The sequence below is a fragment of the Mobula birostris genome, chromosome 2, assembly GCF_030028105.1.
Source record: "Mobula birostris isolate sMobBir1 chromosome 2, sMobBir1.hap1, whole genome shotgun sequence".
Lineage (NCBI taxonomy): Eukaryota > Metazoa > Chordata > Chondrichthyes > Myliobatiformes > Myliobatidae > Mobula > Mobula birostris.
This window is the reverse complement of record NC_092371.1, coordinates 220012451-220084539: the sequence shown is the minus strand read 5'-3', so window position 1 is coordinate 220084539 and position 72089 is coordinate 220012451. Positions and strand designations below refer to the sequence as shown.

The following is a 72089-nucleotide window of genomic DNA, read 5'->3' as shown; positions in this document are numbered from 1 at the left end:
AGAAAATGGTTGGAGGAGGCTTATGAGGCACTCCAGGGTTGTTTTGAGGTGACAGACTGGCAGGCACTCTGTGAGCCACATGGAGAGGATATTGATGGGCTCACAGAGTGCATCACTGATTACATCAACTTCTGTGTGGACTGCAATGTTCTGACAAGAACTGTCCTTTGTTATTCAAATAACAAGCCATGGGTGACAAAGGACATTAAGGACATCCTGAACGCTAAAAAGAGGGTGTTTAGAGATGGAAATAGGGAGGAGCTGAGGGCAATACAGAGGGACCTGAAAGCCAGGATCAGGGACGCTAAGGACAGGTACAGGAGGAAGCTTGAGTGGAAACTCCAGCAGAACAACATGAGAGAGGTCTGGAGGGGGATGAGGACCATCACTGGGTTCCGGCAAACTAGCAACAGAGGAGCTGAAGGCACTGTGGACAGGGCCAACGAACTTAACCTGTTCTTTAACAGATTTGACATTGTGGCCCCTGTCCATCCCCCACATGAACCATCTGTTGTCGGCCCCCAACCAACACATATTCCACTCTCCCCTCCTACACCTCCTCACAGTCCCCCACCCTGCTCTCATGACTATACCCCTTCCCCACACGAAACCACCATGGTGGGCTTCACAGCTGAACAGGTGAGAAGACAACTGAAACGTCTCAACCCAAGCAAGGCTGCAGGACCGAATGGTGTCAGTACCAGGGTGCTCAAAGCCTGTGCCCCTCAGCTATGTGGAGTACTTCGCCATGTATTCAGCCTGAGCCTGAGGCTCCGGAGGGTTCCTGTACTGTGGAAGATGTCCTGCCTCGTCCCTGTGTCGAAGACGCAGTGCCCCAGCGGCCTCAATGACTACAGACCGGTGGCATTGACCTCCCACATCATGAAGACCCTGGAGAGACTTGTTCTGGAGCTGCTCTGGCCTATGGTCAGGCCACACTTAGATCCCCTCCAGTTCGCCTACCAGCCCTAACTAGGAGTTGAGGATGCCATCGTCTACCTGCTGAACCGTGTCTACGCCCACCTGGACAAGCCAGCGAGCACTGTGAGGGTCATGTTTTTTGACTTCTCCAGTGCATTCAACACCATCCGCCCTGTTCTGCTGGGGGAGAAGCTGACAGCGATGCAGATGGGTGCTTCCCTGGTGTCATGGATTTTTGAGTACCTGACTGGCAGACCACAGTATGTGTGCTTGCAACACTGTGTGTCCGACAGAGTGATCAGCAGCACTGAGGCTCCACAGGGGACTGTCTTGTCTCCCTTTCTCTTCACCATTTACACCTCGGACTTCAACTATTGCACAGAGTCTTGTCATCTTCAGAAGTTTTCGGATGACTCTGCCATAGTTGGATGCAGCAGCAAGGGAGATGAGGCTGAGTACAGGACTGCGATAGGAAACTTTGTCACATGGTGTGAGCAGAATTATCTGCAGCTTAATGTGAAAAAGACTAAGGAGCTGGTGGTAGACCTGAGGAGAGCTAAGGTACCGGTGATCCCTGTTTCCATCCAGGGGGTCAGTGTGGACATGGTGGAGGAGTACAAATACCTGGGGATATAAATTGACAATAAACTGGACTGGTCAAAGAACACTGAGGCTGTCTACAAGAAGGGTCAGAGTTATCTCTATTTCCTGAGGAGACTGAGGATGTTCTACGAGTCTGTGGTGGCCAGTGCTATCATGTTTGTTGTTGTGTGCTGGGGCAGCAGGCTGAGGGTAGCAGACACCAACAGAATCAACAAACTCATTCGTAAGGCCAGTGATGTTGTGGGGATGGAACTGGACTCTCTGACGGTGGTGTCTGAAAAGAGGATGCTGTCCAAGTTGCATGCCATCTTGGACAATGTCTCCCATCCACTACATAATGTACTGGTTGGGCACAGGAGTACATTCAGCCAGAGACTCAATCCACTGAGATGCAACACAGAGCGTCATAGGAAGTCATTCCTGCCTGTGGCCATCAAACTTTACAACTCCTCCCCTGGAGGGTCAGACATCCTGAGCCAATAGGCTGGTCCTGGACTTATTTCCTGGCATAATTTACATATTACTATTTAACTATTTATGGTTTTATTACTATTTATGGTTTTATTACTATTTATTATTTATGGTGCAACTGTAACGAAAACAGTTTCCCCTGGGATCAGTAAAGTATGACTATGACTATGACTATGACTATTTGGTGGTGAGGAAGGCAAGTGCAACGTTAGCATTCATTTCAAGAGGCCTAGAATACAATAGCTGGGATGTGATGCTGGGGCTTTATAAGGTACTGGTGAGGCCTCACCTTGAGTATTGTGAACAGTTTTGGGCTCCCCATCTAAGAGAAGATGTACTGGCATTGGAGAGGGTCCAGAGGAGGTTCAAAGTGGTGATTCCAAGAATGAATGAGTTATCATATGAGGATCGTTTGATGGCTCTGGGTCTGTACTCACTGGAAATTAGAAGAATGATGGGGGATCTCACTGAAACCCTTTGAATGTTGAAAGGCCTAGACAGAGTAGATGTGCAAAGGATGTTTCTCATGGTGGGAGAGTCTAGGACAAGAGGGCACAGCCTCAGGATAGAGGGCTGTCCATTCAAAACAGAGATGTGAAGACATTTCTTTAGCCAAAGGGTGGTGAATTCGTGGAATTTATTACCAGAGGCAGCTGTGGAGCCCAGGTGATTGGGTGTATTTAAGACAGAGCTTGATAGGTTTTTGATTGGACATGGCATCAAAGGTTTACAGGGAGAAGGCCAGGGAATGGGGCTGAGGTGCAGAAAAAAGGATCTGCCATGATTGAATGGCAGAGCAGACTTGATAGGCCAAATAGCCTAATTCTGCGCCTATGTCTTATAGTCTTATGGTCCTGTAACTCCTTTTTTTTTCTTAACCAGTAACTTGATACCTCTTGAAAACCAGGGTTCCCTAAACCGGTTATCTTTACCTTTTATTTTGACAGGCACTTACAGGCTTTGCTGTCTCTAAATTTCACTTTTGAAGTCCTCCCATTTACTAAGTACACCTTTGCCAGAAAACAGTCTGTCCCAATTCAAACTTGCCAGATAGTTTCAGATTAGCCTTTCTGCAATTTATAATTTCAATCTGCAGACCAGACCTATCTTTTTCCATATTTACTTTTAAACTAATGGCACTATGATCGCTGGATACAAAGTGTTCCCCTACGTTAACTTCTGTCTCATTCCCTAATAGCAGATCAAGTATCACACACTGTCTCCTTGGGACTTCTACAAACTGATTAAGGAAACTTTCCTGAACACATTTGACAAACTCTATCCCATCTAATCCTTTCACTGTATGGGAATCCCAGTCAATATGTTGAAAGTTAAAATCATTTACGAAAACAAAATTATGTTTCTTGAAACAGTATGCAACCTCTCTACAAATTTGTTCCTCTAAATCCTACAAACTGTTAGGTGGTCAATAATTTAGCGCCATTAAAGTGGTCATTTCCATCCATAAAGCCTCTGTAGACGAGTTCTCCAGTCTGTCCTGACTGAGCACTACCATGATATTTACCCTGACAAGTAATGCCTCCTGCCCTCCTTTAATCCCTCCCTCTCTGTCATGTCTAAAACAGTGGAACCTTAGAGCTGCCAGTCCTGCCCATCCTGCAGCCAAGTCTCACTAACTGCTATAATATCATAATTCCAGATGTTGATCCAAGCCCTGAGCTCATTCGCCTTTCCTACAAAACCTCGTATTGAAATATATGCAGCTCAGGACACTAGTCGCACCATGCTCAATATTTTGAATCCTGACTTTGAATGAAGTCTTAACAACATCTGCCTCCACAACCTCTTCACTATCTGTTCTGGGACTTTGCTTCCCATCTCCCTGCAAATCTAGTTTAACCCCCGCCCCCCATGCACCACTAATAAACCTTCCCGCTGAGATATTAGTCCCCCTCCAGTTCAGGTGCAATCTGTCTCTTCTGTATAGAGCCCAGTGATCCAAAAGTCTGACACTTTCCCTCCTACACCAACTCCTTAGCCACATATTAAACTGTATGATCTTCCTATCTCTGGCCTCACTAGAACATGGTACAGGTAGCAATCCTGAGATCACTACCCTGGAGCTCATGCCCTAAATGAATTCATTTTGCAGAATCTTGTCACTCTTCCTACTTACGTTATTTGTACCTACATGCCTGACACTTCTAACTGCTCATCCTCCCACCTAAGAATGCTGAGGGCTTGATCGGAGAATCCCATACCCTGGCACCTGGAAGGCAACATACCATCTGGGAATCTTGTTCTCATCCACAGAACCTCTCTTCTGTCCCCCTAACTAGCAAATCCCTTATCACAACAGCACACCTCTGCTCCACTCCACCAGACTCAGTGCCAGAGGCCTGAATGCAGTGATTTTCTTCTGCTAGGGCATCGCCCCGACAGTATCCAAAGTGGTAGACCTGCTGTCGAGGGCAGCGGCCACAGGAGTGTTTGGCACTGAACCCCTTTCCCCTTCCTGACTGTCACCCAGTTTCCTGTGTCCTGCCCCTTGGGTGTAACTACCTTTCTATATGTCCTACCGATCACCCCCTCAGCTTCTGAATGATCCGGAGTCCATCCAGTTCCAGCTCCAACTACAGCTCAACGCACTTCTCACAGGTAGAGTCCCACAAGGGGAGCAATCTGCTATCCTGCCTGGCATCCCACTGCTCTAACTTTGCAACCATAAAGAAGGAAAACAATAAATAAACTGGGGAAAAAAAATCAACCTACAGCATTTTTGCCTTCTCTCACTCAAGGCTCGAAGAGCTAAAGCCTTAAAATCCACACTCTAACACTGTCCACTCTAGCAATGGGCACTTCAACAACAGCACAAGAGAATTGAGAAATAAGAGTTAGGCCACTAAGTTGCAAAAAAATGATCTGATGCCAACTTGACTACTGACCCTCCCAACCATTAACAGTGCTCTTGAAATATTCATCTGATGATTGGATATCAGTTGCAAATATATTGAGAAGATACATTCCTAAAATTCTATACAGTGAGGGCAAATATGTTCCGTAATCTGGCTGCCCTCATAAGGATGGATAAGAGAAAACCCATGCACAGGTAAAATCTATCCACGTGTTTGATAGGAACACCAAATCTTGTCCTGGTATTGATGGTCAAAAAAAAAACTAACTTGAAGCATGCCGCTAAAATGCAAATGGTTTAAAATGTAGCTAACTGTACCAATGCCCTTGAAGTATTTTGATGATTTAAAAAAAAACGTGTTTTCTCTATGTAATAACATGGTTAAAATGGTAGGAATTGTAAACACAAAAGACTGGCAACCTGGGTCGATGGTAAAGTTCTCACTTGCATCAAATTGCTTGATTTCCATGCCCATCCCCAGTATATATGGACTATAAAAGACAATAAGACAGTCAAGAAATCGAGATTTTTCTGTTTGGCTGCTGTAAATTTCCTGATCAGTAACTTAAGTAATTTTCTCTGAAGAAAATGAAACTGGTTTAACTCTCCAGATTCTCTGAAGTTAAATATTCAGTACAAACCTGATGATCAATGGACAGACAAAACCTGAATATGATGATAAAGGACCATTCAAGTTTGCAAAGTATTAATTATAGTTCACCCAATCTCTGAGGATTCCGTTCTATTTTCATAACAATACTGCATAGAGGATTAATGAACTCATTTTGTTTACTTGAAAGAAGTGAAAGTACAGCATCATTACCAAGCAAGCACATTACAATTTATATGTATTTCCAATTGGATTGCATCATTCAGGATTATTCAGTACTAATGGTAATTTACTTAATGAATTTCTTTCAGAAAGGTTACACAGATCTGGGGAATAAATTTAATGACTTAATTCTGAGAGAACCTCATGTGGTTAGTTGATCCACAGTTGCTTGATTATGATCAAGGGAATGTTTATCCCCTCTTAAAATTCTACATAGCATGATTCTCTAACAGTATGATTAGAAGAAGATGGGCTTTACTTGTTTCATGTACATCAATACAAACAGTGAAATGTATTGTTTTCATCAACAACTGACACAGTCGGGCAACCTGCAAGAGTCACCACACTTTTGGCGCCAGCACAGCCTGCCCACGACTCACTAATCCTACCGTATGTCTTTGGAATGTGGGAGGAAACAGAATGCCTGGAGGAAATGCATGCAGTAACAGTGAGAATGTACAAACTCCTTACAGACAGTGACAGGAATTGAACTCCAATCAGTGATTGCTGGCGCTGTAAAAAGATTTCACCGACAGCTACACTACCATGTCACATCCAACTCTGGAATCTGTTCATCTTTTCCACCTGGACAAGCAAAGTATTTTATAACTTTGACCCAAACATGCAATGAGTTTGAACTTCTGTCATAGTGGATGTATTAATTTTATTTGAAAGGACATTATTGATAGGCAAAATTCTCTGAGGAGTATAATGGCATACCTAAGATCATTTTATGACTATTTTTTACATCAATCTAGAAAAATCTTCCTGATACATGTTAGATTTGACAAGTTGAATGTTCTCAGTTGTTCCAAATGGAGGACAGAGATTACCTGTCAGAAAATTCCACCTGCCTGTCCCAGATAAGCAGGAATTTATTAAAGGGAATCTTGCTTTTAACCCAGAAGACATTTAATCCCAAGAGAACTTATGTAATTGCACTAAGACAAACATTCTAAAATAACACAGTAGAAGACCTATTTTCTCAAGTTCAAATTTTATTTGGTTATTATAAGCACATTTATATTTCCATTCAGGAGAGATGATACTGAAGAAGTTTAATGAGTTGGTGCAGTGCGTATGATAGGTGGTACATAATGCAGTCAGCCGTTATGTACAATTTAAGTTTCAGTGTCAAGTTGCAGGACTGTACTTGACCTCTCTACTCTTTGTCAGTATTGGGCATCCAGCTGCCCCACTTTATTCTGTCTCATTCTCCCCACATCCCCATCCATTCCCTCAGCTTCTTCCACTTACGTACACACTTGGGGTAATTTATAATAGCTAATTACCCCACCAATCTGCATCTCCATGGGATGTAAAAAGGATATAGAAATCTGCAGGACCATTCTGTGACTTGTGTACAAGGACATCCAGATCCCTCTAATTCCGTACATTGAGCAGCCTCTCATATTTTCAAATCCTTCCTAAAAAAGTGAGTAAGTTGTTCACTTTGTACATTACTGGCAGTAGACACCCTGAATGCTAACTATCTGTAAAAAAAACTGGAAACACTTAACTGGTCAAGCTACATGTGTGGAAAGAGCAACAATTTACATTTCATGTTGAAGACTGATGTTGAAGTCTTTGATCTGAAACATTGACCCTTGCTTCTTTTTCCCATGGAGGTTGCCTGACCTGCTGAATTTGAACAGAGTTTTCTGCTTTTATTGCAGTTTTCTGGCATCTGCAGGTATTTTGATTTTCACTACCATGGTATACTTTGGCAGCCTCTCTACTTGTTATCCTCAAGGCTAACTTCCTTATAAAGCTCTGCACTGTCAGTGAAACTGGGCATGTTATATTCTATCTAACACATACAATATGCTGGAAAAACTCAGCAAGTCAGACAGCCTCCATGGAGTTGAATTAACAGCTGACATTTTGGGCCAAGACCCTTCATCAGGTGACCTTTCACTCCCCTCCACAGATGCTCTCTGACTTGCTGAGTTCTTCCAGAACTTTGTGTGCGTTGCTCAGGATTTCCAGCATTGGCAGAATCTCTTGTGTTTGTTATATTGTGTTCAATTTTCTAAGTCATTATTACAGATTGTAAATGCATGCCATTTTCAATGTCTGGCTGAAAGATGAGTGTGAAAACGTTACTTATCACCAAAATGTCACCCAGAAAATCATGCTCTTTCAAATACCCAGAGACTTCCCTATCATTCTATGCCAGTTACCACACTACAGGGTCATATCCAGTAGCCAATTACTACCAGCAATATTTTGTGATGTGGAAAGAAATTGGATCGTCCAGGGAAGACAATGTGGTCACAGGGAGATTGTGAAAGACTCAGACAATATCTGAAGTCAGGATCAAAGTCAAGCAATAAATGCTACATCATCAATCTACCGTAAATCTGTGTGGCTATAAAGGATGGTCGGCAAATTCCATAATGAAGGGCACAGTGGTGATAAACAACAAAACCAAGTCTGCTGAAATCAGTCAGCAGATCAGACAGCAAATATGTAGAGATGAGGAAAGTCAACGTTTCAGAACAATGACTGCAAAATGAACTGGGAAATGAAAAAACAAGCCTGTTTTAAGTTTACAGAAATAACAGGGAATAGTTGTGATCAGGTACAGACCAACATTGTGAAGGAAATAACCCTTTAAAAACACCAACTCTCTATCCTTCTCCACTGACACCACGTGACCTGGTGTTTGTTTATGTTTGAGATTTCCAGCATCTGCAATTTATTTTTCTCCATGTATCTGGGAGCCATATGGCCTCCTGTAGCAATGGCCTTTACAGGAGTGAGGATCAGGAGAGAAGATTTTTAGTGTTAGCTCAAGTTCAGCCAAGTGTAGGAAGATAAAGGAGAGTACTGGATGGAATCTACTAATGAAGAAGCAGAGCTGTTCTATCTCTCCCAGTGGAAAACAGAGGTGCAGAAAGATTGGATGTTTGCGACGAAAATGAGGTTAGGACAAGGAAACTGGAAAAAACGCTGGGGAGGGTGTCGTCAGAGTCATGGATCTGAAGTGGAGAAAAAAAAAGATCAAATGGGAGTGGGTGTGTGAATGTTGGATTAAGAAGAACTCATATCCATTGAAGTTCAAATTTAACGCATATACCTGCTGGAGCAAAGCTGTTCGTCATTCTTTTGGGGAAAATCATGAAGTTGACATGAGACAGATATGCTGCAGATTCCCAGCAGTGGTGTCATGGTCCAGAGGTAAATAGGAGGAGGGATCAGAGTCTTATTGCTTAGCCTGTGCAAAATAGAAGATGACTCAGCAAACAATATCTTCTTCAGGAGTTTTGCCATAATATTTTAGATTTAATTTCTGTTCTATAACTGGTTTAGAGTAGGAGACATAAAGTTATAAATAGAAGAGTGAGTCAGTCAGGTCTTCTTCTGTTCCTGGTCCCCGATTCAATATATATGCATTTCAATTTTATCAGCTCTGCTTTTCCACTTCATCTCATTTCTCTTTCTTTGGTTGTTTTAAGTAAATTTACCATCCTCAGTTCTGAATTTGATTATCATTTCATCACCCACAATCATCTGGGTTAAACTATAGCAACAGTTCATAATTCAAAGAGAACAAATATCTCATGTATTTTGAAACTGACTAATGCCTTATCCTGCTATCACCACTCCCCCATCTCCCCCCAACCCCATTCTAAGTTCTACACTTTTTGACAGCAGAGACATTCACACCCCATACACAAATTGTACATCCAAGCCAATTAATATATATTTTAAAATATTTAAATGAAAATACCTCTTACTCTTCCAAACCCCAAAGAATAGTTGCCCATTTTATATGAGACACAACAGATCACAGATTCAGGAATCTGGAATAACAAATAATCCACTGGTTGAACTCAGTGGATTGAGCAACATCTGTTGGGAGAAAGGTATTGTCGAAACTTCAGCTCAAAACTCTGCATCAGGACATTTTATGCGATCTTCCCTGGAATTAATTGCGAGAACTTCTGTTGCACGTCTGTCAAGCAAGTGAGTTTTTCTGTCGATATGAAAATCAGCAGTCTACACTTGTAAAAATTGTGTATAATTTATGCTTAATTTATACTTTCCTTGTGAACGTTGCTTATATGAAGCTACGTGCCTGTGATGCTGCAGCAGGTTTTTCACAGCACCTGTGCATACATGTAGTTGTGCATATGACAATAAACTCAACATTAACTTTGAGTGTGATCTCATCAAAGCTCTGTGCAATCGCATCAAGGCTTCTTTACTCTAGTACTCCAAAACATCAGCAATTGGGCTCTTATTCAATTTTCATAGTTTTAGTTCTGTTTTATTGGTATAAACAAGGGTACTTATATTTGCAATTTCTTTATTACACTGTCAAATAAATCAGTTTGAGTGGCATGCCCTCTTCTCCTTGGTTAGTAGTAATGTTTAAATCTTTTATCTAAAGTATTAAATGGCAAGAGTCCATTCTGATTCACTTGGTCTGCCACTTTCCATGAGTTTATTTATGAATAGCATAGTTAGTGGTGTTTGTGCTGATTCAAGTAAAAAGAAAATTTACTTTGGATAGGCTTGTCCAAACTACATTACTAGTTTTGAAAGTCATTCCAAATTTTAGTCATCACCAGAAGAATGCTCATTCATCTTCAGCTCTCCTGAGAGCTCATTAGCCTAGAAAATGGAGTTCACTTGTCTATGGTGCAGTAAACAGGTGTTAGACTGTAAGACATAGGAGCAGAATTAGGCCATTCAGCCCATCACATCTGGCCCACCAATTGATCATGGCTGATTTATAATGTCCACTAAATCACATTCTTATATCTTCTCCTGTAACCTTTGTGCCCTTACTAATCAAGAACCTATAAATCTCCCTTCACATATACCCATTGAGTTGGCCTCTACAGCCATCTATGGCAACAAATTCCACAGATTCAACATTGTCTGTCTGAAGAAATTTCTCTTCCACTCTGTTCTGAAGGGACGTCTTTTTATTCTGAGGCTGTGTTACTTTTTGCATTATCTTTCAATCCAGATAACCCCCTAAAAGCCACAACATTGGAAAAATTATCTTCTGAAAGTCATTAAGGGGGTTTTCACCAGAATGCTGTGTTAAAACCTTACCTGCACAGTTGTCTTTGGCAGCTTCCTGTGGAGATGGTAACAGCTGCAACTTTGTGTCTGAGGCCTGTGGGATCAGCTTTCAGCTTTAAAGCACTCTGCATGGAGAGCCAAAGTATAACAGAAAAGGCTACCCTGAATGTGGGGCAAAACTTTATGGCGGAAGGGGCAAAAATGTGACCAGTTTGTGCAGCCATGCCACATATTAACCTTCATACGGATCATCAATCCCCATTGAATCCAGTGCCAAGGGTGCCCCTGAGCCACCGGGCAATTCATTCTGAAGACTACGGCACGGAATTCTGCTTTGCCAGCTGCTGCAAGTGGTGTAAGTCCCAGAAATAATGTGTGAACTATACAGAGCATTAATACCTTAGGCTGACAGAAGTAGACAGATAGACATTAATGTCCCAGCAGGACTATTTAACTCACATCGCCTGCCAACTTGTCAAGGGTTTGCTCTTTATTTTACGTGGAGTTTAAACAAAATTCATGGCTTGCACGCCATTGCTCCAATTTTTGTCACTAAGACAAAAGTGCACATCAAACATTTTGATGACATTATTTCACGCGCAAATGACGCTGGAAAAGGATTGCTCCCTGAGTTCTCTGATTCACTTTCACAATGGGTAGGATCTTTAGCCAGAAATGGCTGCAATCATTAAAAAAAAGAAGGTGCTATGTTTCCATTACTAGATGAGTGACTTTATCCAATGGGTAACCCATTCCGGATTGATATTAGTCTGGATTTAGTTGGATCTGTGGCAATTACTCTCAGCATCCTAAGATCAGGGAGATTTCCCACTCTGGATCCGTGTCCAGCTATCCTCAGAAAGCTCCCATATTCATATCTCTTAGTTGGCTGAAGTATTTCACATTAGATCTCCACTTATTGCAGGGAAACCAACCAAAAGGAAAGAGAGTGAGAGAATTATGTTGCTAAATGGGAAACATCAGACAAATAAACAACAAATATGAACTATCTGTTGGATTATCAGACAAATCTGCCTCCTATTACTGCTTCCAACTCTTTTACTTAAAGACTTATTTATTTTTCATGTGTTATGTAACACCATCTGCAATTATTGATGCAATGCTTGCTCAATCTTCTGCCAATATTTTGCCTTTTTGGCATTTAATATCATTATCATCTTCTGTGATGCCAAACCTGAGCTTCCTGACAGCACCTGCCATCTGCTCTGACATTATTACTTCCATGTTGAGTTATGTAATCGGTCTGTGTTACATTTGATACCTGAAAGGCTTGTTATGCAAGGGCATGAAATTCTGAATCGCTATAATAATGAACACATTTGACTTGGCCTGCAACTATTTTAGTTAATCCACTTCTAGAGTTGTAAACAAAAAATACTCTGCAGATGCTGGGGTCAAAGCAACACTCACAACACGCTGGAGGAACTCAGCAGGTTGGGCAGCATCCATAGAAACGATTAGTCAATGTTTCAGGCCGGAACCCTTCGTCAGGACTGAAGAGGGAATGGGCAGAGGCCCTATGAAGAAGGTGGGGGGAGGGTGGGAAGGAGAAGGCTGGTAGGTTCCAGGTGAAAAACCAGTAAGGGGAAAGATAAAGGGGTGGAGGAGGGGAAGCAGGGAGGTGATAGGCAATAAAGGTGAAGAAGGAATAGGGGAAAGCACAATGGGTAGTAGAAAGAGGCCGAACCATGAGTAGAAGTGGGTGGCAACCAGGAGATCCTGTCTGTTGTGGAGGTGCTCGACGAAGTGGTCTCCCAATCTGTGTCGGGTTTCACCGATGCAGAGGAGGCCGCAGCTGGGAGATCCTCTGCTTCATATTCCCATTCGGATATGTCCATACATGGCTTCCTCTTCTGCCATGATGAGGCTAAACTCAGGTCGGAGGAGCAACACCTCATATACCGTCTAGGTAGTCCCCAGTCCCTTGGTATGAACATGGAATTCTCCAACTTCCGGTAATTCCCTTCCCCTCGCTTTCCTTATCCCTATTTCACTCTGCCCCCTCCCCCAGCTGCCTATAACCTCCCTCATGGTTCCGCCTCCTTCTACTATCCATTGTGTTTTCCTCTATTCCTTCTTCACCTTTCCTGCCTATCACCTCCCTGCTTCCCCTCCCCGACCCTTTTATCTTTCCCCTTACTGGTTTTTCACCTGGAACCTACCAGCCTTCTCCTTCCCACCCTCCCCCCACCTTCTTTATAGGGCCTCTGCCCCTTCCCTCTTCAGTCCTGATGAAGGGTTCCAGCCTGAAATATTGACTGATCGTTTCCATGGATGCTGCCCGACCTGCTGAGTTCCTCCAGCGTGATGTGAGTGCCACTTCTAGAGTTGTAGTTTTAATGCACAGACTGATATTATCTTTTGAAACCCTGGAGGGAATTTGGAATTTTTAAGAAAGTATATGATTCACCAAATGTTAATGTGTTACTCCCCATTATGCCCCTGGTATTTAGGACAGCAATGAAAGTCCTCTATCTCAAGAGGAATTCAGGGCTTCCTTCATCATGTCAGTAGCTTCCTCTTGGTTTTCACTACTGTCAGTCATGCAAGTCCCGGGTGGAGACTCAGGAATACCATTGCACTCAGATGTAGAAAGATTCTTCATTGCTGTTTCCGTAACAATTTTGCTTTACTAGTCAGGGTTGCTATCCCAGAGCTGAACCCCTGAACCTGGAGAATTGGTGAACCACTCTTAATCTGGCCTCTACCCTTTGACCTGTTTGGCATGGGTGATCCTATCAAGATTCAAAGCATAAACTCTTGACTCCAGCCAACATACTGTAGCTCTCTGGGTCTTTGGGGCAGTCAAGCATCCAGACCCAACGACAAGGTAATGGTTTTCTTGGAAGTATTGTTAATGTATTGCATAAGTATTGCGAAGTATGACAAATTGCAAAATAATTTAAAATGTTATTTCTGATTCTGCCCGTCATATCTGTTCTAATCCTAATTAGAGCATTAAAATGTTTATGAGAATAATCATCTCTTTTATCTTGGAGAATCTCAGCATTGCTAATGAGGTCAGCATTCTTTTCTCAGCCCTAATTACCCTTGAGGAGCTAATGGCGGCAAGCCGCCTTCTTGAGCTCCTGCCTAATAAAGTGCCGATGAGAACTTGTTAATCTGATTGGCCACACAGCCAGATTGATGAAGTAATGGCAGTTATGTGCCAGGAATCTGGTCTCTGTGGAAATCATCAATGGAACTACAGAGATTGCGGAGTATTGCCAAGGTGCTACTGACCCAAATTACTGGACTAAAGTTTCTCGATGTATGGTGATTTTGAAGGAAATAATATCCGGCATTAGTTCAGATTCACCACTGTAGCACTACTTAAATCAATATGTGTGAGTTTGTGCTGTAAGAGCATCAGTAAATGAACAATTCATACCTTGCAGGAGCAAAGGAACTGTCTGCATTGTGCCATCTTTACATCCCTTATTTGTTTTGTGGCTGAGTCGGGTAGCCTTGGGCCTTCATCTATCAGGTGGTTCCTTCTTTAAGAATTTATCTGGCAGTTTGTTACTGTTCTTATCCTGACCCCACTCTGTCTTCCCCTCTTTCCTTCCCTGCTGTCATCGCCTTTTGATTCTCCCGAATGGTCTTGATTCTGTCAAAGCCCTACCCTTCAGTCAATCATGTGAATGGCCTTCCTCAATCTTCCTCATGGTTCATAAGCATGCACATTTTCAAGAACGAAGTTTAGTATTTTGTTTTATGACATTTGATCCTTGTTGCATCAGCTAAGTTTGTTAGCGTTGACTGCCCTCACGAAAGAATAAAGAATTAACGGTAGCATTATCCTTAGTAGTTGCCTTAGTAAACAAGGTGTCAAAGGGGAGCATGGACATGACACCCCTAGCTCGTTCAGCTTCCATTCCCCCATTCCCCATTCCCCATTCCCCATTCCTCATTCCCCATTCCCCCATTCCCCCATTCCCCATTCCCCATCCCCCAATCCCCATTCCCCATTCCCCCATTCCCCCAATCCCCATTCTCCATTCCCCATCCCCCATTCCCCCATTCCCCACATTGGAAATACAGTAAGGCAAACCAAATGATTTGCCCAATCTACATGTAGATTGAAGTCCCCCATGATCACTGTATTACCCTTGTTAGATGCACCTCTAATTTTGTGACTTGTGTTTATATTCTTTAAAATATTCTTTGTCTGTGTACTCTTTCCATTGGGCATCCTGTGATCCTGTTTTTTGTCATAATTTTGTGCCAACTATCTAATTAAGACAATACTTAGTGGTTTTGTCCATGTAATTATTGTTGCTAATTTCTTGAGTCATATCAGTATCGTTCTGCGGAATGTGTCCGCATATGGATTCTAGCTCTCTATTCTTGTACATCCTGTCAGAATGAGGGAGAAATAAGGTTCAAATGAATGCAGTGCAGAGGTTGATGCTGACACTACGCACGTGCAAATCATCTCAAAGTTTCAAAATGCTTGTCATCTCAAACATGGTGCAAACTTTAACACACTTTGCCCATTCCATCACTGCTCTTCCTTTCAGACTACGTGGCTGATATACTCAAACAGAAGTTTTATCTTATTTTTTTAAAACTTGTTTCATAAATTTGTTTACTTCTTCCTTTCTAAATGTATTATCAGGGAAATTGAACTCTGCTATAAGAATCTGCAATAAGACTAATTTAATTGTCATTATGATTGTGCACGTAAATTCTGGTGAAGGTAAGATCAACAAATGGTGAGATCAACATAAGACCATAAGACATAGCAGCAAAATTAAACCATTCAACCCATAGAGTCTACTCTGCCATTCCATCATAACTGATTTATTATCCCTCTCAACGTCATTCCCCTGCCTCCTCCCCATAATCTTTGACACCACCCTTAATAATCAAGAATCTATCAAGCTCCGCTTTAAATATACCCAATGATTTGGCTTCCACACCCATCTGTAGAAATGAATTCCACATTTCCACAACCCCGTGGCTAAGTCAATTCCCTCCTCATTTCTGTTCTAAAGGGACATCCTTCTTTTCTGAGGCTGTGCCCTCTAAATCCTGGACTCACCCACTACAGGAAACATCCTTTCCTTGTTCAATCTAAGTCTTTCAATAGGTTTCGTTGAGATTCCCCTAAACTTCTAAACTCCAATAAGTTTGTGCTCACTACATCAAATGCAGCCCAAACATTAACCTTTTCATTCCCAGGATCATTCTTGTGACCCTCTTTGGAACTCTTTCCAACGCCAGTAATCTTTTCTTAGATAAGGGGCCCAAAACTGCTCACAATACTCTTAAGTGTGGCCTGACCAGTACTTTATGAAGACTCAGGGTACCTTGTCGTTGTTTGGCTGGTAGGAATAACTTCCAACATTGACCATTCAACTGAAATAAAATATATTGTTATTTTATTGTTTTGGTTTTCCTTTGTTCCCCATGCAGAGGCTAGTGATCTTATAAGGATGCATTTATTTTCATCACCTTGAGCTTAATTTTTTTAAGACTTTATTGAGTTGTCAGTTACATACATTTAAATTTACCAGCTGTGCAAATCCTTTAACATCTGCAGTGCATATGTAACCCGACATTTCTTTTAGATGTGTTACGTACCCCGTAACTGGGTCACCAAACCAGCAGAAATGGATCACTCAGTTGGAGTCTGGATTACTAGGACTAAGAAAGTTTTATTAAAGAAACAAGCAACACAGTACTCTAATCAAAAGGATAATAAATGCAACAGTTCAGCAATGATAAACACACATGTACACAGAATTAAGGTAACAGGATCAATCAAGCTCTATCGTTGTCTAGGGGTAAATGACCAGTTTCAAAGTGACGCAAAGTTCAGTTCAATTTAGTTCAGTTCAGTTCGCAGACAGTGGGGGGAAGGAGAGAGAGAGCAAAACGAATGAATATTCAAACGGCTTCCACACACAGACCTTCGCAGTCAGCTTTCGTGCGAGCCCTTTGTGATGTCATCTGAGGTCACTGACCGTGACCCCCTCCGTTTCCAGATAAGATCGTTTCTCTGCGGTGAACCCGGCACCAGGCAAGGGTGGACACACACCAGGTTCCCGCCGATCGTGCCTTTCCACCCTGTGCGTCTATGGCTTGTCCCGCGACCAGCCGTCCAAAAACTTCCCACCAACTTGTGGGAGACACACCGCTTCCAGGGTCTCGTTACCTCGTGGCGTCGTGTGTGTCTTGCCTTAGCAAACCTGTCCCTTTTTATCCCCCTGCTGGGGTATCGCCTGTCCATCACTTCAAACAGTTCAGGGTTCAAAGGGGGAGCCGATCTTGACAGCTCTCCTTCCGTTACTCTCTCCCGTCCCTTCATTAACATCTCCAAATGCTGCTCCATTGTTTTCCTTATCTCTCTCTCTCTCCTGAAGACAGGTGGCAGACCAACTGCTGATCCCACTGGTGCCAGCCCAGGACAGCTAACATCTTAATCTATGTGTATTCTTGTCACAGATGAAAAACAAGAGAAAATCTGCAGATCTGGAAATACAAAGCAACACACGCAAAATGCTGGAGTAATGCAGCAGACCAGGCAGCATCTATGGAGAAGAGTAAACAGTCGACCTTTCAGGCTGAGACCCTCCATCAGGACTGGAAAGAAACGGGAGGAGTCAGAATATGAAGGTGAGGGGACCATAGAAAGAAATACAAGGTAACAGGTGACAGGTGAAACCAGGAGACGGGGAGGGTGAAGTAAAGAGCTGGGAAGTTGATTGGTGAAAGAGATAATGGGATGGAGAAGGGGGAATCTGATAGGAGAGGACAGAAGACCATGGAAGAATGTGAAGTGGGAGGAGAAACAGAGGGAGGTGATGGGCAGGTAAGGAGATAACGTGAGAGGGAGAAACAGTGATGGGGAATGGTGAATGAGAAGAGGGTGGGGGGCAGTTACAGGAAGTTTGAGAAGTCGTTGTTAATGCCATCAGGTTGGAGACTATCCAAACAGAATATAAGATGTTGCTCCTCCAACATGAGTGCAATAGAGGAGGCCATGGACTGACATGTTGGAATGGGAATGGGAAATAGGATTATAATTATAATGGGTGGCCACAGTGAGATCCCGCTTTTTTGTGCCAGATGGAGTGAAGGTGCTCGGCGAAGTGATCTACCACCTTACATCAGGTCTCACCAATATTCTGAAGGGAATGAACAACAGAGTCTGCCTCTGCTGTCTCCCTGTAATGCACCTTCATGGAAGTTACATCAGGTAAAACTGGCCTTACTTTTAATCCAACTATGTAATATAATTTTACCAACATAGTTTAGGATGAGTTCCTTGATACCATCTGTACAAGTTAATATTTTAATTTCTGTCTTCTCTGGGGAGTATTGCATTAGTGGATCAAGCAGAAAGTTTGTATATAAGGTGGTAGGCTTCAACTTCTATGTTTACTTGAGTGGGGAGAGTGAGATTACACACTGAGATCTCCAGTCGACAAGTGTGAAATTCATAAGAACATAAGAAATAGTGACAGGAGTAGGCCATCTGGTCTTTTGAGCCTGCTCCACTTTTCATCAAGGTTAGTGCTAATCTTCTACCTCAATGTCATTTCCAACATCTTTACTGTATTACTACCCCCCTGAAAATGCACAAATTTATCAACTTCTGTTTTGAGTAAACAGAATGACTGAGCTTCCACAACCTTTTGGGGTGCAGAATTCCAAAGTTCACAGCTCTTTGAGTGGAGATATTTTTCCTCAACTAAGTCCTAAATGGCCCACCTCTTATTCCCAAACAGTGTCCCCTGGACTTTGGCTTCTCAGCTAGGGAAACATTCTTCCTGCATCTCACCCGTCAATCCATTTAAGAATTTTGTAAGTCTTAATGAGATCTCTTCTCATTCTTCTAACTTCGTCAGGCTGCATCACAGGGTGGTATGGAAACAGCAATGCCCTTGAATGGAAAATTCTTCAAAAGATAGTGGATACGGTCCAGTTCATCACGGGTAAAGCCCTCCCTACCATTGAGTGGGCATGTGGCCAAGTGGTTAGGGCATAGGACTAGCGATCTGAAGGTTGTGAGTTTGAGCCCCAGCCGAGGGAATGTGTTGTGTCCTTGAGCAAGGCACTTAATCACACATTGCTCTGCGACGACACTGGTGCCAAGCTGTATGGGCCTAATGCCCTTCCCTTGGACAACATTGGTGTCGTGGAGAGGGGAGACTTGCAGCATAGGCAACTGCTGGTCTTCCATACAACCTTGCCCAGGCCTGCACCCTGGAGAGTGAAGACTTTCCAGGCGCAGATCCATGGTCTCACAAGACTAACGGATGCTTTTACTTTACCATTGAGTTCGTCTACAAAGGGCGATGTCACAGGAAAGCAGCTTCCATCATCAGGGACCCCCACCACCCAGGTTATGCTCACTTCTCACTGCTGCCATCAGGAAGAAGGTACAAGAGCCGTGGGACTTACAACACCAGGTTCAGGAATAATTATTAACCCTTAACCATCAGGCTCTTGAACCAAAGGGGATAACTTCACTCAACTTCCCTTGCCCTATCACTGAACTGTTCCCACAACCTGGGGACTCACTTTCAAGGACTCTTCATCTCATGTTCTTGATATTTATTGCTAATTCATTTATTTATTATTATTACTTCTTTTTTTCTTTCTTTTTGTATTTGCGCAGTTTGTTGTCTTTTGCACACAGGTTGTCCACACTATTGGTATGGTCTATCACTGATCCTATTACAGTTAATGGATTTGTTGAGCATATTCATAAGAAAATTAATCTCAGTGTTGTATATGGTGACATCGATGTACTTTGATAATAAATTTACTTTGAACTTTGAACTCCAGAAGAATACAGTCCAAATTTACTCAACTTTATTTCATACGGCAAGGCACTATTGCTGGATCCAGCCTAATGGAACCTTGTTCCATACAGGACACAAAAAATGAATGTCTGTGTCACTTCCAATTCCCTGGTATGTTGATCAGGGCATATTCTAATCGGAAAGTATGGAGGGAATTATCAACAGCAGTTTTCAGGTAGATCCTGTCATTTCAGGAAATCCAGCCATATGGCCTCTTCATAAACTTTCTGTCAATGTTTCTTATTATTAATTCTTTCACTGGCATTAAAATGGAAAGAAACTATGTTAACCTGTCACACTGTTATTGGATTGCCTTACCAGTTTGTTGTAATACTGCCACATTTGGGAGGCTGTAATACCAATGTAGCAAGTTTGGTGTCATAGTTTTTTCCTATGCATATAAATTTAGGGATTTCTGGCAAGAATCATTAACAATATTTAAGGATCCAGATTGTCACGTGATGACGAGATTGAAGATGTAAGCTGTACATTAGAACTACAAAAAATGAGAAACTAATAATAGATGCTGAATTTATCCAAAGTGGCAGATGGAATACAATGTTGGGAAGTGCATGGTCATGTACTTCGGTAGAAGAAGTGAAGGGGTTGACTATTTCGCAAAATGGAGAGAAAATTAAAAAATCTGAGGTGTGAAGGGACTTGGGAGTCCTTGTGCAGGATTCCACAAAGGTTAACTTACAGGTTGTGTCTGTGGTGAAGAAGGTAAATGTGATCTTAGCATTCATTTCAAGAGAACTAGAATATAAATGCAAGGATGTAATGTTGTGTCACAATGGGGTCATTGACGGAGAACCCAAATACAAGACACAGACACTGAAGTACAAGGAACATGACTTGACTGGAGTAGGGACATGACAGGATACAGGCAAGGAGCAGGGACAAGAACGCAGACTTGGGCTAGGGAAAGCGGGACCAGAACTAGGAACCATGGACTAGGAGACAAGGCTTGGACTCCGAGCCCGAGACTGGACAAGGACCCAGAACCTGGGTCCTACCTTGGGCTCGCGCCCCAGAACCAGGCAAGGACATGACATGGTTTCAGGACAGGACGTGGCTGGGGTCTAGAGGCCTGAGCTTGGAGACAGGCTGGGGTCTTTGCTCTTGAGGCTTGAGGCTGGGGTCTTGGGTCTTGAGCCTTGAGCTTGGCTGCGGGATCATTGAGGCTTGGGTTCTTGAAACTTGGCTGCGGGATCATCAAGGCTTGGGTTCTTGGAGCTCAGAGACAGACTGGGAACCAAACATCAACATAGAGCCCGGACTTATCCTTTGACAAGCTGGGACTCATCTTTAACACGACACCAACATAAGACAGGACAGAACATAGACATAGAGCCGGGACTTATTCTAAGACAAGCTGGGACTCAACTTCATCTCCACGCCAAGGTGGGACAGGTCCCTCCGTCAGGTAACGGCAGAACGGCCAGACTTACCCAACAGAGGCGAGGACAAGACAAGACAAGACAGGACCCCCCGCAGGGCAACAGCAGAACGGCCTAACTTACCCCACAGAGGTGAGGACAAGACAAGACAGATCCCCCCGCAGGGCAATGGAAAAACGGCCTGGCTTACCCCACAGAGGCGAGGACAAGAAGAGACAAACACCAAAGAACGACAGACAGTTCCATCTCTGCTCCGGGAAAGCTCCAAGTCTCAGTTCAGCCAGCAACCTCAGCTGGCTACAGGAACAGCCGGATCCCTTCCTAGCTCGGAGTGGCTGGCAGCCACTCAGCTGGCCCAGGAAACAGCCGAATCCATACCGCAAAGACAGCTCCGACTACCGACAGCAAGACTCCATGAAGCGATGGTTCTCCAACACGGCCTAAAGATGACAAGTGGCTGCTCTAGCCTTCCACTGGCAGGTTGCTTCCAGGGGAACTGATGAGACAAAATAGCCGCTCACACTCAACCCCAAGGCTACTCATATTCCAAGCCCCAAGATGGGAATCAGGTGCCTATGCATAACTCAATCAAACGAGGGACAGCTGGAAGACCCGGAGTCCTGAGTCCACGGACCGGACCGTGAAATAGAATGCGGGTTTCACGGACCGGGCCATGACATATTGAGACTTTATAAAGCACTGGTGAGGCCTCACTTGGAGTATTATGGGCAGTTTTGAGTCCATTATCTAAGAAAAGATGTGCTGACATTGGAGAGTGTTCAAAGGAGGGTCACAAAAATGATTCTGGGATTGAAGGACTTGTTATATGAACAGCCTGTACTCATGGGAATTCAAAAGAATCAGAGGTGACCGAACTGAAACTTTGGTTGAATGTTGAAAGCCCTTGCTAGAGTGGATGTGGAGAGAGTGTTTCCTATGGTGGCAGAGTTGGAGACCAGAGGACACAGCCTCAAAATAGAGGGACGTCCTTTTCGAACAGAGAAGAGGAGGAATTTCTTTAGCCAGAAAGTGGTGAATCTGTGAATTCATTGCCATAGGTAGCTGTGGAGGCCAAGTCTGTATGTATATTTAAGGTAGATGTTGATAGATTCTTGATTAGTCAGGGCATGAAACAATACAGGGAGAAAGCAGGAGATTGGGGTTGAGAGGGGAACTGGATCATTCTTGATGAAATGGCGGAGCAGACTCAATGAGCCAAATGGCCTAATTCTGCTCCTATATCTTATGCTCTTACGGGGTCTTATGGAAAGGTCTAGGACTATTATTCCTCTATCCTATGAACTCATCTGGTTTACACAGGGACAGTGTGTGTATTGGAGAAGGTAACTGATTAATACGCCTTAATCTATCCTCACAAACCCCAGCATAAGAAATATTTAAATAGTCTCTTTTCACATTGAAGTAACAATCCTTAATAAGCGCAAAAAAAGAACAAAACTTAAAAACAATATGGGAACGAATTTTCAGCCCACTTTGTCTGTTTTGACCATGATACTAAACCTGTCTTCATATGGACTGCATCCCTCCAACCCCTGCCTGTTCGTGTGCCTGTCTAGATGGTTTATACACGTTGCTTTTGTATCTGCCTAAACCAGGGGTTCCCAACCTTTTTTATGCAATAGACCCCTACCATTAACCAAGGGGTCCATGAACCCCAGGTTGGGAACTCCTTGCCTAAACCAACTTCCCAGGTGGTGTATTCTGAAATTGCGATGGAGGTACCAAAAATTGCAGATGCTGGAATGTCGAGCAACAAAAAATGCATTGGAAGAACTCAGCAGCTCATGCAGCATCTGTGGATGCACGGAGTCCTGTGTAAGATTTTGTCTTGAAATGTCAGTGACCTTTCTCGCACAGATACTGTGTCATCTGCTCAGTTCCTGCAGCACGCTGTTTACTGCTGAAATTGCGATGCATTGTTGCAAGGAGACTTTTAAGATATTGGAAAAGGACTAATAATAACATTTCCTATTTTAAAATGAGGAGTGAAAGTTACAATCTCTTCTCACCCACAATTTCTTTACATTTAGTTGCAAAATTAAGATTAAATTCCACAGAATTGGTTAACACTTTGATAATATGAGAAATTTTAGAAGGCCAGGAAGTCAAGATTATGAATGATAAAATGTCCAAGAAGTCCATAAAAATATTTCCTTATTAGGCAGATTTTTGAAATGCTTCAAGTGGTCTCAATTTAGACTGACTTTCAAATTTTGTAACAACCTTGAACTCAAACACAGCAATCAAACTGAGACATAGATAGGACTAGACAACGGGGTGATCTTTGAGAGAAAAGGGTAGTGCAATCTGATGTGACCAGAATGAACATTCAATTTTCCTGAATGCTATTGGTATCGCTTTGCTTTGGAAACTGAAGTAGAAAACCTCAACTTATTAAAGAAGAATGACGCGTAGCAAAGCAAATATAGCTGCTCCTCATTTAATGAAGGACACTTTTGATCATTTCTAGTTTATCTGCCACCCTCGTGCCTCTCGTTGTCATTCTGGAGACGTGCAGCCCTTTCATCCCCCGTCTCTTCATCTCTTCTGCTGTTTGTTGTTTGTCTCTGATTCTGGAGGTGTGCAGGCCTCTCCTCCTCTGTCTCTACTTCTCTCATCTTTTTTTGTCCTGACTCCTTGATCCTGGAGCCGTGCAGCCCTGGCCTCATCCGATTCTTGTTCTATCCCTCTCCTTGCCGCTTCCCGACAACGTTTGGTGTCATCTCTGGACCATAATGTTCCCCTTCCCTTTACATGTGGCATAATTAGGCTGACCAATTTTTTTTTATCCTGATGCTGGATAGAAGATTCGAACCAGTAACACCAAAGGATGCTGATTATTCTTGATGAAGTGGTTGGCGCTCTCCTAAATGGACGTGATATAGTCACCGCTGTCCTTTGACTGCAGCAAAGGGTTTCATGGGTGTCTCGAAGTACGTCATTACAATACTATTTAATTATGTCTTACTGATGGGTGGCAGTTAGATCTGTCCTAATCCTGCACATGCTGATGGTGATTAGCAGAATGTGACCCCTCGAAATAGAGCTGCCCTGCCCTTTTGCTCCGGTAGGTGTTGCTGCTGAGGCTGGCCGTGCGCATGCGTCGGGCTGTCGTGTCCTGATTTCCATGATGGCCAATCGGATCTCGGGTGAAAGCCAGCCTGTTGATTTTAGTGAATGAGCAATTTTATACGAATATATAACCCTGAACTTTGCCTGCATTCTGTAAGTTAGCACATTTTAATTCGATTTAGCCAAAAAAGTGCCGCTGTAATGCACCGTTTGCGCTAATTGGAGGTCACAAAGAGACAATCAGACAGACAGACAGCATGAGAGTAGTATATAGATAAGAGTAGCTTCATTTGTCACATGTACGTCAAAACATTGAAGCATACAGATACATATGCCATTTGCGTCAACGAACAACACAGTCAGAGAATTGAGTTGGGGCAGACTGCAGGTGTTGCTATGTTTCCAGTGCACATGGCTTGCCTGCAATTTATTATCTCTTCCTTACCTGTATGTGTTTGGAATGTGGGAGTAAACCGAAGTCCCCGACGGAAACCCATGTGGTCAAAGGGAGAACATAGAAACTCCTTACAGGCAGCGGCAGAATTGAACCCAGGTCACTGGTACAGAAAGGCATTACACTAAATGCTATGTTACTGTGGATGAATTTTAGAGTCCTTTTACTAATAAATAAACTGCAGTAATTTTATGTAATTTACTTAATTTTCTGAAGCCAAATTATGTAAAAGATCTCCCTGACTCCAATGCCTCATACCAGCAAGCTTTGTTATCACTGCAAAGAAAGCTAAACATTTACCCGAAACAAAAGAAAATCTGTATATGCTGGAAATTCAAGCACCACACACAAAATGCTAGAGGAACTCAGCAGGCCAGGCAGCATCTATGGAAAAAAAGTATAGTCAACATTTTTGCCCTTTGGCAGGACTGGAGGAAAAAAGATGAGGAGGGGGAGGGAAGAGAGAAACCGGGAGGGGGAGGGATGAAGTAAAGAGCTGGGAAGTTGATTGGTGAAAGAAATACAGGGCTGGAGAAGGGGAAATCTGATAGGAGAAGACAGAAGGCCGTGGAAGAAAGAAAAAAGAGAGGAACACTAGAAGGATGTGATGAGCAGGTAAAGAAAGGGAAAAGGGGGGGGATGGGCATTACCGGAAGCTCAAACAATCGATGTTAATGCGGTCAGGTTGGAGGCTACCCAGATGGAATATAAGGTGTAGTTCCTCCAGCCTGAGTGTGGCCTCATCGTGACAGTAGAGGGGGCCATGGATTGGCATATTGGAATGAGAATGGGAAGTGGAATTAAAATGAGTGGCCACTGGGAGATCCCACTTCTGGTGAACGGAGTGTAGGTGCTTGGTGAAATGGTCTCCCAATCTACAGCATCTTTTTTTCTCCAGACCTGCTGAAATGTCTTGGCCTGAAATATCGACTATACTTTTTTGCATAGATGCTGCCTGGCCTGCTGAGTTCCTCCAGCATTTTGTGTGTGTTGCCTAAACATTTACCAGACTTTTTAGAAACTCAGTTCAAATGAGAAAATTGCCTGCTTAGATTTGTCTTCAGTATTAAAAGCACACAATAAATTTTGTTAATATGTCCAATAAATACTGCCTAGTTTATTTCAAGAAAGAGTCATGTGAGCATGAAATTGTTGACAAGTTATAACAAACGATATTGATCCATGTAGGGAGAATCTTGGTACATACATGAGGTGGCATGGCAGCACAGTCGGTACTGCTGTTGCCGGACAGCTCCAGGGATCAAACGTCAACTCTGCTAGTGCCAGTTTAGACATTTTCTTTGTGATCACATGGGTTTCCTCTAGCTGCTATGGTCTCCTCCCATATTCCAAGAGCGTGCTAGTAGATGAATTAACGACTGTAAATTACCCCTTAGTGTCGATTAATGGGTAAGAGTCAAAGGAGAATGAGGGTTGGGTGAGAAAGATATAGTTACAATAATGTAGGTTGATAAAAAAGGAGTTAATTGGATTAATAGCATTTTTCTGTTGGGAGATGGCATGGACTCAATATGCCAAATGGCTTCATGCTGTGCTATTATAAATACAAGGGAGAATAGAGCAAAATGATATTGGAACCAGGTAGGAAGGCTTAATTACGGCAAGTGGGTCATTGTGTGAACACATACTAAACAGGACAAATGAACTGTTTATCATTGTGAGAGTACAATGAGTCTTTGAACTGCTACTAATTTCTTGAAATTAGCACAGATAACAATGGATACGTTTTTTCTTCTGGTTTGCTGTACTGTTGTTCAGTGTGTCAAATCAACAATTTTTACAGATTATGTTTGGATGGCGTTGTTGTATTTTCATATTCATTTTGGGTGATAAGATCTGTGCATTTCCATAGATTTTAGTGAGTATGTTGATGCTGAGGGTCACAAATTTAACTAAAGTAAACCATGTATCCACTTAGAATTTAACATATAATACATATATTATCTGCAATCCTGAGAAATAATAATTTGAATAGTTTGGGATAGAAATTAATTTAGACAGATTGAATTAAAAATTGGGTTAACCGAGAGCTATGTAATCTGAACACATTCCTGAGTGTCTTAGCTACATGGAATTTAGGAAAATAGAGGACTATGCGATAGGCCATTTCTAGAGTAGGTTACATGATTGGCACAACATTGTGGGCTGAAGGGCCTGTAATGTGCTGTAGATTTCTATGTTCTATGTTCTGTATTCTAGTTCCCACTGGGAAATATGTCTCCTTATCTTCTACCACTCTTCTTTCCAGTGTGAAACTCTACCAAACAGAGTACAGTACCCAAAATTCATCCATAATGAAATTTTCAAATACTCTGATTGGCGGGGGGAGGGGGAACAGTTCTCATTTACTCATAGAACACCCAGCTTTTCCTGTGCATTTTAAATAGCCAACACTCATAACTTCACTGAGATTTTTGCCTGTAAGACCTCGAACACAGCCTCACACTTGTCCTAAAACATGACACCTTGCAGATTTGGGAAATCCAGAGCAACATACACAAAATGCTGGAGGAACTCAGCAGGTCAGGCGGCATCTATGGAGAGGAATAAACAGTTGATGTTTTGGGCCAAGACCCTTCTTCAGGACTGGAAAGAAAGGGGAAAATGCCAGAATAAGAAGGTGGAGAGGGAAGAAGGAGGACTAGCTAGAAGGTGATAGGTGAAACCAGGTGGGTGGGGGAGGGGGGTGAAGTAAGAGGTGGGAGGTGATAAAGGGAAAAATCAAAGGCCTGGAGAAGAAGGAATCTGATAGGAGAGGAGAGTGGATCGTGGGAGGAGGAGGGGCACACGTGGGAGTTAATAGATAGGTGAGGAGAAGAGGTAAAAGGCTAACAGCAGAGAAATAAAGAAGAGGGATGGAGAGTTGTGTGAAAAATACGGGAAGTTGGAGAAATTGATGTTCATGTTATCACCTCGGAGGCTACTCAGACGGAATACAAGGTGTTGCTCCTCCACCCTGAGGGTGGCCTCATTGTGGTATAAGAGGAATTCATGGAGCAATATGTTGGAATGGGAACGGGGATGGGAACTGAAATGTTTAGAAACATAGGAAACCTATAGCACAATACAGGCCCTTTGGCCCACAATACTGTACCGAACATGTACTTACTTTAGGAATTGCCTAAGGTTACCCATGGCTCTCTATTTTTCTAAGCTCCATGTACATATCCAAGAGCCTCTTAAAAGGCCCTATTGTATCTGCCTCTACCACTGTTGCCGGCAGCCCATACCTTGCACTCACCACTCTCTGTGAAAAAAACTTACCCCTAACATCTCCTCTGTACCTACTTACAAGCATCTTACAACTGTGCCCTCTCATGCTAGCCATTTCACGAGAAAGTCTCTGACTATCCACATGATCAATGCCTTTCATTATCCTATACACCTCTATCAGGTCACCTCTCATCCTCTGTCGCTCCAAGGAGAAAAGGCTGAGTTCACTCAACCTATTCTCATAAGGCATGCTCCCCAATCCAAGTAACATCCTTGTAAATCTCCTCTGCACCCTTCCTATGGTTTTCATGTCCCTTCTGTAGTGAGGCGACCAAAATTGAGCACAGTACTACAAGTGGGGTCTGACCAGGGTCCTATATAGCTAAAGACATAGAAATGTAGAAAACCTACAGCACAATACAGGCCCTTCAGCCCACAAAGTTGTGCTGAAGATGTCCCTACCTTAGAAATTTCTAGGGTTACTCATAGCCCTCTATTTTTCTAAGCTCCATGTACCTATCCAAGAGTCTCTTAAAAGACCCTATTGTATCCGCCTCCACCACCGTTGCCGGCAGCCCATTCCACGCACTCACCACTCTGCGTAAAAAAAACTTACCCCTGACATCTCCTCTGTATCAACTCCCAAGCACCTTTAACTTGTGCCCTCCTGTGGCAGCCATTTCAGCCCTGGGAAAAAGCCTCTGACTATCCACGCAATCAATGCTTGTCATCATCTTATACACCTCTATCAGGTCACCTCTCAACCTCCTTTGCTCCAAGGAGAAAAGGCCGAGTTCACTCAACCTATAAGGTATGCCCCCTCAATCCAGGCAACATTCCTGTAAATCTCCTCTGCACTCTTTCTATGGTTTCAACACAATTCCTGCAGTGAGGCTACCAGAACTGAGCACAGTACTCCAAGTGGTGTCTGACCAGAGTCCCATATAGCTGCATCATTACCTCTCGGCTCCTAAATTCAACTCCACAATTGATGAAGTCCAATACATCGTATGCCTTCTTAACCACAGCGTTAACCTGCGCACCTGCTTTGAGCATCCTATGGACTCGGACCCCAAGATCCCTCTGATCCTCCACACTGCCAAGAGTCTTACCATTAATACTATATTCTGCTATCGTATTTGACCTACCTAAATGAACCACTTCACACTTATCTGGGTTGAACTCCATCTGCCACTTCTCAGCCCAGTTTTGCATCCTATCAATGTCCCACTGTAACCTATGACAGCCCTCCACACTATCCACAACTCCCCCAACATTTGTGTCATCAGCAAACTTACTAACCCATCCCTCCACTTTCTCATCCTGGTCATCTATAAAAATCACAAAGAGTAAAGGTCCCAGAACAGATTCCTGAGGCACACCACTTGTCACCGACCTCCATGCAGAATATGGCTCGTCTACAACCACTCTTTGCCTTCTGTGGGCAAGCCAGTTCTGGATCCACAAAGCAATGTCCCCTTGGATCCCATGCCTCCTTACTTTCTCAATAAGTCTGGCATGAGGTTCCTTATCAAATGCCTTGCTGAAATCCGTATACACTACATCTACTGCTCTTCCTTCATCAATGTGATTGGTCACATCTTCAAAAAATTCTATCAGGCTCGGAAGAAACGACCTGCCTTTGACAAAGCCATGCGGACTATTCCTAATCATATTATGCCTCTCCAAATGTTCATAAATCCTGCCTCTCAGGATCTTCTCCATCAACTTACCAACCACTGAAGTAAAACTCACTGGTCTATAATTTTCTGGGCTATCTCTACTCCCTTTCTTGAATAAAGGAACAATATCCGCAACCCGCCAATCTTCCAGAACCTCTCTTGTCCCCATTGATGATTCAAAGAGGCTTGCAATCTCATCCCTTGCCTCCCACAGTAGCCTGGGGTACATCTCATCTGGTCCCGGCGACTTATCCAACTTTGATGCTTTCCAAAAGCTCCAGCACATACTCTTTCTTAATATCTACATGCTCAAGCTTTTCAGTCCGCTGCAAGTCATCACTACAATCACCAAGATCCTTTTCCATAGTGAATAGTAAAGTATTCATTAAGTACCTCTGCTATTTCCTCTGGTTCCATACATATTTGATAGGACCTATAATTTCACGTCTTATCTACTTACTCTTCACATACTTGTAGAATGCCTTGGGATTTTCCCTAATCCTGCCTGCCAAGGCCTTCTCATGGCCCGTTCTGGCTCTCCTAATTTCTTTCTTAAGCTCCTTCCTGTTAGTTTTATAATCTTCTAGATCTCTAATATTACCTAGCTTTCTGAACCTTTTGTAAGCTTTTCTTTTCTTCTTGACTAGATTTATTACAGCCTTTGTACACCACGGTTCCTGTACCCTACCATAAATTCCCTGTCTCATTGGAATGTACCTATGCAGAACTCCACACAAATATCCCCTGTATGTTTGCCACATTTCTTCCATACTTTTCCCTGAGAACATCTGTTCCCAATTTAAGCTTCCAATTTCCTGCCTGATAGCCTCATAATTCCCCTTACTCCAATTAAACACTTTTCTAACTTGTCTGTTCCTATCTCTCTCCAATGCTATTGTAAAGGAGATAGAATTATGATCACTATCTCCAAAACGCTCTCCCCCTGAGAGATCTGACACCTGACCAGGTTCATTTCTCAATACAAAATCAAGTACAGTCTCTCCTCTTGTAGGCTTATCTACATATTGTGTCAAGAAACCTTCCTGAGTACACCTAACAAACTCTATCCCATGTAAGTTAGGGTATTACGCCTGAGTAAGTTTTGTTGAGAAGCTGAATATCTACAGGAAGGAAGCTTCCTAGATGACGTGTAGATCTGGTGGTGCTGACGCTGCAAAAGGCTTACCTCTGTGTGCACACAATGCATATGGAATAGGGTTAATCCATATATCCCCCTGAGGGCAATTTGGTGAATAGCTGACTGCTAGGGTGGATGGAGTCAGCAGTCATATTTTCAGCACGCTTCATTGCTTTGGCGATGAACAGGTCTTTTAATGTCGGTGGCTGACAGCCAGTGATCGTCTCTGATGAGTGGATCACTCACTGCAACCTGGACTTGGACAATTGGTTTGGTCTACTTGTGAATTCAGTCTGTAATTTGCATGATCTTTTTATCTGCCCTTCTGTGGAAATACAACACTCTTGATTACGCTCTCCTGAAATTCTTCTAGTCCAATTGAAACTTTGAAAAAATGAAAATGGGGAGGAATATATAATAGGGAGATGATCAGCTTTCACTATTACATGAAGACAAAGTTCCTCTAGGGCAGGAGTTTCCAACCTGGCGCTCACGAACTTTGGTTAATGGTAAGGGTCCCATGCCATAAGAAAGGGTGAGAACCCCTGCTCTTGGGATAATCCACTGGAAAACCCCAAAGTCCCCGGCTTTGCCTGCTGCTGGCGACCGAGGCTGGGGTCGAAGCGTTCGGCAGAGATGGTGCTCGGTACTTAGTGTTGGAGGGCTGATCGGAGGCTCAAAGTTTTCGGATGACTCAGAGTTGGACTGTGGTCAGGCATGGCAGGGAGAGTTTTCTTCCTTCTCCCGTCTGTGTGAGATGTGGGACTTTCGAGAGACTTTGAACTTTTTTACTGTGCCCATGGCCTGTTCTTCATCAAGTTATGGTATTGTTGCACTGTTGTAACTATATGTTATAATTATGTGGTTTTTGTTAGTTTTTCAGTCTTGGTCTGTCCTGTGTTTCTGTGATATCACACCAGAGGAATATTCTTAACGCATGCATTACTCAATGACAATAAAAGAAGACTGCGTGTCCTCATAATCTAAAAAAAACAAAACTGACAATCTAGTGTCAAATACATTTGAGCGATACATGGAGAATTAACAAACATTAGTCCTGCAGCTTACCATGAAGCTCACCATCTCAGTAGAGCAGTTTTCGAGCACTGGGCTTTTGTAATTCATTGAGAACAGAGATCATTTGAAATATTACTGCACTTCTCACCTGGCCAAGTCCATTTCTGTAAGATATAGTGTAGTTTTGGCATCTGAGTGAGCACACATACACTCATCATTCCCAGAGTTGCTTAAGAAGTGGGAAAATACAAAGAATTAAATGAGGAAATGATTGCTGCCGCTAGAAAAATTTTATATTTTGCAGTTGATGTAGCATTATAAGACCATAGGACATATGAACAGAATTAGGCCATTCGGCTCATTGAGTCTACTCTGCCATTCAGTCATGACTGATTGCTGTTCCCTTTCAACTCCATTTTCCTGCCTTCTCCCCATAACCTTTGATGCCCTTACTAATCAAAAATCTATCAAATTCCATTTTAAGTACCCAGTGATTGGGGTTCCACAGCCATTTATCTCTCGTGTTTGTAAACTGAAACAAATTGTATGTACACCTCAGCAGCCCCTCAGTGGTATAAGGATATAAGTGAGGGTAGGAATGCGATGAGGTGGAGGATAAATGCGTGGCTGAGGGATTGGAGCAGGGGGCAGGGATTCAAGTTTTTGGATCATTGGGACCTCTTTTGGCGCAGGCGTGACCTATACAAAAAGGACAGGTTACACTTGAATCCTAGGGGGACCAATATCCTGGCAGGGAGATTAGCGAGGGCTACTGAGGTGACTTTAAACTAGAATGGTTGGGGAGTGGGAATCAAATTAAAGAGGCTAGGCGAGAGGAGGTTAGTTCACAACAGGGGGATGGGAACGAGTGCAGAGAGACAGAGGGGTGTAAAGTGAGGGTGGAAACAAAAAGTACTAAGGAGAAAAGTAAAAGTGGCAGGCCGACAAATCCAGGGCAAGCATTAAAAAGGGCCACTTTTCAACATAATTGTGTAAGGGTTAAGAGAGTTGTAAAAGAGCGCCTGAAGGCTTTGTGTGTCAATGCAAGGAGCATTTGTAATAAGGTGGATGAATTGAAAGTGCAGATTGTTATTAATGATTATGATATAGTTGGGATCACAGAGACATGGCTCCAGGGTGACCAAGGATGGGAGCTCAACATTCAGGGATATTCAATATTCAGGAGGGATAGACATGAAAGAAAAGGAGGTGGGGTGGCGTTGCTGGTTAAAGGTGAGATTAACGCAATAGAAAGGAAGGACATAAACCAGGAAGATGTGGAATCGATATGGGTAGAGCTGCGTAACACTAAGGGGCAGAGAACGCTGGTGGGAGTTGTGTACAGGCCACCTAACAGTAGTAGTGAGGTCGGAGATGGTATTAAACAGGAAATTAGAAATGTGTGCAATAAAGGAACAGCAGTTATAATGGGTGACTTCAATCTACATGTAGATTGGGTGAACCAAATTGGTAAAGGTGCTGAGGAAGAGGATTTCTTGGAATATATGCGGGATGGTTTTTTGAACCAACATGTCGAGGAACCAACTAGAGAGCAGGCTATTCTGGACTGGGTTTTGAGCAATGAGGAAGGGTTAATTAGCAATCTTGTCGTGAGAGGCCCCGTGGGTAAGAGTGACCATAATATGGTGGAATTCTTCATTAAGAAGGAGAGTGACATAGTTAATTCAGAAACAAAGGTTCTGAACTTAAAGAGGGGTAACTTTGAAGGTATGAGACATGAATTAGCTAAGGTAGCCTAGCAAATGACACTTAAAGGATTGATGGTGGATATGCAATGGCAAGCATTTAAAGATTGCATGGATGAACTACAACAATTGTTCATCCCAGTTTGGCAAAAGAATAAATCAAGGAAGGTAGTGCACCTGTGGCTGACAAGAGAAATTAGGGATAGTATCAATTCCAAAGAAGAAGCATACAAATTAGCCAGAAAAAGTGGCTCACCTGAGGACTGGGAGAAATTCAGAGTTCAGCAGAGGAGGACAAACGGCTTAATTAGGAAGGGGAAAAAAGATTATCAGAGAAAACTGGCAGGGAACATAAAAACTGACTGTAAAAGCTTTTATAGATATGTAAAAAGGAAAAGACTGGTAAAGACAAATGTAGGTCCCCTACAGACAGAAACAGGTGAATTGATTATGGAGAGCAAGGACATGGCAGACCAATTGAATAATTACTTTGGTTCTGTCTTCACTAAGGAGGACATAAATAATCTTCCAGAAATAGTAGGGGACAGAGGGTCCAGTGAGATGGAGGAACTGAGCGAAATACATGCTAGTAGGGAAGTGGTGTTAGGTAAATCGAAGGGATTGAAGGCAGATAAATCCCCAGAGCCAGATGGTCTGCATCCCAGAGTGCTTAAGGAAGTAGCCCAAGAAATAGTGAATGCATTAGTGATAATTTTTCAAAACTCATTAGATTCTGGACTAGTTCCTGAGGATTGGAGGGTGGCTAATGTAACCCCACTTTTTAAAAAAGGAGAGAGAGAGAAACCGTGGAATTATAGACCGGTTAGCCTAACGTCAGTGGTGGGGAAACTGCTGGAGTCAGTTATCAAAGATGTGATAACAGCACATTTGGAAAGTGGTGAAATCATCGGACAAAGTCAGCATGGATTTGTGAAAGGAAAATCATGTCTGACGAATCTCATAGAATTTTTTGAGGATGTAACTAGTAGAGTGGATAGGGCAGAGCCAGTGGATGTGGTATATTTGGATTTTCAAAAGGCATTTGACAAGGTCCCACACAGGAGATTAGTGTGCAAACTTAAAGCACACGGTATTGGGGGTAAGGTATTGATGTGGATACAGAATTGGTTAGCAGACAGGAAGCAAAGAGTGGGAATAAACGGGACCTTTTCAGAATGGCAGGCAGTGACTAGTGGGGTATCGCAAGGCTCAATGCTGGGACTCCAGTTGTTTACAATATATATTAATGACTTGGATGAGGGAATTAACTGCAGCATCTCCAAGTTTGTGGATGACACGAAGCTGGGTGGCAGTGTTAGCTGTGAGAAGGATGCTAAGAGGATGCAGAGTGACTTGGATAGGTTGGGTGAGTGGGGCAAATTCATGGCAGATGCAATTTAATGTGGATAAATGTGAAGTTATCCACTTTGGTAGCAAAAATAGGAAAACAGATTATTATCTGAATGTTGGCCGATTAGGAAAAGGGGAGGTGCAACGAGACCTGGGTGTCATTATACACCAGTCATTGAAAGTGGGCATGCAGGTACAGCAGGTGGTGAAAAAGGCGAATGGTATGCTGGCATTTATAGCAAGAGGATTCGAGTACAGGAGCAGGGAGGTACTACTGCAGTTGTACAAGGCCTTGGTGAGACCACACCTGGAGTATTGTGTGCAGTTTTGGTCCCCTAATCTGAGGAAAGACATCCTTGCCATAGAGGGAGTACAAAGAAGGTTCACCAGATTGATTCCTGGGATGGCAGGACTTTCATATGAAGAAAGACTGGATGAACTGGGCTTGTACTCGTTGGAATTTAGAAGATTGAAGGGGGGATCTGATTGAAACGTATAAAATCCTAAAGGGATTGGACAGGCTAGATGCAGGAAGATTGGTCACAATTTGAGGATAAAGGGGAAGCCTTTTAGGACCAAGATTAGGAAAAACTTCTTCACACAGAGAGCGGTGAATCTGTGGAATTCTCTGCCACAGGAAACAGCTGAGGCCAGTTCATTGGCTATATTTAAGAGGGAGTTAGATATGGCCCTTGTGGCTACGGGGATCAGGGGGTATGGAGGGAAGGCTGGAGCAGGGTTCTGAGTTGGATGATCAGCCATGATCATAATAAATGGCGGTGCAGGCTCGAAGGGCCGAATGGCCTACTCCTGCACCTATTTTCTATGTTTCTATGTTTCTATAATACTAGATCAGGTATCAGCGTTTGTACCAGCATGATGTATAGAAGTTTGTGGCAATAGTCACATATAATCTTTATAAACTAGTTTAAAGTCATGCATGATAGTCATGAACCTATCCAATTCAAGTCATGCATGGTGCTACAATGGTGTAACCACCTTGCTTGGAATTGGAATTGATTTATCATTGTCATATATCAAGATGTAGTATAAAAACTTAGTTTGGTGAGCCATCCCTACAGATTATTTCAAAACATAAATACATTGAGGTACTACAAGTGGAAAAAATAATAAAAGAATGCAGAGCAGAGAACTACAGTTGCTGTTACAGAGAAAGTGCAGTGCAGGTAGGCGATAAGTGTAAAGGTCATAATGGGGTAGATTGTGAGGTCATGATTTCATCATTAATGCTCAAGAACTCTCTTTAAAAGTCTTATTACAACTGTAATACTGTTATACTGTCACTATTCTGTAGTTGGCTATGAGGGAGGAAACCCAGGAGCTAAAATTTATCCTTGGTTGCTTTTCCAAAATGTGCAATGTTGTAGCTGTTGTGTGTTGAACCTCACTTCCAAAATGGAACAAGGAGTGCATCTGTTATATTGCACATTTAGTGGTAACAACTGAAGATTAATTTCTGACCCCTGTGCTTATAGATAACCGGTGTGAAGGGGATGATTGTGTTCTACTCAATTCTCTCCATCAGCCTGGTGCCTACCAGGTCTGTGAATTAAATGCAAGCATCTGCTACACTGTTCATTTTACAGTCTGTTGTTGCATTGCTGCTATTTCCATACAGGATTAAAGGGAGGGTGAGGAATGATCAAAAGCTTTTAGCACAGCTCAACAGAGGGCAGCACAACCAAACAACAATAACACCAACAACTCCCCTTGGTTTAGCACACTTAAAGTAGTAACATGTCCCAATGCACCTTATTGAAGTGATAATTGAATAAGACAGCCACATCTGCACCAGGTGCATTGAGCTGCAGCTCCTTAGGGACTGCATTAGGGAACTGGAGATACAGCTCGATGACCTTCGTCTGGTCAGAGAGAGTGAGGAGTTGATAGAGAGGAGCTATAGGCAGATAGTCAGTCCAGGGCCTGGGGAGACAGACAAGTGGGTAACAGTCAGGACAGGGAAGGGCAAGAAGCAGATGCTAGAGAGTACCCCAGTGGCTGTCCCCCTTACCAATAAGTACTCCTGTTTGAGTACTGTTGGGGGAGACGGCCTACCTGGGGGAAGCGACAGTGGCTGCGCCTCCGGCACAGAGTCTGGCCTTGTGACTTAGAAGGGTAGGGAAAGGAAAAGGATGGCATCTGTAATAGGGGACTCTATAGTCAGGGGTCAGACAGGCGATTCTGTGGACGCAGGAAAGAAACGCAGATAGTAGTTTGCCTCCCAAGTGTCAGGGTCTAGGATGTTTCTGATCACGTCCACAATATCTTGAAGTGATAAGGAGAACAGCCAGAGGTCGTGGTACATATTGGTACCAATGACATAGGTAGGAAAAGGGAAGAGCTCCTGAAAGCAGACTACAGGGAGTTAGGAAGGAAGTTGAGAAGCAGGACCTCAAAGCTAGTAATGTCGGGGTTACTGCCTGTACCACACGACAGTGAGTATAGGAATAGAATGAGATGGAGGATAAATGCGTGGCTGAGGGATTGGAGCAGGGGGCAGGGATTCAGATTTCTGAATCATTGGGACCTCTTCTGGGGCAGGTGTGGCCTGTACAAAAAGGACAGGTTGCATTTGAATCTGAGGGGGACCAATATCCTGGCGGGGAGGTTTGCGAAGGCTACTGGGGAGAGCTTAAACTAGGATTGCTGGGGGGTGGGAACCGAACTGAAATGACAGAGGAAAGGGAGGTTGGCTCACAAATAGAGAAAGCTTGGAGGCAGTGCGAAAGGGAGGATAGGCAGGTGATAGAGAAGGGTCACACTCAGACTGATAGTTTGAGATGTGCCTATTTTAGTGCAAGGAGTATTATGAATAAAACAGTGAGCTTAGAGCATGGATCAGCACTTGGAGCTATGATGTTGTGGCCATTACAGAGACTTGGATGGTGCAGGGGCAGGAATGGCTACTTTAAGTGCCAGGCTTTAGATGTTTCAGAAAGGACAGGGAGGGAGGCGAAAGAGGTGGGGGCATGGCACTGTTGATCAGAGATAGTGTCACGGTTGCAGAAAAGAAGGAAGTCATGGAGGGGTTGTCTACGGAGTCAATAACTCTACTGGGTGTTTTTTATAGACCACCCAATAGTAACAGGGATATTGAGGAGCAGATAAGGAGATAGATTCTGGAAAGGAGTAATAATAACAGGGTAGTCGTGGTGGGAGATTTTAATTTCTCAAATGTTGATTGGCCTCTCCCTAGAGTGAGGGGTTTAGAGGGGGTGGAGTTTGTTCAGTGTGTTCAGGAAGGTTTCTTGACACAATATGTAGATAAGCCTACAAGAGGAGAGGCTGTACTTGATCTGGTATTGAGAAATGAAGCTGGTCAGGTGTCAGGTCTCTCAGTGGGAGAGCAATTTGGAGATAGTGATCACAATTCTATCTCCTTTACCATAGTACTGGAGAGGGATAGGAACAGACAAGTTAGGGAAACGTTTAATTGGAGTAAAGGGAACTATGAGGTTATCAGGCAGGAACTTGGAAGCATAAATTAGAAACAGATGTTCTCAGGGAAACATATGGAAGAAATGTGACAAATGTTCAGGGGATATTTGTGTGGGGTTCCACGTAGATACGTTCCAATGAGACAGGGAAAGGATAGTAGGGTACAGGAACTGTGGTGTACAAAGGCTGTTGCAAATCTAGTCAAGGAGAAAAGAAGAGCTTACGAAAGGATCAAAAACTAGGTAATGATAGAGATCTGGAAGATTATAGGGCTAGTAGGAAGGAGCTTAAGAATGAAATTAGGGGAGCCAGAAGGGGCCATGAGAAGGCCTTGGCGGACAGGATTAAGGAAAACCCCAAGGCGTTCTACAAGTATGTGAAGAGCAAGAGGATAAGATATGAGAGAATAGGACCAATCAAGTGTGACAGTGGAAAAGCGTGTATGGAACCAGAGGAGATGGCAGAGGTACTTAATGAATACTTTGCTTCAGCATTCACTATGGAAAAGGATCTTAGCGATTGTACGGATGACTTGTGGACTGAAAAGCTTGAGCATGTAGATATTAAGGAAGAGGATGTAGTGGAGCTTTTGGAATGCATCATGTTGGATAAGTCACCGGGACCATACGGGATGTACCCAGGCTACTGTGGGAAGCGAGGGAGGAGATTGCTGAGCCTCTGGCGATGATCTTTGCGTCATCAATGAGGATGGAAGAGGTTCTGGAGGATTGGAGGCAGGATTTATGAACATTTGGAGAGGCATAATATGATCAGGAATAGTCAGCATGGCTTTGTCAAAGGCAGGTCATGCCTTATGAGCCTGATTGAATTTTTTGAGGATGTGACTAAATACATTGATGAAGGTAGATCCGTAGATATAGTGGATATGGGTTTTAGCAAGACATTTGATAAGGTACCTCATGCAAGGCTTGTTGAGAAAGTGATGAGGCATGGGATCCAAGGGGACATTGCTTTGTGGATCTAGAACTGGCTTGCCTACAGAAGGTAAAGTGTGGTTGTAGACAGGTCATATTCTGCATGGAGGATGGTGAACAGTGGTGTGCCTCAGGGATTTGTTCTGGGACACCTTCTCTTTGTGATTTTTATAATGACCTGGATGAAGAACTGGAGGGATGGGTTAGTAAATTTGCTTATGACATAGTGGTTGAGGGTGTTGTGGATAGCGTGGAGGGCTGTCAGAGGTTACAGTGGGACATTGATAGGGTGCAAAACTGGGCTGAGAAGTGGCAGATGGAGTTCAACCCAGATAAGTGTGAAGTGGTTCATTTGGGTAGGTCAAATATGATGGCAGAATATAGTATTAATGGTAAGACTCTTGGCAGTGTGGAGGATCAGAGGGATCTTCGGGTCTGAGTCCATAGGACACTCAAAGCTGCTGTGCAAGCTGACTCTGTGGTTAAGAAGGTGTACGGCGTATTGGCCTTCATCAATCATGGGATTGAGTTTTGGAGCCGAGAGGTAATGTTGCAGCTATATAGGACCCTGGTCAGACCCCACTTGGAGTATGGTGCTCAGTTCTGGTCGCCTCACTACAGGAAGGGTGTGGAAATCATAGGAAGGGTGCAGAGGAGATTTACAAGGATGTTGCCTGGATTGGGGAGCATGCCTTATGAGAATAGGTTGAGTGAACTCAGCCTTTTCTCCTTGGAGCGACGGAGGATGAGAGGTGACCTGATAGAGGTGTACAAGATGATGAGAGGCATTGATTGTGTGGATAGTCAGAGGCTTTTTCCCGGGGCTGAAATGGCTAGCAGAAGAGTGCATAGTTTTAAGGTGCCTGGACGAAGGTACAGAGGCGATGTCAGGGGTAAGTTTTTTATGCAGAGAGTGGTGAGTCCATGGTATGGGCTGCCGGTGGCAGTGGTTGAGGCAGAAATGATGGGGTCTTTTAAGAGACTCCTGGATGGATACATGGAGCTTAGAAAAATAGAGGGCTGTGGGTAAGCCTAGGTAATTTCTAAGGTAAGGACATGTTCTGCAAAGCATTGTGGGCTGAAGGGCCTGTCTTGTGCTGTAGGTTTTCTATGTTTCTATGTTTCTAAAACTTTGTATAGGCTACATAAGGTAATGTGGTAAGTCATTAAATACACGGACAAGGAGATAATTTCACAGGAAAAGCCCTCCACACCATTGAGCTCATCTACAAGGAGTGCCACCACAAGAAAGCAACATTCATCATCAAGGGACACCACCAAAAAGGCCATGCTCTCTTGCTGCTTCCATCAGAAAGCAGATACAGGAATGTTATCTCCAACACCACTGGGTTCAGGAAGAGTTACTACCCTACAATCATCAGACTCCTAAACCAGTGTGGAGAACTGTATTTGTCAATGTGGAATAGAAAGCAAAATTATAAGTCTGGTGGGAGCAAAGAATGTTGGGAATGGTGAGGGGGGTGGAGCACCGTAGGGAAGTGTTTGGCATGTGGCAGACACACTCAGTCCTGAGACACCAAACAAGGCCATTTGATTTCAAACAATTGGTTTGTTGATCATTATAGAATGTCTCTCCGGTGCTTCCCATTCCATCTCCTCTCCCTTCCCCCTTTCCCAACCATGACTCCCTTCTCTATGCCCCCTTTCCACTCTCCATCCTCAAAAGAGACCCACATCAGAATCAGATTTATCATCATTTATCATGGTTTTATTTTTTTGCAGAAGTACAGTGCAGTACATAAAATTACTTCAATAATGTGCAAAAGTCTTAGCACCCTAGCCATTTACATGTGCCAAGACTATTGCATAATACTGTATTTATTTATTTATTAATTGAATTTTTTTGCATTTGCTGAGTTTGTCTTCCTTTGCACATTGGTTGTTTGTCAGTCTTTGTTTGTGTATGGTTTTTCATTGACTCTGTTGTACTTCTTTGCTCTGAATGCCTACATGAAAGTGAATCTTAGGGTTGTATATAGTGACTTTGATAATAAATTTACTTTAAACTTTAAAGTATTAAAATAACCCAGTATGTCTAATTGGAGTGATAATTGAATATAACTTTGCATGGGGCATAGAAGGTAATATGATAAGTACTTAAATACATGGACAAAGAGATAACTTTTATGTAACTTAACAAAGGAAAGAACAATGGGAGATGGCTACGTTAGTGAGGGAATTCCCGAATTCAAGGTCAAGATAGCTGAAGTCTTGGCTGCCAAATGGTAGAACAAAGAACATCAAGGATTTTCAAGAGGCCAGGATTTTGGGAAAACAAAGATCCCAGAGGACTTTTAGACAGAGATTAGAAGGGAAAGAAGGAATGATGAAACAAGGATGAGAGTTTGGAGATGAGTCCATCCTGTGAACTAAAAGCAGTGCAGAGTAATTTCAATTTAAGTTTCGGGGCAGCATAGAGCTACAGGGATTAGTCAAGTGCCCATAGAGATTATTACACAGGATTTTTTTTTAATTAAAGATTGCCATAACTTATTTTTGTCTATGGGTCTTGTGCATCCACTAAAACAAGTTACTTGGCTATCTGCTAGGTCTTGCTCACACAGCATGACGGCTGCATTTTCTTCCTTTGCCACAGTACCTGCATCAGTTGTACTCTATTTGTTGTAACATGCTTTGGCACATTTGGAATTGTTTGAATTTGTGAACGAAGTTTGGTTCGTCACTCTCACTTTAAAGTTAACTTCAATAAGAAGTAGTTTATTAGACCCCAAACACGAGGAATAACATGCAAGGCAATTAAAATCAGGGTAACCCTCCTCTTCTTACCAGAAGAAAAACACCACCTGCTGGTTTAACCCTGAAGTTGACTATGATCAGGAATGTACCAGTCAAAACACAGAGTGTCTCATGAATAAATTCAAACCAGAGACTTATTATGTCATCTGGAGTGCAAAACAATTTTTAGTGTGGTGTTATCCATTAGCAAACATTCTGAGTAAATTGTAGTTGTTTTGATTTCACAAACTGCCATTAAAGGGGTGATTTATTTCCAAGTGTAGAATTTATTATCATCAAGGTAGCTTCATGTTTAATGCTTTCTGAACCAGTTTCAACTTCCAGTTTCTATTAGCTGTTTTTCTCCCCCTTAGCATTGAATATTCATTATGTTGTGGTTTAAGATTCACTTTCTCTCCTGTGGATGATGAATAGTTGGAGGAAGAGGAGCAATATCATCTTAATTAACTATAGAGAGGGGCCATTCAGAAGGAAAGGCAGGTAATTGCACAAAGAGGGGGTGGCAGGTCCGATGATGGGATGGAATATAAAGTGCCAGTGAGTAACTAAAATATTACCAAGGAAGGCATCCGTTAGTCTTGCGAGACCATGGATCTGTGCCTGGAAAGTCTTCACTCTCCAGGGCGCAGGCCTGGGCAAGGTTGTTTGGAAGACCTGCAAGTCTCCCCTCTCCACGAGACTAATGTTGTCCAAGGGAAGGGTATTAGGACCCATACAGCTTGTCACCAGTGTCATCGCAGAGCAATGTGTGACTCAGTGCCTTGCTCAAGGACACAACACGTTGCCTCGGCTGGGGCTGCGAACTCACGACTTTCAGGTCACTAGTCCAATGCCCTAACCACTTGGCCACGTGCCCACGAAGGAAAGAGTAGAGCACAGGATAAAGGTAGTTAGAAATGTTAAAAGAAAAATAAGAATTTTAATAGTTACTTAAAAGAAATTAATAAAGTAAGCATTGGTGCTGTAAAATGTGAGTTTGAAAAATTAGTATTGGAAAAGAATGGAGATGATGAATAAAGATACTTCCCAGAAAAAAAAACCCTCCAAATTGGGAATGTGACAAGAGAGAAAGACACTGAAAAAATTACAATCACCAGAAAACCTTTGGAACTGTGGGCTGTTGGCTTTCAAGCTCCAAGGTTCTGAGAGATTAGAGTCTTAAAAGTGGCTGGTGAGAAAGTTGATTCATGAGTATTAATTTCCATAAAATCCCAACATTTGGAGGAGGTTCCACCAGATTGGACAATGGCAAATGGAATGTGTTTATTCAGAAGGGTAAGGAAGTAGACTGGGTGGTGAGGTGGAGAGACGTCTCTACCAAAGGAGATGTAAGGAGCTCCTTCCCTCTGCTACCCTGCAGCTCGCCCTGGGCCAAGGTGCACCTGCTTAGCCCCCAGTCAGGGTCACTTGAAGCAATGGGAACAGGTGATGGATGGTCTTATGAGCAGCTGGTGTATATCACAAGTCCTGGTTATGTGACCACGGACGCCAGACAGACAAACACTGAAGAGTGTTGATAATGGCTGGGGTCACCCGTCTTGTAAAGGCACTGCCCGGAAGAAAGCATTGGCAATCACTTCTGCAGAAAAATTCACCAAGAACAATCAGGATCATGAGACCATGATCACCAATATCAAATAATGATGACAAAGGAGTTAGAAGATTAAAAAAACTATAGGCCATATAGTTTAACATGTGTTCTAGAGGAAATATTGGCTGACTTTATAAAAATGGTGCAGCAGGGTATTAAAAAAATCAAGGTAATCAAGAAAAGCAGAATTATTTTATGGAAGGGCAATTATTTTTGACTAATTGATTAGAGTTTTGTGGAGGAGTATCATGTTGTGTGGATGAAGTGAATTGGTGGATACACTATTGTTAAGTTTCTAGAAGATAATTCCGAAGGTACAGGATCAACTATCATGCTAGATAATAAATGTTCACTGTATTGGGAGTGACGTATTGGTCTGGATAGAAAATTGACTGGCTAATACTATGTATAAGTAGTCTCTCTAGTAGGTAAGATGTGAGAGGTAGCATGGACTCAAATTTAGACAGAGATTAACATTGTAAAATTTGAATGAAATAGATTACAATAAAGATTAGCTTTATTTGTCACATGTAAAAAATCAATGACATTTATGAGACTGGAATAATACCAGAAGAGATGAAAGAATCATTATTTATCACTCTTCCTAAGAAACCTGGAGCAATAGAATGTGAATTACATAGGTCCATAAGTTTAATGAGTCATATCACTAAGATACTTCTAAGAATTTGGATGACAAGAGCTAAAAGTAAGATACAAGATGAAATAGATAAAGAACAATGTGGTTTTGGGAAAGAAAGGTACAAGAAACACGATATTGATGTTAAGGATACTATCAGAATGAGCTTTTCAAGTGCAAAATGATTTGTTTGTTTGTTTTATCAACACACAAAAGCATTTGATAAAGTGAAGCACAATGAATTATTTGGAATATTACAGGAAACTCTAGATCTAGATTCGAAAGACCTCCGCCTAATCAGAAATCTGTACTGGGAACAAACTGCTGCTGTAAGAATAGACGGAGAAGTGAGTCAGTTTACGAAAATCAAGAGAGGCGTTGGACAAGGGTGTGTTTTCTCCCCTGATTCATTTAATGTGTACAGTGAAACAATATTACAAAAAATAAGAGACATCTTGGGAATCAAAATTGGTGGTGAAAACATCAATAATTTTAGATATGCAGATGACACTGTGTTAATTGCAAGTATGGAGGAAGAACTACAAAACTTAATTGATATAGTTGTTGAAGAAAGTGCAAAAATGGATCTATCTATTAATTGCAAGAAGGCAGAATGAATGGTGATATCCAAAAAGAAGGAGAATCCTATCTGCAGGCTGAGATTAAATGGGGGAGACATAAAACAAGTACAGAACTTTTGCTAGTTAGGAAGTTGGGTGACATCAGATGGCAGGTGCGACATGACATCAAAAGAATAGGGATGGCAAAAGACACCTTTACGAGAATGAAGAGTATACTGACCAACATTAAACTAGGCACGACAACCTGGCTCAGAGCAGTGAAATGTTACATTTATCCTGTTACATTATATGGCTCAGAATGATGGACAATATCTAGTAATATGAGGAAATGAATTGAAGCAGCAGAGATGTAGTTTTTGAGGAGGATGCAAAGAATATCATGGGCAAAACGAATATCTAACAAGGATGTCATGAACAGAGCAAGCACAAAAAGAGAAATAATGCATGAGATCATGAAAAGGCAACGTGACTTCATTGGACATGTGATTAGGAAAGAGGAGTTAGAATGCACAGTAATTATGGGAAAGATTGAAGGGAAGAAAGCAAAAGGAAGGCAAAGACAAATGATGATGGAGACAGCAGCCAGAAAACTGGAAATGAACACCAATGAATGATCCACTTGACCCGAAATATTGTGTGTGGGCCATGGCAGTCAAAGCTCAAACTGGGCATGGTGCCTAATGATGATGATGATGTAAAGAAATCAATACAGTGAAATCTGTTGTTAGTATTGCGGATATGCAGGGGGCAGCCCTTAAGTGTCAGCATGCTTCTGGCACCACAAAGCATGCATACAATTTACTAATCCTAATCTGTACATTTTTGGAATGTGGGAGGAAACCAGAGCACCCAGAGGAAACCCACATAGTCACGGAAAGAGCGTACAGTCTCCTATCTCACAGCTGGCGCTGTGAAGTGTTCACGAGTTACTACCAAGTATGATTACCAAATTAGGTAGGAAGATAAAACTGTGAAGACAACATAAGGAGGCAACAAAGTAATGTAAACACATTAAGTGAGTGGACAAGAGAAAAAAAATGAGAGAAAATGTGAATAGTCCATTTTAATGTGAAAAGTAAGAAAGAAGCATATATAAATGATGAGAGATTGCAGAGCTCTGAAATACTGAGGAATTTTTGCCTGATTTGCAAAAGGCTAGAGTCCACATACTGCCAGTAGTTAGAAATGCTGACAGAATATTACAGTTTATTGAAAGAACTGAATACAAAAATACTGGATTACATTTCTATTATAATCAATGATGGTGAGACCATATCCAGAGTACTGTCAACAGCATTGTTCTCCTTTAAGAAACGATGTTAAGGCACTGGAAGCAGTTTTAAAAAGGTTTAATTAATTAATATCTGGCAAGAACCGTATTATTGATATGGTGAGAGAGTGTGGAGAAATAAAGGTGGCTGGGTGCAGGTCTCTGGATTATTAGTCTGGAAACTTAACCACTTTTTGAGAAGTGAGGCTGACTCTTATTGGTCCTAATTTGTTACCCCATGTTGCGTCTCCACACCCAGACTTACCAGCATTATCCAGATACTGAGTCTCGACCAATCTCCAGTGACAGGGTCAGGACCTCCAGAAGTGGTTGCCCTGTCCCTGGAGCACCACCACAAAAAGAGTCTTGGCCTGAAACATTTGACTGTTTAATTTCCATGGATGCTGCCTGACTTGCTGAGTTTCTCCAACATTTTGTGTGTGTTGCTTTGGATTTCCAGCATTTGCAGACTTTCTCGTGTAAATAATTTATAACTTTGAAAACTGAATATTAAAATGGAATCCAAAATACTTAAAATTTTAAATAGATTGCTATGAAATCTTTGCTTGAAATTTGTTGCCCTATAATCCTCAGTAACCTCCCCATCATAAGGCTACCATCTCTCAGACACTCAAGACCATAACTACTCTCTGGTAATGTGATTACTGATTTATTAGATGATTGTTGCTAGATATTAAATAGTAATCTCTCTGTTGAAGACATAGACTGGTTGTGATCGTATATCATTCACATGTAAAATCTGAAACCATGTCTGCACACTTGTCTTCTGGCAGGTGGATATAAAGACTGGAAGGAACAGTGCAATGTTTTTGTGAGTTGTGATTCAGATTCAATGAAATTGAACACAAGGGAGAACTTTTCCTTAATGCATTCGATGTGCTAATTCACAGGGTAGATAGGCAGGCAAAGCCTTGTCTACTGAAGTGGGCCATTCATATAGTGGCAGGAATTCAGGTTTTCATTGTATTTAACATCTCATTTACTGCAGACACTGTCTATATTTCCTCCTCTTTATCCTGTCAACTTCTCAAATGGAATTTCAGAATCTTAACCTCCTGCTAGTATAAATCTTTGGAGTCATGAATAAAAGCCCTTTTAAAGAGTTGTTTGTCCTGGCCCAAGCACACAGACACTATGGTCAAGGAATCTGGCAAGTCCCCATTGACCCTGGCAAATTTTTTATAGATTGTTACGTACCCCGTAACTGGGTTGCCAAACCAGCAGAAATGGATCACTCAGCTGGAGTCTGGATTACTAGAACTAAGAAAGTTTTGTTAAAGAAACAAGCAACACAGTAATGGAAAGGATAATGAATGCAACAGTTCAGCAATGATAAACACACATGTGCACAGAATTAAGATAACAGGATCAATCAAGCTCTATCGTTGTCTAGGGGTAAATGACCAATTTCAAAGTGACACAAAGTCCAGTTCAATTTAGTTCAGTTCGCAGTAATCGTTGCCATGGCGATGGACAACGTGGGGGGAGAGGGAGAGAGAACGAGAACGACTGATCATTCAAAACGGCTTCCACTCACAGACCTGCGATATTGCTCACAAGCAGCTTTCGGGCGAGTCCTTTGTGATGTCACCTGGGGTCACCAACTGTGACCCCACCTCCAGATGCGGTCGATCCTCTGCAGTGAACCCGGCACCCAAGCAAGGGCGGACACACACTGGGTTCCTGCTGATCGTACCTTTCCACCCTGTGCGTTTGTGGCCCGGTACTTCCCACCGACTCGTGAGAGGCGCACCGCTTCCAGGGTCTCGTTACCTCGGGTGTCGTGTGTGTATCCTGCCTTAGCGAACCTGTCCCTTTTTATCCCCCCGCTGGGGCATCGCCTGTCCATCACTTCAAACAGTTCAGGGTTCAAAAGGGGAGCCGATCTTGACAATACCCAGACTGATGGCTCCTTCATTAACATCTCCAAATGCTGCTTCATTGTTCCTTATCTCTCCCTCCCCTGAGGACAGGTGGCAGACCAACTGCTGATGCCACTGTTGCTAGCCCAGGCCCGCAAACATCTTCATAAATTAATCTTCATAAATTATGTGTATTCTCATCACAAGATGCACCACAGAAAACATCTTATCCAAATGCATCACAGATTGGTCAGGCAACTTCTCAGCCCAAGGCCGTGGTAATTGTAGAGAATTGTGGACATAGCTTGGTCCATCATGAAAACCAGCCTCCCCTCCATGGAATCTGCCTGCACCTATTGATATTTCAGAAAAGCAGCCAATAAAATCAAAGACCCCTCTCACCCTGGGCATTTTCTCTTCTCCCCCCTTCCATCAGGCAGAAGGTACAAAAACTTGAAAGGCACCCTCTATCACACTGTTATAATGGAACTCTTATACAATAAAGATGAACTCTTGACCTCACAATCTACCTTGTCGTGACCCTTTCATCTTATTTTCTACCTGACTACCTGTGACTGTAGCATTATATTACACACCTTTCCCTCTGTATTACCGCAATGTTTTTAAATTATCTGTCTGGATAGCTTGCAAGATTACCTCTTTTTTTGTACCTTGATGCACATGACAATGATAAACCAATGCTATTCAGTTAAATAGTACAGATCTTAGAATGCAATGTTTATATCTTCCCAGTAAACTAGCCTAGAAGAGCCAGAATTTTACCCCCACCTTTCTCCTCGTTGGGACTCAGCACCCCTTGCTGTAAGTGAACCTTGGACTCCTTGACAGAGACACCCCAGTCAGTCCGAGCTGGCAGCAAAGTGTCAAGCTCCATCATGGTGGGCACTGTTGCCCCCTTAGGCTGGCAGATCACCATCCTGTTCACGTTGTTGATTAATGACTAAACTATTAAATCCAGCTGAAGTGGCATTAGCAAGTTTGCTGATGATACAACAATGGCTGGCCCCATCAGCAACAATGATGGGTCTGCATACAGAGAGGAGGGAGAGAGGCTTATCAAATGATGTGAGAGCAATAATCTGAGTCTCAACGTGGACAAGACAAAAGAGATGATTGTGGACTTCAGGAAGGCACAGGTCAACCACTCTCCTTTGCACTTCAACGGCTCTGCCGTGGAGAGAATGAAGAGCACAGAGAATGGTGTGCACATAATGGATGATTTAACCTGGACCCACAACACCTCCTCATTAATCAAGACGGCACAGCACTGTCTACACTTTCGGAGGGGATTGCAACATTAAAGGCTCCCTGCTCTCACTCTAACAACTTTCTACAGGAGCACCATCTAGAATGTCCTGTCTGGCTGCATGATATGGAAGCTGCAAAGCATCAGGCCACAGAACCCTACAAACGATAGCAAAAACCTCTGAGACGGGTCTTCCTCCCTCCCCCTCCTTACTGTGACATCTGCCAGGAGCATTGTAGATGAAGGGCCTACCATTGTTGAGGATCCCTACCACAATCTCTTTGTCTCACTGTTGTCAGGAACCTACCAAATCATGCCAAATAACACATAAAACCTAAAATAACAGTAACATATAGTAAAAGCAGGAATGATATGATAAATACACAGCCTATATAAAGTAGAAATACTTCTCTACAACGATTGCCTGCACAGATCTCTGTAGCGAAAATCTCACACAACTGCTCTTGGCAGAAAATCTCACGCAAGTGCTGTTGGCATAAACGCGCTCTCCAGTAACCTTTAGACTATGAAGCTGCCAAATCTACCAAATAACACGTAAAACTACACAGCCTATATAAAGTAGAAATAATGTATGTACAGTGTAGTATCACTTACCGGAATTGGGAAAACAGCTTGCCGAGCACACTGATGATGGTGTGTTAGACTGAGTCATCGCAGGTTGGGGTGGTGCAGTGCAGTGGCCCCCACCCTCCAGGCCGCCGACTGATACATTGCCACGAAGAACGCAGCGGTAGCCGGGAGGCACACAGCATATCTTTAAGAAAAAGCCGAAATAAACATGCTAATTAATTAGGTGCTGCACCTAATTAATTAATGTCGGGACAGATCAGTGCCGATTGCGGATTGCATCGCCTCTGATCTAGGCCGACAATTACGTGTCGGTGGCACCTAATTAATTAGCATGTTTATTTCGGCTTTTTTCTTAAAGATGTGCTGTGTGCCTCCCGGCTACCACTGCATTCTCTGCGAATCAGTACAGTATCTGTCCGGGGCCCGGGGGTTGGGTTGCTGGGACACTGGGGTGTCATCTCATCTATTGCTTCACTTTCGCTACTGCATTCGGTTTCGATTGTTATCCTTTCCTCTTCCAATTGCATCAGCTTTTCATCTATCAGTTCTTGGTCATGAGATGCCAAAGCCTCTTCAACATTATCTTCGTCAGCTTCCACAAGCCAAACTCACTTTGTCCTTGCTTCGTTCACCACGATCGAAATGCTTAATTATATCTAGTTTTACACTAAGTGTAACACCCTTACGAGCTCTTTCAGGCTTTTCCAACACCTTAGAACTCATCTTGCTAACAGATGCTCAATGCAACGTGTTTAAGCAATGCCATTCCGAATCCGGGGGAAAGCTGCTGCTCGGGGTGCGCACTGCCTTTTATCGCGCGCTGATTTTTTAACGCGCTGATTTTTTCGTGCGCTGATTTTTTATCACACGCTGCCTTTCTTCGTAACAGTGAAAACACCTTCTGAAAGCGAAAACAGGGTACTAATGTAGGTCTTTCATAACAGTGAGGTTTCATAAAGCGAACATTTGAAAAGTGGGGAACACCTGTATTCCCAGATCATTCTGTTCTACTGCACTCCTCAGTAACTTACCATTTACCCTGTATGTTCTACCTTGGTTTGTCCTTCCAAAGTGCAATACCTCACACTTGTCTGAATTAATCTCTATCTGCCATTTTTCAGCCCATTTTTTCAGCTGGTCCAAATCCCCCTGCAAGCTTTGAAAACCTTCCTCACTGTTCCACTACAACTCCAATCTTTGTATCATCAGCAAATTTGCTGATCCAATTTACCACATTATCATCCAGATCATTGATATAGATGACAAATAACAATGGACCCAGCACTGATCCCTGTGGCACACCACTAGTCACAGGCCTCCACTCTGAGAAGCAATCCTCTACTACCACTCTTTGGCTTCTTCCATTGAGCCAATTACTGAGAGATTTTACTTTGAATTCAGATGTTCAATCAAAAGCCTTACTGTTCTGTACAAATAATTGGGGCGAACATTAAAAAACACAAGGGTAGAAATTCTATACCAGTGTGTGATATTTTCATGTTCTATCCAACAGATTTAGAACTGGAGTTCGACACTGGAAGTAATTACTGCCTCATTGAGTTCTCAGCTTAGAGTGGTAAGTAGGATCATGATTCTCCCCGCAGATTGAACTGATTCCACAACCTATGGACTCACTTTCAAGGACTCAGGGTCATTAATTCATTCATTCATTTATCTATTTTTATTTATCTATGTATCTATTTAACTACTAATTAATTAATTTATATATGTATCTGCACAGTGTCTTCTTTTGCTCATTGGTGGTTTGTCAATCTTAGTTTGGATGCAGTTTTTCATTGACTCTATTGTATTTCTTTGTTCTACTGTGAATGCCTGCAAGAAAATGAATCTCAGGGTAGTATGTTTTGACATATGCAGTACATATTTTGATAATAAATTTACTTTGAATTTTGATCTTTGAAATTGCACATTAATGATAAGAGACCTCTTTCCCAGTTGCAGTGCAAAGCAGGATTCACTTTACTTCCTAATATTGTAGCCTGAAATGGAATTCAGAAATGGTCTGGGCGTTGAGTGCCAGAGCAGATCTTTACAGGAAGGTAGCACAATTTGGGGACGTGAAGCAATCCAGCCATTGCTGCAAGTCCAAAAGTGAAGCAAGCCCTAGAACCTCATGCCCAATATATTGGAACTTGTAGATATTAATAACACCAAGGTTCTCTACCAACTGCCAACTGCTGCGTCTCACGGCACACCAGCAATGAAGAGACCTTGGAAAAGGTCATATGTTCTCTATATTGTGGAAGCCACCTCTCAGTGCCAAATTGATAAAGTGGCTTATGATCATCACATGCACCAAGATACAGTGGAAGTCTGATTTGCATACCAATCTAAAATTATTTCATTATATCAGTGTATTGAGTTACCACGATGGAAAACAATAAAAGAATGCTGAATCATATGTTATTACTACAGAGAAGGTATAGTGCCTCATATAATAAAGTGTAATGGAAGTAGACATAAATAAGAAAATTCAACACTACTTTTAATATGCCAGCTTTAGTCATTTGAGGAAAAGTGACTTGCAGTAACATTTTAGTGTGAATTTTCAAGCATGGATGAATATCTAGGTTATAATCTTACTTGAATTTACATTTAGTCCACTTAGTCAATTCTTTAATCACTGGTGGAAGAAGGTTTTTAAAAATCAAAATCTCAGATTTGACATAAAGCACATGATCAACTAGGCAGCAGTGATCCCTGCCATCTTGTGCTTCTTACAGGTGACCACCTGCACCAAAGCAGCAGAGAAATACCAGCAGGAATAGAAGAATATGTACATCAATACCCGTGTCTTCTCTCACGTCTATATCTTCAGCACTGGGAGTTTTGTGACTGTGAAGAAGGCCCTGGTTTCATGATATTAACTGTGTTGTGCATCATACATTATTGGCACAAGAAAATTGCTCCTTGTGCCTCAGCTAAATTACCATAGATCACCTTTTTAGTGACATTTTATTGTGCACTTTCAAGCATGGAAGAACATCTAGGCCATCATCTTACTTGACATTATCATGGATATGCTCAGTGCCCCAGTCGAAGTCAAAGAACATCTCCAAGGCAGGCTAACTGATTGTACTATGTAATTGGTATTTGTTAAACTCTTGCTATGTGCATGATGGATGCAGTGCTTGGGTAGGTAGCAGCAGATATTAATCCTCGAAAAGCAATATGTTGTTATTGAAACACTCTGGGAAATATTGATGAAAAAGGGTTCAAGTATTCGATAAATACAAGGCTGTAACACTTGTTCTTAGATATTATATGAATTAATTGAACTTCCCTCTTGTAGTATCAGCCAGTCAGCGGGTGCCATCCCGAATCTGGGGTTGCCAGCTATACACCTCCAACTCCTTTGATCCCACGACAGCACCGAGCACAGCCTCTCCTCCAGTTTGTTCTCGCTGGCCGCCTTGGGCCACCGCCCCTGCCGAACTCGAGCCCGAGGCCGTGTCGGCCTCCAGCCGTGGCCGCCTCTTCAAGCTCGGCCCTTCCCTAGGCGGAGGCCCCGGGCAGGTCCAGGCACATGGTGCAGCGCCCAAGTTCATCGTGTCCCTTCTAAGTAAGTGCATAACATACGATTCATAGATACATGGTGAAGCTTTAATCTCTTCCACGGAAGATGGCCGTTGACTCACAAGGAGCTCATCCGCCCTTTGTCAGGTCTTGTTGTTTTTAGTCCTGTTGGGTGTCCTCACACCCTCCTCACCAGACTAAGTTCAGTGGGGGGGGGGGCGGCCAAGTCGCCAACTACTCGACCACGGCCCCTGGCTGAGCGCCGGGTGCCCACCCCCAGCCGAGTCTCTCCGAGCGTCCGGCGCCCGACTGAAAACTATGGTCAAGCGGCCGGGGATCAAATCCAAAGGCGACCAAACCTCTTGTATTATAACACAGCCTAAATCTTTTGAATGTTCTATTCTCAAACCATCCTTATTCCATGTGGAATTTAGCCTTGGGGGCTTTGTTGGGCCTACTGAAGGGAGGTTACATGAAAACGAAGATGACTAACTTTGGTATGGGATTGTGGTTTCTGTGGTTGATTTGCTATTTGCCTACATTCGTAGTTATTGATCCTCTACTTCTTAGAGAAAAGCTTGGTGATTAACTGATAGAATGCCCTGACTGATTAAGATTCACTTGTTAGATACCTTGATAATGCACTGTATCTGGATGCTGTCACACACAATAGTGGTGAAGGTTAAATGAATTATGGCTGCCATTTTAATCCTGGGATTAATTTATCATCTTCTCCTCAGTGAATGATATAACATGTAAATTAATTAGTTAAATCTTGTAAAAGGGATTGTGATAACAGTATAGAGTGAAAATAGAGAGAAAATATCAAAGGAATGCATTGCTCATTCCCAGTCAAACAGTCTAACCTTAGACATTTTTAATAAAAATAGGCTATGTTACTTTCTCTCAGAAAATTGAAAAGAGTAATAAAAACAGAAAAAGCTGGAAACACTCAGCAAGTCAGGCAGCATCTGTGGAAGGAGAAAGACTGTTAATGCTTAAGGTCAAATCTTTGTTGACTGAAGTGGGGAAAAGAGAAAACAAAATTAACTTTATAGTTTAGATTTAAAACTTGCTCTTGAATCTTTGACACAAGGAATTGTATTATGGTAATCCTTAGGTCTACCAGACATTGTATGGATAAATCTCTTATTGTGTTCACTTGATGCAGCATAGCAGCAGTTGAGAGTTATCACAGCCTTTTTCAATCAGTGAGCATCTGCCCTTAAGGGCTTTACTTGTAGGATTAGTCCCACTGTATTGGAGTGCCTTAAATTCTAAGTATACTGGAGACCATCAATGTAACTTGTTATTTGCAAAACCCTTTGGATCAGTGGGGCAGCAGAGAGAAATAAAGATATTTTCAGATAAAATCTTAGAAATTGGAATTGCTTAATTGCGAATAAGGCAGATTTGTAGTTGATAATATTTATAAAAGAACTGGGTTACTCATTCTGTTGAAACACATTGGAAAAGCTTTCAGCCATAACTAGATCATTTATTAAAGTCCTGTTCAGGCAGTTTCCATTGAACTCTGACAAAGTGGAGCTCCTGTTGTGAAGGCTGGCTTCAGCATGAGTGGTTCTCAGCATCCAAAGCCAGGGTACATATGTGAGCCAGTTACTAATGTAATACCCAGGGAATGTGCTGAGAGTGTCTTGCCACTGCAGTGCATTAGAGGATCCAGAAGAAAAATTGTAGAAATTGTGGAGTGGCACGGCAATGAATTTATTGTGGAGTTGCTGAAAACTACTTATAACAATGTCATCTTTGGTTAACAGCATTAAGAATCATTTCCTCTTTGTTCCCACTCCAATGTGTGGGAACAAGGAGAAATCTTTAAGGGAAAATATTTCTGACCATTATGTCGGATTTCTTTGAGGGAATAACAAGCTGGATAGACAAAGAAGAGCCAGTAGAGGTTGCCTACTTGGATTTTCAGAAGGCCTCTGATAAGGTGCTGTACATGAGGCTGCTTAACAAGGTAACAAACATAGAAACATAGAAAATAGGTGCAGGAGTAGGCCATTCAGCCCTTTGAGCCTGCATCGCCATTTATTATGATCATGGCTGATCATCCAACTCAGAACCCTGCACCAGCCTTCCCTCCATACCCCCTGATCCCCGTAGCCACAAGGGCCATATCTAACTCCCTCCTAAATATAGCCAATGAACTGGCCTCAACTGTTTCCTGTGGCAGAGAATTCCACAGATTCACCACTCTCTGTGTGAAGACGTTTTTCCTAATCTCTGTCCTAAAAGGCTTCCCCCTTATCCTCAAACTGTGACCCCTTGTTCTGGACTTCCCCAACATCGGGAACAATCTTCCTGCATCTAGCCTGTCCAATCCCTTTAGGATTTTATACGTTTCAATTAGATCCCCCCTCAATCTTCTAAATTCCAACAAGTACAAGCCTAGTTCATCCAGTCTTTCTTCATATGAAAGTCCTGCCATCCCAGGAATCAATCTGGTGAACCTTCTTTGTACTCCCTCTATGGCAAGGATGTCTTTCCTCAGATTAGGGGACCAAAACTGCACACAATACTCCAGGTGTGGTCTCACCAAGACCTTGTACAACTGCAGTAGTACCTCCCTGCTCCTGTAGTCGAATCCTTTTCGCTATAAATGCCAGCATACCATTCGCCTTTTTCACCGCCTGCTGTACCTGCATGCCCACTTTCAATGACTGGTGTATAATGACACCCAGGTCTCGTTGCACCTCCTCTTTTCCTAATCGGCCACCATTCGGATAATAATGTTTTCCTATTTTTGCCACCAAAGTGGATAACTTCACATTTATCCACATTAAATTGCATCTGCCATGAATTTGCCCACTCACCCAACCTATCCAAGTCACCCTGCATCCTCTTAGCATCCTCCTCACAGCTAACACTGCCGCCCAGCTTCGTGTCATCCGCAAACTTGGAGATGCTGTATTTAATTCCCTCATCCAAGTCATTAATATATATTGTAAACAACTGGGGTCCCAGCACTGAGCCTTGTGGTACCCCACTAGTCACTGCCTGCCATTCTGAAAAGGTCCCGTTTATTCCCACTCTTTGCTTCCTATCTGCTAACCAATTCTCCACCCACACCAATACCTTACCCCCAATACCGTGTGCTTTAAGTTTGCACACTAATCTCTTGTGTGGGACCTTGTCAAAAGCCTTTTGAAAATCCAAATATACCACATCCACTGGTTCTCCCCTCTCCACTCTACTAGTTACATCCTCAAAAAATTCTATGAGATTCGTCAGACATGATTTTCCTTTCACAAATCCATGCTGACTTTGTCCCATGATTTCACCGCTTTCCAAATGTGCTGTTATCACATCTTTGATAACTGACTCCAGCAGTTTCCCCACCACCGACGTTACCGACCTACATATAGATAATTTCTGCAAATTTTAACCTCTTGTGTCTAAGACGTTGCTGCTTTGATCTAAGTAGTTTCCTTGATGTTGTCGGCAATGTTTCCTCTAATTCTTAGTAGTCAGTGTGTGCAAAAATCTTACATTGTGCAAATTTTTTTCGTGTGACAGATGTATGTGCGCACTGAATGCACACATGGCACAGTTTATGTAGGTTTACAAACTATTTGACATAAAACTGCACAGAATAACAACAAAATAACATACATATTTAAGTCACTCAGTTATTTTTTCTCTCTCCTATCTTTGGCATTTACCCATTCTTTGTAAACTCTATCTCGACTAATAGAACCAATCCAATTGGTAGCTTTTGATTCTCATTAACATATCCAAATGACATTCACCTAAACGGTTTCTCAGCTTGTTTTTGAGTTGATTTATTAGGCTAAAACCTCACTCACAGTCCGCACTAGACACAAGAAAGGTTCCCCCAATGTGCATCAACTGTGCAAGGTCGCAAAACTGTTCATTTTGAAGTACAAATGCCACCATTTGAGCAAAGTTTGAAATCAGTTTCGATTTAATTTTTTCTTGCACGGGAAATTTGAAATCATTAAACTGTCTAACTATTACAGTACTTTCAGCTAGAAAATCATGATATTTTAGACATAAGGTATTAACTTGTTCATCGCCAAATGTGAAGTCACAATCTGCAATTGCGGAGAAATCAAAAACTGACCATTCTTGTACCTCATCTTCAGGAAACCTTTCTTCTAAATGAACACAAGGACTATTTATAAAAGTCAACAGCGAACTCGTCAGTACACAGAAGTACCCAGAAACTGCTCTTCCTAGCTTATTTAGTAAATACAGGTAGCTAATTCAGTGTACTTGTTAGCACAACAATTTACAGTACTAGAGACCTGGGTTCAGTTCCCACTACCACCTGTAAGGAATTTGGGTTTGGACTAAGAATGTACCAGTTAGTAGGTTAATTGGCCATTGTAAATTGTCCCCTGATTAGGCGAGAGTTAAATCGGGGTTGGAAGGGCTGGAAGAGCCTACTCCGCGCTATATCTGAAGAGAAAAATAAATCAAAGCCACACACAAAATGTGATTCAAAGTAATTTGTCCTCCCACAGGCAGCCACGAAACAAAGAAAACCATGGAACCCGTTGAAAGAAAAACATCAAACACCCTCCCCAATACACAAAAAAAACAGATCATGCGAATAGCAAAGCAAAAGGAGCGAGAAACACAGAATACAAAACACCAACCCACAAAATTATCATCGAAAGAGCCCAGGCAGATTTAGTTTAGCTCTGTTCAGTTCAATCTCGCACTGTTTCGTTCATTGTCTGCTCGCCACCCCAATCAAAATTGCACAAAATAGCAACAATAAAAGGAGCGTCCAGCAACCAGAAACGCATCCTAACGTGAACTACAGAGTCCAATCCACAAACCGTATTGATTAAACCTTGCCCAAGACCCAGGGCTTCAGGGCGATGAGCCCATGGTCTTACAGGAAAGATTGTAGCATGGATAGAATATTGGCTTATTGGCAGGAGGCAAAGAGCGGGAATAAAGGAAGTCTAATCTGATTGGCTGCCAGTGACCAGTGTTGTTCCTTGGGGGAAGAATTAGAACTGCTTCTTTTGACATCATATGGCAATAATTTGGATGAAGTTTATAGATGATACAAGGAGAGATGCTGATTGACCAGCTGAGTTTTTCCAGCATTTTATCTTGAAAGTCTGAACTCAATTTTAGTTTTCCAGCTTGCCAATGACCCCAGATCACTAGTTCACCTTCTTGTCTGCCATACTGATTGATCTAAAGCAGACACAGTTGTCTTTTTCCTTTCTAGCTGTACTGTTTCTTCTGTCACGTGACCAGCAACAATGAATATAGAACTGAGTCAGGTTTTAAAAACAAACATAAATATTTATTAAACTCTGCTCAACAATAGCGAAAACTATTCAAATGACTAACTTAACCGGAAGTTAACTGCTATACGGCAACTCTGGAACAGTTCTTAAAGTGGTAAATTCGAAAACAGTTTTAAAGTGGTGAATTCGAACACAGTCTTAAAATGGTAAGTTCAAAAGTCCAAGTGATTTACACAGTCAATAAGGAGAGACTTCTCTGGAAACGGATTTCTTCAAAGACATGACGTTACTGCTGATTCTGTCCAAAGGATTCACGACGAAGGAAATAAAACGGCTTAAAGGAACTGACCTTTTCCTTGGCGAATGAACACTGCACAAACCTTCCTGATCTTGCAGGAGTTATTTCAGATTCAGGTCACTATTTCTGAACGAAGGTTCAATAAGGTCGATCCTTTATGAAACCATCGAACGACACCAACGTTACTCAATCCTTAAAGTTCCCATACTTTAGTAAGGTCTTCACTCTCCAATACTAAACTGTAAAGGTAAATCAAAAATACACCAAATAAAACTGGCCGCGATTGGCGAAACTGCCGGCACAATGATTTTACCTTACAATAGAAAGTAAAACTCCACTTTAAAATGAAACTGCGTCATAAGACGAATACGCAACATAACGCAGTAACTGACGAACTAACAAAACTAACTGTGTCACAACAGGGGTTTCCCTTTATATACCTGTTGAGAACATGTCATCACGCGACCTCACACTGGCAGGAAAATTACTTCACCCCACCATCACAAGACCATTACATCATGGTCATAAAACAGTCACAAGATACCCACGAGGTATGTAACACTTCAACATGATTATTTTTCATGTCAGGTAGTTAAGAAGTCCCACCTGGACAGGCCTCAGGAGCAGAGTTGGAAGAATAAGATAATAAATATCATTATATCTGGTCCTTGTGTCTGGCACTTTGTTAATAGTAGATAGAGTCACTGATGAGAGTAGTTTAGAGGTGGGATCTGCATATGGTCTGCAGAATCAGTGACGCAACACTTCTGCAGACTCACAGGCACCATATCAAAACTCTAGCTTTCCATCATACCAACATACAGTGCTTTAGTCAGCCTTTCTTTATTAGTATCAGCCATCCTGTATACTTGACCCTCAACCATTCACAGCTTTCACGCCTTCGTTATACTAGATAGTGCATCACAGTCTGTCCAAAATCTGCAGAAGTGTCTCAAAACACTACTGAGTCACTGTTCCTAGGTGTCACAACGCTGCAATAAGGAATATGTATGCAAGTTAACTAACTTCTTTACCTGACAGCATTTATCTTGATGGCCAATCACAAATTCCCTACCACTTTTTCACTATAGCTGGACTAGTCTTTCTGGCTTCAGCCTCCTTGTGAGTTGTGGACTTCTCAGCAAAGCCACTAGCTTTAACCTCTGGAAATGGCATGAGATTGTGGGTGGAGAAAAATGTACTGCCTTTGTCGTTCTCTATCACATACACTTTACTACCACCACTCAAGTGAAATTACCTAGGTGGAGTTCTGCTACATAAATGTCTCAAATATTAATTTTCTATGTTTTCTCTCATCAGTTAGAACACCTCCCAATCTAAAAAGCTCTTCTGGTGAAAAACTTGTTGCTCTTTAAAATTTCTCAAAGAACTGATTTAAAATGTCCCGTTAAGATTTTTGTAATGATCTTAACTAGAGACTGCATCTATAGTCCATAGCAACACTGTGCTTGCAACACTGTATGTCCGACAGAGTGATCAGCAGCACTGGGGCTCCACAGGGGACTGTCTTGTCTCCCTTCCTCTTCACCATTTACACCTCGGACTTCAACTACTGCACAGAGTCTTGTCATCTTCAGAAGTTTTCTGATGATTCTGACATAGTTGGATGCAGCAGCAAGGGAGATGAGGCTGAGTACAGGGCTACGGTAGGAAACTTTGTCACATGATGTGAGCAGAATTATCTGCAGCTTAATGTGAAAAAGACTAAGGAGCTGGTGGTAGACCTGAGGAGAGCTAAGGCACCGGTGACCCCTGTTTCCATCCAGGGGGTCAGTGTGGGCATGGTGGAGGATTACAAATACCTGGGAATACGAATTTGCAATAAACTGGACTGGTCAAAGAACACTGAGGCTGTCTACAAGAAGAGTCAGAGCCGTCTCTATTTCCTGAGGAGACTGAGGTCCTTTAACATCTGCTGGACGATGCTGAGGATGTTCTATGAGTTTCTGGTGGCCAGTGAGATCATGTTTGCTGTTGTGTGCTGGGGCAGCAGGCTGAGGGTAGCAGACACCAACAGAATCAACAAACTCATTCGTAAGGCCAGTGATGTGGGGATGGAACTGGACTCTTTGATGGTGGTGTCTGAAAAGAGGATGCTGTCCAAGTTGCATGCCATCTTGGACAATGTCTCCCATCCACTACATAATATACTGGTTGAGCACAGGAGTACATTCAGCCAGAGACTCATTCCACCGAGATGCAACACAGAGTGTCATAGGAAGTCATTTCTGCCTGTGGCCATCAAACTTTACAACTCCTTCCTTGGAGGGTCAGACGCCCTGAGCCAATAGGCTGGTAGACTTATTTCCTGGTAGAATTTACATATTACTATTTAACTGTTTATGGTTTTATTACTATTTAATTATTTATGGTGCAACTGTAACGAAAACCAATTTCCCTCGGGATCAATAAAGTATGACTATGACTATCACTATGACTACAAGGAAACTCCCTAATGTTATTTTTACCTCAACTGCCAGTTACAATTTCAAGTTCCACCTTTTGTGTCTCTCTTCTGAAGACCTTGACAATATTGTACATTCTCCTGAACAAGTCCATACATTCCATTTACAAAAAATGTTCTGATTTCCCTTGTATTTCTGAAAGTTAAAATTACAATTAAAGTTACAATTCTGAAAGTTACACACACACGTGCACAAATGCGTGCATACCCACGCGTGCGTACACACACACACACACACACACACACGCACACACACATACACACATGCGCATATACTAACACACATGTACACACGCAAACACATACAAATATTGGATTTGCTTGGTTCTGCTTTTTGTGATTAATGAAGAGAAAGATGTTAAGACAACCAGCAACCAGAAAGAGATTCCTGCCGAAGGGTCTCGGCCCGAAATGTCGACTGTACTTTTTTCCATAGATGCTGCCTGGCCTGCTGAGTTCCTCCAGTATTTTGTGTGCGTTGCTTGGATCTCCAGCATCTGCATATTTTCTCTTGTTTGTGACTGGAAAGAGAGATGTAGTAACACAGGTATGGTGACCATGAAGATTTGGGATTTTGCTTTATTAACGATCACTTGCTCTTAAAGTGTCAGCATTTTCATATCCTTAATTTCCATTGAAACTAGTGAGGAACTGCCTTCCTGAACCAAATACAATACCTGGAGGAACCTTGAAACTGTTGTGGGTGGCTGCTGCAATACTGCAAATGACCAAAAAAAGAAAACAATAATTGAAAGCCCACCTTGCAAGCGTTACGAGTGTCCAAATTACAACTCCCTTTGTATTTCTGGGTTGCACAGGATAGAGGTCTTCTTTGTGAAATAGTGGAACCTTCAACTGCTGTGCATTGCAAATGGTGCTATTGGATTAGATTGTATAATTGTTATTTTCAGTGTAGTTTAATAATTAGATTGTATAATTGTTATTTTCAGTGTAGTTTAATAATTTATATCTGCTTACGTTTTATGCAACTGCTTATATACGTGTAACTGTATAGTAGTGGTCACCAACCTTTTTAAGCCCAAGATCCCCTACCTCGACCTTAGTGAAAGGCAAGGTCTACCTACTAAATTGTTTAGAGAAAAAACAGCTCAGATTGTACTTCCAATTTATTTGGGCGAATTGTATTTGAATTACACAAAATACTTTTGTCAAACTTTCAAATTAATTCAAACAAGAAAACACTGTAGCTAGCATATCAAACAGGCCATAGCTGTCTTTCTTTAAGAATATTACAGTACTTCACACCCTTAATCCTAAGTTTCATTATTTAATTTTATTTCAACATGAAAAATAAATGAATATAAATTGACTGTTTCACTCAGTGTGATGAGTGGATACTTTCTGCTAGTTCCCTGAAATTTGGCTCATAACTACAGACAGCCAGTCTGAGACAGTCTGTGAGGTGTAGGGTTGCCAACTGCCCCGTATTTCCCCCGCTAAGGTAGAGCGTTCCTATGAAACCTTTCGTGTCGAAATGCTTTACACCAAAGAAGCAATTACCATTAATTTATATGGAAAAAAATTTTTGAGCGTTCCCAGACCCAAAAATTAACCCACCAAATCATACCAAATAACACATAAAACCTAAAATAACACTAACATATAGTAGAAGCAGGAATGATATGATAAATACACAGCCTATATAAAGTAGAAATAATGAAAATTAAGCCAAAACCGATTAGTGGGTAAAAAAATCGGCACGTACGCGCATGCGCACACAGGTGCCCGTGCAAGGCTTCATAGTCATGGTAGACTTTCTTGGGGTAAACACAGGGATTTGACTGCCACTTTTGTCCATTATTTGGGAGTGAGAAAGTTGGCAACCCTAGTGAGGTGTCTGTCAGTAAGTCAGCTCCTGTACTTAGATTTAATAATTTTCATCTGTGAAAATGCAATTTCACATAGATAAGTTGACCTGAAGTAGGCACTGACTTTTAGTGGTATAAAACTGATGCACACACCGCGCATTGCTTGGCCCCATCAGTAGTAATTGCCACCAGTTTATGAATGGGGATGTCATTTCCATGGACATATTTTTAAAACTCATTGTAAATATCCTCACTTCTCGTTCTTTCCTTTAATTGCAAAAGAGTGAGGAAGTCCTCTTTTGTTGTAAAATCCTGGAAAGCCATTCTGACAAATACAACAAGCTGAGCTGTTTGCATTACATCCAGGGATTCATCGAACTGTCGTGAAAAATATTCACGTCCTCTGACGGTGACTCTACCCTCCTTGTCACTGTTGCAGGGCCAAGCAGTATATTATGTATTGCGGTTGTGATGTTGTTTTTGGTTTTGAAGTCATTAAAAACAGTCTCTGCGGTAATGACAGGCCAGGCAGCATCTCTAGGAAGAGGTACAGTCGACATTTCAGGCTGAGACCCTTCGTCCTGATGAAGGGTCTCGGCCCGAAACGTGGACTGTATCTCTTCCTAGAGATGCTGCCTGGCCTGCTGCGTTCACCAGCAACTTTGATGTGTGTTGCTTGAATTTCCAGCATCTGCAGAATTCCTCGTGTCTGCGGTAATGACCATTGCTTCCTTGAATAAATCACCATCTGTAAAAGGCTTCTTGTGTTTAGCTAAGAGGTGACTTACACAAAATGGTGTTTCAATAGCAGCCTTATTTTGAGCAGCATGTTTTGTGGAAAATGATTGCTGGGCCTTCAACCTCAGTTTCAGCTCAACTTTCCAGACATGGATTGCGCTCCTTGGGGGGTAGGTTTCTTTAAATACTTGGTGGTTGGTGTTGTGGTGCCGCTCCAGATTCCCTCTTTTAGTCAGTGCTTGTGTTTGGTGGCACAACATAGTCATAGTCATAGTCATAGTCATACTTTATTGATCCCGGGGGAAATTGGTTAACATACATACACACTTGTCTTTCACCAAGGTAAATAGAAATTCCTCTTCCCATTCTGGATGGAAGTTGTATGTTCTCGCCTTCTTTTGTGGAGCCTCCGCCATGCTATCAGGGTATCACGAGCGAGAGCTGATTGCGTTGCCTCTGATCTGAGCCGACATTCACCTAATTAATTAGTTTGTTTATTTCGGCTTTTTTTCTTAAAGATGTGCTGTGTGCATCCCGACTACCGCTGCACCCCTGCATGCTTCGCGGCCCGGAGGTTGGGGACACTGCCGTATATTGATGTTTGCGACAGTCTGTACTGTTACCTAATCTAATTGGTCACTTTGATGCAGCACAGGCTACACTGAAAACACGGTGCTTGGCAGGGCAACTACACACATGCGCACTGGGCAGAAAGAACTGAAATAAACCCCTGCAACCCAGAAACAATCTCTCTTTACAAACAGCTTTTTAGTGAAAATATTGCTATATTACAATTACCCTAATTAGTATTACTTACTTTTATAATGCACACATTACAACAGTATTTGTGTATTTATCTTTGATTTTTCTTTGGGATCTACTGGGGAAGTCTCAAAGATCGACCGGTCGATTGCGATCGACGAGTTGGCGACCCCTACTGTATAGTATATTTCTGAGTGGCCACAGTATGCAATTTTTCAGTGTGTCCGCTAGTGGTTACAATTCTGTATGATCCTAGGAAGTTCTCTGGCATCGCATTAGGGGGTAATCTGATTGGTGAACTCTTATCTACAAATATGGATGCAATATCTCTTATCTATGGGGTATAATAATGGCTGAAAATATTGTCCTGCCACCTTTCTTCTTCCCCTTTTTTCCCTTTGTTCTTAGAACTGGAAATGGACAGCAGCAGTAGTCTCTTTTTTCAATTAGTGCTTAATTAAATGATTGTGAAGCAACAAGTTTTATGCCTTTTTCTTGACTTCCAAACGAGCCTTGAAACATCACCATCCAGGTACATAATGTTGATGTTGGACTGAAAACACATCAGAATCCAGTGGTACATAATGTTGATGTCGGACTGAAGTGCACAGTCTGTTTGATAATGGAGATGGAGGCATGCATTTGAGTTGTTTTGTCATAGAAGCTATAGAGTCATAGAACGCTACAGCACAGAAACAGGCCCTTCGGCCCACTTAGTTCATGCCAAACTATTATTCTGCCTAGTCTCATCGACCTGCACCTGGGACATAGCCCTTAAGCACTGAAATGAAACCCATATCAACCACTTCCACTGGCAGTTCATTCCACACTCTCACCGCTCTCTGAGTGAAGAAGTTACCCCTTATGTTCCCCTTAAACATTTTACCTTTCACCCTGAACCCATAACCAAGCTTTACAACAAAACTAAAACCTGAGTGGAAAAAAGCCTGCTTGCGTTTACCCTGTCTATACCCTTCGTAATTTTGTAAACCTCTATTAAATCTCTCCTCATCCTCCTACACTCCAGGGAATAAAGTCTGAACCTTTTCAACCTTTCTCCATAAACCAGTTCCTCAGATCTGGGCACCATTCTTGTAAATTTTCTCTTTCCTCTTTCAATCATATGCGTTGAAATAGATAGAATGCTTTCAATATCTTTAGTGGGGCATTGATGGAGATGAATATAAACAGCATTCTGTAGCTTTTTTTTGAAGATACAGAGGACATTGCTTACAATTCTAACTTCTATTTTGTGAATCATAGTATGACTTTTACAGAGTAAGAAATTGATGGCCTTGTTGGACAGGCAAATACTTCTTGCACCTAAAGTAATTATGTACCTAGTCCAGGTCATCTTCAGTTCAGTATTGATCTGCAGGATGTTTCTGGTGAAGGAACAAACAATAGTAATGCAGTGTAGAGTCAAGCGAAAATGAAGCTTCTACTTCATGGAAGCAGTCATTACAAATATTAATGCCATTTAAAGCTGAATGATGTGATCTTCCAGTAACAGTATTAACTTTCAGCATTACATTTATTATATTAAACACCAACTACTGCAACGTTACAAAATGAATAAGATGTTACTTCAGTGGTGAGATTTGTTAAAATAAGCTGTAGCCACTTTTTGAAATTTCTCCGGTCATTAAATTCAAAACAATGATATGAGGAGTGTCATTGTTATAATATATCATCTTTGCACTACACATGATTTTCATCATTTAAAATAATGTTTGAAATATAAAGCACAATGTGCCTTTGGATTTCTGCTGCTTGTTTCAGCCAGGTAATATTTTGTGTTGGGGTAAGAGAATTATACTCTCACACTAACATTAACAATAAATCTACCACATAAATTCAATAACTAAATCTTCCCTAAAATAAGATCATCTCAAACCCAAGCCATAAAATTTATGTTTCTCTCCTTCTAAGTTTGATCAAAAAGGATTTTACCTTAAATAATAACACTATTTCTTCTGCCACAGATGATGCCTGACTTGCGGTGTATTTCTAGCTATTTGCATTTTTATTACTCTTTTCAATTTTCTAAGAGTGAATCATCATCATTATGTGTGATATGACATAGGCAATCAAGATCTCTAGATCATGATTGTTCTTGGAAAACTTTTCTAGGCAGTATCTTTACAAGATGGGTAACTCCAGCCATTATCAATACTCTTCAGAAATTGTCTACCTGGTGTCAGTGGTCACATAACTAGGACTTGTGATATTCACCAGCTGCTCATATGACCCATGCTTCATGTGACCCTGACTGGAGGGGCTAAACAGGTGCTACACCTTGCCCAAGTGTGACATAGTGGAGGGAAAGAAAGCCTTACACCTCCTTTGGTAGAGACATATCTCCACTCAGCCACCCAGAAGAGGGTACAGCATGTCATATTTTTAATTAAATGAGGTAATGGCCTCCGTCAGTCAGAGTTGACCGTGGATATTGTGTCCTAGCTGTCTAGATACACAAGCTTGGGCAGTACAATATGGAGAGCATGCTGTTGCCCATGTAGCAAGCTCCCCCTCTCCACGCATCTGATGAACCCAAAGGAATAGCAGAGACTGATAATTTGGTACCAGCAGCTTCGCAGGAGTTGCCAGTCAGCATTGAACTCAGTGGACTCCAGCTCCAGATGTTTTTCCTTGGGGTTTACTCCCGAAGCCTTCCCCATGAGTAGGTATAGCCGCAAGGCAACGGAGGTCTGAGATCAGAGCTTTCCTTCTCTTAGATGAGCTACCAACCATGGCTGCCTGTAGTGACAGGTTTTAAGGCACCAGTAGCCTGCCTTAGCCCCTTCTCCTGTCAGTAGAAAAGGTTCCACTGGGCTTAGTAGCTAAGCCACACGTGAAGGCCAGGAGCTGGACTTGGTTGTCAGAGCTATTTGAGGCGCATGCCAATGAGAGCATTTAATAGGTAGTAGGAGCTTGTTCCCATTGCCACCCCCATTTATAACAACCATAAAGAACCTTTTAATTAAATAAGATTAAGACACTGTTTTAAAGAAATTGATGAATGAACCAAGGGTATTACTATGGAATTGTCTTCATAAAGCAAAAATTTGGAGGATACGGTCTGAAATTGTGGTGGATCTAGATCCTTCAGGGTTTTCAGAAACAGATTTGGAAAAAGATTTCCAAAATAAGGAATTTGTAAAAAAAAATGTGGGACTGTGTGTCAAGACCGATGGAATAGAACTGACTGAATTGCTCTGCAAAGACTCAGCAGGCCTGATGAGCCAAGTGGAGCCCTCTTCTGCTGTAACAATCCTGTGATTCTTTGACTTTGGAGGAATAAATGTTTAAAGGGCCATGGATTTTTTTTCAATTCCATCTCTAAGAAACATATGGTAATAAAATGCAATGGTTTTATTGACAAGCTTGAGAAACATTGTTCAGAGCACAGAAAATATATCAAAAAGTAAGCTCTATCATTGTAGTTATGTCACCATTGTGCTAGCTGACAACAAAATAGCAGAAGGAATTCTGAATTATTTGATGCACAATTCAGTAAAGTTGGAAGCACTCCAAATTGTAAAATGGGTGACGTGACTGAATTCAATAATTTAAATGCTAACTTCTCATTAATTTTACATAAGAGACAAAGAGCTTCATTATTTAAGAGTACTGCAGTGAGCAGGGTTGAGTGGTGGTGACATGCTTGTTTACTGGTTCCAGAAATAAATGAGGCACAAGTAAAGCAGCTTTCTTTCAAAAAACTTATCTACTGTCTACAAAGAGCCCTTAACTGCAAATTAAGCCAAAACAAGAAACTTGCAACTTCAGTCCTTCTCTGCAAATCTTTGATAACCAGAAGCAAATTGCATGAGAAATCCATGGCTTTTTGATACAAAGAGTGGTAAATCATTTTAATAAATTATAAAATTGCCCCAGGATATGAAACTGCAACATTAGACTTCAGTATGAAAATCTGTCCTCCTCACTTGAAAACAACCCCACAGAAAAAGGAGTACAATAAGATGCATAATTGGAAATAAATTAGGCTAATGGGAATTGCTGAAAATGTTGGCATTTATTGCCCATCTCTAGTCTTAAGGTGATGTTATTAGTTCACAAAAGAGCATTCGGAGACAAAAAGAGGAGAAATGACTGCAGCAGTCAGTGCTGACCCTGCAACAATCCTTATTGACCCTCCTGAATTAGGATCTCCTTGTGATTTCGGCCAGCTGCTCCTGGGATCTGTTGCATCTTATGAATCTCTGTCTAATTTAATGGGAATTCAGGGGATATATAAACTGAGGGAACTAATACTGCAAGTCACTGTGTTGAGCTCTGTGTCAGAATTAGGTAGAACATTAACGGAGGGATTAAAAAAATGCAGGGGAGCATGAGGGGAGTGCTTTGACTGAGGAAATCAAACAAGAAGAGCAACGAATTGTCTTTGTATTATTTTGTTGTATTTGGGATTTCTTAAAGAAATGCACTCCATTTTATGTAAAGCTTGCAGCATATATGCTCAGTGGCCACTTTATTAGGTTCTTCCTGCAGCCCACCCACTTCAAGTTTTTACGTTTTGTGCTGTTCTGCACACCAATTTGTAATGTGAGGTCATCTGAGTTACTGTCACCTTCCTGTCAGCTTGAACCAGTCTGGCCATTCTCTTCTGACTTCTCTCATATGCCCACAAAATTGCCACTCACTGGATTTTTTTTTTGGGTTTTATTTTGCACTATTCTCTATAAACCCTAGAGGCTATTGTGCGTGAAAATCCCAGGAGATCAGCATTTTCTGAGATACTCAAACCTCCCCATCTGGCACCAACAATTATTCCATGGTCAAAGTCACTTACATTACATTTCTTCTCAATTATGATATTTGGTCTGAAGAACAACCAAGTCTCCTGACCATGTCTGCATGCTTTTATGCATTGGGTTGCTGCCACATGATTGGTTGATTAGATATTTGCATTAACAAGTAGATGTGCCTAATAAAGTGGCCACTGAGTGTAAAGGTAAATAAAGGACATTAGCGCTCATATTACATTCCATATTCCCTGCAACTCTCAAAACAGATGCCTGAGGAACAGTTCATACTATACTATGAATTTATTTGGAAATGCCATAATAGAAATTGATTGTATACTAATACACAATTGCAGTGTTGCCAAGCCACAGGTAATGATGGCATTGCTATTGATTTATCTACATTCACTAACTTTAGTTTAAAAAGTTTTTGCACATCTCAATGAAAGTATCCCATATGAATAAAATCTAACCACCTATCTCTATTTAGTGCAACTATTGTGTGGTGGGCTAGAGATATGTCTCTCCCAAAGGAGGCAGTCCTTCCCTCCACTAGCTCACAGATCACCCTTGGGCAAGGTGTAGCACTTGCTTAGCCCACAGATTCAAGGTCCCGTGAAGCCATGGGGGTGGGTGGTGGCTGGAGGTATGCGCAGCTGAGCACCATGAAATTTGAGAAGGAGAAACATAGAAACATAGAAAATAGGTGCAGGAGTAGGCCGTTCGGCCCTTCGAGCCTGCACCACCATTCAGTATAATCATGGCTGATCATCCAGCTCAGAACCCTGTACCAGCCCTCCCTCCATACCCCCGATCCCCGTAGCCACAAGGGCCATATCTAACTCCCTCTTAAATATAGCCAATGAACTGGCCTCAACTGTTTCCTGTGGCAGAGAATTCCACAGATTCACCACTCTCTGTGTGAAGAAGTTTTTTGCTAATCTCGGTCCTAAAAGGCTTCCCCTTTATCCTCAAACTGTGACCCCTCGTTCTGGACTTCCTCAACATCAGGAACAATCTTCCTGCATCTAGCCTGTCCAATCCCTTTAGGATTTTATACATTTCAATTAGATCCTCCCTCAATCTTCTAAATTCCTACGAGTACAAGCCCAGTTCATCCAGTCTTTCTTCATATGAAAGTTCTGCCATCCCAGGAATCAATCTGGTGAACCTTCTTTGTACTCCGTCTATGGCAAGGATGTCTTTCCTCAGATTAGGGGACCAAAACTGCACACAATACTCCAGGTGTGGCCTCACCAAGGCCTTGTACAACTGCAGTAGTACCTCCCTGCTCCTGTACTTGAATCCTCTTGCTATAAATGCCAGCATACCATTCGCCTTTTTCACCGCCTGCTGTACCTGCATGCCCACTTTCAATGACTGGTGTATAATGACACCCAGGTCTCGTTGCACCTCCCCTTTTCCTAATCGGACACCATTCAGATAATAATCTGTTTTCCTGTTTTTGCCGCCAAAGTGGATAACTTTACATTTATCCACATTAAATTGCATCTGCCATGAATTTGCCCACTCACCTAACCTATCCAAGTCACCCTGCATCCTCTTAGCATCCTCCTCACAGCTTACACTGCCGCCCAGCTTCGTGTCATCCGCAAACTTGGAGATGCTGCATTTAATTCCCTCATCCAAGTCATTAATATATATTGTAAACAACTGGAGTCCCAGCACTGAGCCTTGCGGTACCCCACTAGTCACTGCCTGCCATTCTGAAAAGGTCCCGTTTATTCCCACTCTTTGCTTCCTGTCTGCCAACCAGCTCTCTATCCACATCAACACCTTACCCCCAATACCGTGTGCTTTAAGTTTGCACACTAATCTCCTGTGTGGGACCTTATCAAAAGCCTTTTGAAAATCCAAATATACCACATCCACTGGTTCTCCCCTATCCACTCTACTAGTTACATCCTCAAAAAATTCTATGAGATTCATCAGACATGATTTTCCTTTCACAAATCCATGCTGACTTTGTCCGATGATTTCACCGCTTTCCAAATGTGCTGTTATCACATCTTTGATAACTGACTCTAGCATTTTCCCACCACCGATGTTAGGCTAACCGGTCTATAATTCCCCGGTTTCTCTCTCCCTCCTTTTTTAAAAAGTGGGGTTATATTAGCCACCCTCCAGTCCTCAGGAACTAGTCCAGAATCTAATGAGTTTTGAAAAATTATCACTAATACATCCACTATTTCTTGGGCTACTTCCTTAAGCACTCTGGAATGTAGACCATCTGGCCCTGGGGATTTATCCACCTTTAATCCCTTCAATTTACCTACACCACTTCCCTACTAACATGTATTTCGCTCAGTTCCTCCATCTCACTGGACCCTCTGTCCCCTACTATTTCCGGAAGAATATTTACGTCCTCCTTAGTGATGACAGAACCAAAGTAATTATTCAATTGGTCTGCCATGTCCTTGCTCCCCATAATCAATTCACCTGTTTCTGTCTGTAGGGGACCTACATTTGTCTTAACCAATCTTTTTCTTTTTACATATCTATAAAAGCTTTTACAGTCAGTTTTTATGTTCCCTGCCAGTTTTCTTTGATAATCTTTTTTCCCCTTCCTAATTAAGCCCTTTGTCCTCCTCTGCTGAACTCTGAATTTCTCCCAGTCCTCAGGTGAGCCACTTTTTCTGGCTAATTTGTATGCTTCTTCTTTGGAATTGATACTATCCCTAATTTCCCTTGTCAGCCACGGGTGCATTACCTTCCTTGATTTATTCTTTTGCCAAACT

General features: G+C 42.2%; 1 long non-coding RNA gene across 1 annotated transcript; it reads left to right on the top strand.

The window, feature by feature from the left end:
- The first annotated feature begins 17225 nt into the window (after positions 1-17225).
- LOC140210209 (uncharacterized) lies at positions 17226-51228 on the top strand. The gene is made up of 3 exons (XR_011889176.1): positions 17226-17390; positions 17844-17973; positions 51165-51228. It is a non-coding gene; the product is annotated as an uncharacterized lncRNA (long non-coding RNA).
- The last annotated feature ends 20861 nt before the right edge of the window (positions 51229-72089 follow it).